The sequence below is a fragment of the Nelumbo nucifera genome, chromosome 5, assembly GCF_055504915.1.
Source record: "Nelumbo nucifera cultivar China Antique chromosome 5, China Antique-T2T, whole genome shotgun sequence".
Taxonomy (NCBI): domain Eukaryota; kingdom Viridiplantae; phylum Streptophyta; class Magnoliopsida; order Proteales; family Nelumbonaceae; genus Nelumbo; species Nelumbo nucifera.
This window is the reverse complement of record NC_142653.1, coordinates 21,179,265-21,239,346: the sequence shown is the minus strand read 5'-3', so window position 1 is coordinate 21,239,346 and position 60,082 is coordinate 21,179,265. Positions and strand designations below refer to the sequence as shown.

Sequence of the window (60,082 nt, the reverse complement as noted above, 5' to 3'; positions counted from 1 at the left end):
TATAGTTATGTAATAAAATTTTTAAAATAGAAATAAATATAGAAAATTACAAAAAAATGTAGAAAAATTATACACGTTTATGAAATCAAATTAAAAAATATGTATAATAAACAACAATTATTTTTATTGATAAAGAAAATGAAATACATAATTTAGAATTGGGCAAAATTGAAATACAAAAACTAATAATAAATAGTTCAACTTTTGGGTTAAATGTATTAAACATTAGCGTCATAAATAAATAATAAAAATTAATAAATAGAAAAATACATACATTTTGCAAAAAAAAGCATTCAGGCACATGTATAATATCATATATTTATCATATTAAACAAAAAATAAGTGTAAAGTATCAAAATTAGTTTCACACACAAAAATACAAAAAACTATAGTAAAAATTGAACACATCTATAATTCTATATTTACATTACTATTAAAAATATGAATAAGATTGTGGAATTTTCTTTTGACTAAAACACTCATTTTTGAATTTAGTCCATATTTAATTATGAGGTTTAAATTGCAAATTGAACTACTGCTTTTCTCCACATTCAATTCATTTTATTTAAATCTGATATTTTTTTTTATAAATGAACAAAAAAAGATGCATAAAAAAATAAAACATTATAAAATGAAGAATCTAGCCAAACAATAGTGGTGCAAATGGATCGGGTCATGATTCAATTTGATCCTTTTTCTTTATTTAAATTGTTATATTTTAATTTAGTTTTAATATCTTATGTTATTTTTTAATTAAATAATAACATATCATATCCAAATATCTAACTCACTCATTGGATTCGTATTCAAACCCATGTTTATGAGATGCGGCTGGATCAATTATTAATAGTATTGGATCAGATTTAGATATACCCTGATTCAAATATAATCAAATCCATTTGCATCCCTACCAAGTAGGTAGGCTTGTCAATGATACATGAAACTTCACAACTCAATCCGATTATCACATATTTGGATAAGATGCTTATGTAATTAGATTTGGATTTTTAAATCTATATCCAATTAATAATAAAAAATATATAAAATATAAAAAATAAAAAATACATAAAAATTAACAAAAAATTTTGGATATATTATTACTAGCATTATCATCATCTAGAATTACCACGTACATAGCATGTGCATGCTTACTAGTAATAAATAAATGGTTGTATGAATGGTGGTTGTGGTACTTGTGTTATTTAGAACACAACCATATATTAGAACATCGATGTGATTTAAAATCAATACTTTCATTTTCAAAAAGAGATGGTATGGGTCTAAAACACACGAGAATTACCGTCTAATAGGCTTCTTGTATAAAAATATAAAACCATGGGGCATTCAACAAACATGGTTTTCAAAAACAAAACCAGAGACCATGTCATTGGACACCCATATGCAACTAGCCAAGTGGACATACAACAAGGGTAGCTAATAATGCCCCAACCCGAGTGAAGACAGAAATCAATGCCAAGGGCCAAGTTTTTCCATTAGAACCTAAACCGGTCAATAACCTTGCCAAACTGTTGGCACCTTCAGATGGTCGTATTGCATGGTTGGGTACCCAAAGTTTAATTACAGCTCCTCTTTTTTTTTTTTTGGTAAATGGGGGCAGCTGGTAAATTGGTCATTGTGAGAGCTGCATAATTTATCCACATTCGTTTTTCGGTATTAATGGGTTATACGGGAAAAAAAATGATTATCAAGCATGGTAATTACCTAGATAAGTATTATCTTCCATCCATTTGGATAAATAACTTTCCCATATATATACTGCTTTAAAAAGTACGAATGGTCTCAAGAATATTTTTGGAATTTTCTAAGGACAATATTTACCCCTCTATGTTTAAATTTAATGATAGAAAAATGAGGGCAAATAGGGCAATTGGTTCTTGATATTAAATGAGTTGAAAAGAGGTAATTTAAAGATATTCAATGCATTCAATTCTCTCTCATTAAATCCAATATTTAAGTTATTAACTTGCATACATGTTCATTGAATCATATATTTAAGTCATTTTTATTTCTTCTCATCATTAAGTCTATTAATTAAATCCATACTTAATAAATTAATAATTTGAATAATATAAAAGCTTATACTTTTAAAACCTACCTAGCAAAAATAGTGTTTTCATCTAAGTGGTGGTAAGAAATTAAATCATTTTGGGTCAAATGAGTTAATCCATGTTGCCACAGTTAAATAATAAAATTAAAATTAAAAAAATGGGAACATTTTTAACATACATATTAAACAATAATAAGTATGCTAAATAATAAATGTTTTTATTAATGATGAAAATGGAATGTAAAATTTAAAACCAATTGGAAATAAAAATATTTTCCTATTCTCTTTCATTAAATCCTATATTTAAAATATATTTTTCTCATCATTAAATTCTTTTAATTAAGTCCATAATATTAATTTTAACAGTATAAAAATAAATATTTTAAAAAGTAATTTGAAAACAAAACAATTTTCTTCCCTCCCAGTGGTGGGCAAGCAATTTGACCATTAGGGGTCAAATGGATTAATAAATAATGTCATAATTAAATAATAACAAAATTAAAATAAATAACTATGATATGTAAGAAGTAATTTTATTAATGATGAAAATGGAAAGCTAATTTCAAAATCTACCTATAAATTAAATGATGTCATAGTCAAATAATAAAATTTTTAATAATAGAAAATACAAAGAAACAAAAATAAAAAAAAAGATAAAAGAAAATTTTGGGCACATATCTAATGTTATATATTTATAAAAAAATAAAATATTGGGTACATTTCTAATATTGTACATTCATTATATTGAACAAAAATAAGTTTTATACATAAGAAATAATTTTATCAATGATGAAAATGTAATACAAAGTTTAATGTCAACTTAGAAATCAAACAATTTTTATTTGTAGATGGTGGGTTAGTGGTTTGAGTAAAATGATACCATAGACAAATAAAAATTAAGTGTGATAAGTAAAAAATATTTTATATAATGTAAATGAAATATATAATTTAAATAGAAAATTATAGTCAAAGTTGGTTGTACATTTAAAATTAAGTTGCAGGTTGGTCTAAAAACCAACCAAACTCTGAAAACCGGCTATACATTTCAAGTTATAAAAACCTCGCTATGTCATCAGAGGCTTATGTGGCTGTTGCCAACATGGGACTCTTATTCCATGTTGAACACAGCAAAAAACCTATATTGAAAATAGGTTTTCAGTTTCTCTTCCACTCCCTCTGTCACTTGATCTCTCTCCCTTCTCTCTCACTCTCACAGTCATCTCTCGATCTCCCGCTCCCTTTGTCTCTCTCACTCTCTCAGATTCAGTTTGTAGCCAAACCAAAACCCCTCTCTCTCTCTCTATTGTTCTCCCTCAATCTTTCTCATTCTTCACCCTCATTTCCCTTTCGATCAAAATCTCCTTCTCCTTCAATCTCTATCTTTCTCCAATTGGTGTAAATTTCATAGCCAAGAGTTTCTTGTAAATTTTATCAAATTGGTGTAATAATTTTTAAACTATACCAAGTTGGTCTCATGTTCTTTTATACGATCTGATTAATACCATATAGGTGTGTAAGAAAACAAGAAAATAAAAAAAAAATGAGAGAAGGAAAGGGAGAGAAATTGAGGGAGAATGATAGAAATTAAGGGAGAATGAGAGATCGATCGAGAAAGAGAATGAGAGAGAACGATAGGCAGAGAGAGATAATGAGAGAAATTCATATAGATAACGTAAATACAGAAACCAAAAACGATTTTTATTTATTTTCAAATCACATAGCCGTTGAGTAGATAAAGATGACTGTGAGTAAAAGAGTGTGAAGAAGATTAAGAGAGAGAGAGAGAAACTAAAAACCTTTTTTTTTTCCAATCACCCAACATTAAAGGGCAATTTAAGTATAAGCTTTTTATTGTGTCCAATATGGATTAAGAGTCTCATGTTGGTAATAGACACATAACCCTCCGATGACATGGCGAGGGTTTTTATAACTTAAAATGTAGAGCCGTTTGTTAGAGTTTTGTTGGTTAATGGACCAACTTGTAACCAAATTTTAAATTTATAGTCGGCTCCGACTATAATTTTCACTAATTTAAAGTTAATCAAAAAAGCAATACTATTTCTTATCTAGATGATGGGTCAATGATCCAACTTTTCAAAGAAAATGCATGATGTCATAATTAAATAATAAATATTTAAGTTTACTTTTAATTATATTGTTACTTTTTTTTTAATTTTCAATTTCTATTTTAACTATGATAAATCTAAAATTCAAGTAATTAATATGAAGAAAAATTTCTCACGTGCAACACATTCACATTACAATTAAGATAGTTGAGCAAAAATTTATTGCTTTCTATTGTTGGAGTAATGTGAATGAGTTTGCTCAACTATCTTGGTTGTAAAAATCTCTAGTATGTTAAACCCGAAACGTGGGATTGATCCTTGCCTTCATTAAGGTTAGATCATCAAGGGGTTCTTGGAGGGAGCTACCCTATTATGTAAAGCCATTTCAATATCATCATCTAAGACTCATTTCAATGTTCTATGTATGGTTTTCAAAATCGGATTGGATTGGAAAAACCAGGAATCAATTAGGTGATTGGTTCCGTTTTATTCTAGAATCATTATTTCGTCAAAAACCATTGATTTGATTAGTAAATCGCTGATCTTGATGGTTGAACCGTCCAATGGTTTGGCCGTTTTTTAGTTTTTTAAAAAAAAAAATTTATTAGAACAGGCCATTCGTTTATTTCGGACAATTGGACTGTTTGACACGAGAATTGAACCCCTGACCGATTTATTGTTTGATTCGATTTTAAAAACCTTGTTTCTATGGTATCCATTATTTTTTTTATAATAGTTTTTTTTTTTTAATACTAATGTTGTGTGGTATCCATCATCCATTTTTCTTGGATAAATAGGTTGGACGGGGCCAGGGTGGTGTGCTTGGCAACGAAATCTCAATAGGCCTTATATTTTGATTAGGATGTCTGGCTTTCACCCAGGAGACCCGGGTTCGATTCCCGGCAACGAAATTGGAATGACTAGTGGATATTAACTATTTAAGTTTATGCTCCGGCTACAAATTTTGATGTGGTAGTCATAGTGGATCTAGATCTCACACAAACACGGATCCTTCTCAAATTCATGGCGTAGGAAATTTTTAAGGGTCTGGTTTTCATGAGGTGCCTGGAATTGGAATGACAAGTTTAGTAAGAATTGGATTCCGAGGGATGAGATTCCTATGGTTACGTGGATCTCGCGCAAATGTGGACGGAAAGTTTGAGTTTTTGAATTTATGATTTTACTATCTTAGGTGAAAAGTGAAAATCCAAATACAATTTCATTTCGCAAATTAGCATTCTGGTGGAGCTAAGTTTAATAATTTCATCGGATGGTGATTTAATTCGTAAGATCTCTTACTTGTTGTAGTAGAGACTTAGGATCAAATTCTACTGCAAACTTTCTTCAATGCGGTTTAATCAAATCTGAAACCCCCACAAGCAGGCTCCTATAATTCTTTAATGTCGTCCACTGTGCATTTAACCATTTGTTTGGCTTACTAAAACGGTTCAATCAAAGCTGAAGCCAGTGTTTTAAAAATCGACTTGGAGGCTGAATCATTTTTGTCTTTAGGTTGTGGGTCATCGGTTCAACCGTCTGGGTCAAATGGTTGTGTGTGTATATGCATAAATATATATTTTAGCAATAAATAATGTATAAATAAGTTTTAGATATATTATATGTATTATTTTATATTTTAAATTCAGTTTTTATTCTTTTTATTTATAAAAATATTAAAATTTGTAATTTGAGGCCAAAAAAGTTTTTTTTTTCACGAAAATAGCGGGGCAAGGTGCCTATGGCCCATTGGGACGCATAGATCTCGAAAAGTTACCCAAAATCAAATAAATAAATAAATAAATAAATAACCACCCCAATCAGACATCAAAGTGCAAAGTTATGGCCTCCGAAAGTTTTACGTGCATTGAGTGCACAACCTGTGACCCAATCACCGGGTCAAATGGTTCTTGACCAAGTCAACATTTTTTTTACCTTCTGATGGGTTTTGACTGAAATGGACCCGAAATTCAGGCTGAATGACTGTTTGAATGGTTCGACCAGCTGGGTCTACAGTGGGTTGAAAACATTGGCCATCCCCGACATATTCCTAGATTTTTTTTGGTAGTGTTTGACCATTTTGTTTCTGCTATTTTAAAAGAAGATTGGCTGAATGGTAAAATTACAATGCTAAAAATTTCCATTTTCATCAAAATATTGCAACATATCAGCATACATAATGGCTTTTGAAATGCCATTTTCAGGGATTTAGATGTTTTTTCTGTATGCTTAATTTTAAACCTTAGAACCCCTCCCAACATGTACCAATTATCATGATTTCATCCATACACGGATTTTTTTTAAGATTGTCCTGTGTTTCACTAATTATATCAGATATCAAAAAAAAAAAAAAGGAAAGAAGTAAAAGATATCAAAAAAGTTATATCTAAAGCTTTTAGTCATTACAATTCTTTTAACATTGTTTTATAATAATAATAATAATAAGAAGAAGAAGAAGAAGAAGAAAAATTATCAAAAACTCACCATGAGTTTTCAGCATTTCTCTTAAACTCACCACAACTTTTCAAAATGTCTAAAACTCACCATGTCACTAACTTGACGTTAAAGAGACTAACGGTGGTTAATATATTATCATTTTAACCTTCATAGAAAAATATAAAATATATACATATATTTTAATATTTAGATATGAAAAAAGAAAAAAGTTCAAAAAATATTTTCAAATATAAAATACATAAAAACACAGAAATTGAAAAAAATTATAGAAATTGCACACAAAATAAAAAAAATATTTTCAAATTATAGAAACTATAGAAATTGAAAAACAAAATCAGAAAATAAAAATTGTAGAAAAAACACCAAAAATTATAGAAAAACACCGAAATTGCAAATAAATAACAAAAAATACAGGAAATTTTAAAGTTTGTAGAAAATAGAAAAATGTAAAAAAATAGAAAAATATAAAAAAAGAAATTATAACAAAACACTAAAATGTAAAAAGAAAAAAAATTTGAAAAATGAAAAAGACCATTTTCCTCTAACTCGCCATTCAAGGGTGATTTGGTCATAAAAATTGTTATTTATGCTGATGTGGACACCTCTGTTAAGAAATATTAACGGAATGATAATGATAATGATAATGATAATAATAATAATAATAATAATAATAATAATAATAATAATAATAATAATAATAATAACTTTTTAGAATGCCCCTAAGAGCAAATTCATTCATCCATTCCCAGTAATCATCTCTCGTACAATTGTATCGTGCAAGAAATCAAGAACAGAGAACCACATTTTAATTCAATTACTAGAAATAAGGGTCCTTTTGATTTACAGTTGGAGTCGGAATCAAAACCGGAATTGAAATGATCTGTTTCCATAATATGTTTGTTTCAGACAAGAATGAAAATGAGAAGTGAAATAATAGGAATGGGATTCCGATTCTGCTTAACCAAATAGTTGAAATCAGAATAGTTCATTCCGATTCCAATTCTAAACTCCTATTCCAACGAACTAATGGGGCCTAAATTTATGTTAGTATAAATACATAAAGGCTGTCCACTAGGGATGCAACTTGTGTTGCCTCGAGTTATCATAGTTAGCATTAAAAAAGATTGAGAAATTTAGAGTTAAATCCACCTCAATAATAAAAACCCTTAAAATTTAGAGTTAAATCCCCCATCTGTTCCAACCGAACAATAATAAAAACCCTTAAAATTTAAACTATTCTAGGCTCGGGATTTGAGCCGGCCCATTCAAATTTTGACAAAAAGCAATTTGTTGTATTTAGAACACTGTTTGTATTATGTCATTCTCCTGCACCACCACAACTATAATTACTAATTAGGCTGCATTCGTTAGTCCCCATTCTTGAGGTTGGACTCCTAGACAGAAAGGTGTTGAGTTGATACAGGTAGTAAGCATTCTCCAGGAGGTACGGGCTCATACAGTAAAACAACAGGTTCTCCATGTCTTATGTCAATTCATGGCTCTGTTTGTTTGTGGCTTAAGCCTGAACCATATACAAATTTGGCACCTGCTTCAGTTTTGTATAGTCTGTTTGTGTTTGTACTAAACAGACATGCATAATGCACTGAGCATATTTGTATCTGCACTCTTTCGAAACTTAGACATATGATTTGTACTCGATACACAATTTGTACTCTTTATCATCCCATCTTCCTCCTACGGTCCTGCCTCAATTATCGCTTATAAAGTGGAAACCACTTGCTCAAACAAAGTCAAATCTGAAACAAAAGTAAATCAGAATTTGCACTTAGCCTATTTGGCCTCCCATGCATTTACACCATTGAAAATGAAATTTGCAAAGCAAACTTTTCTATGATGAAACCATTTTACAAAGTTAGGTCTACTTAGGTGCAAATTTTTCTGGGGCCACTGTAATCTACCGCCTCTGGAACAATAGTGAAGATTACAAACATGAACTCACTCCGAGTGCATTGGACAATCTAGAAACAAGAAACCATGTAAAAGGCAATAACTTAATCACGAGAGACGGTCTTAGTTCTTTTTTTTTTTTTCCTTTTCTTTCTTTTTAATATTCAGCTTGGCTACTAGGATACAGAAAAGATGGCAATATTTTACCATAGGAGATTTGAAGCTGCAACTTGGCCGCCAAAAATAAGAAATCCTGTAACGCAAACTCTGGTTTAGCCACAAGTTACAATTTAAACAAAAAATGGGGAATCCAGGGATGAAGGCTTTATAGGAAAAGCGAACTTTCTAGTTACTTCAATTAATACCCGATCAAAGCATTGGTATTAGAGTCTTCCTCTAAGTGGACTGCTGTAACTGTTGTTCATCCAGTACTGTTGGTTATTGGGTTCACTGGTGAAGCGATAGAGTAAAACCTATCTCATTGACCAATAACCCCAATGATTTCTGAAGGAATATGAATTAGTAAAAGAAGCATCTTCATTGATTGCATACTGCCATTAGACTTTTGGAACTGCATATACTGCGCTTCTCCCAATTCTTGCTGCTGGAATGGCGTGCCCATCCATTATGGTCAATATTTGAGGTATTGACATACCTCCAGAAATAACTATTTCTGCATCACATGAAAACAAATAAAAAACCAACATAATGTTGGTGTCCAAAATCAAACGGAATTTCCTACTCACTTTTCCTACCCGCCGTGAATTGCAGCCACATGTCTCTAGAATTGAGTGATGTGTGGCTGCAATTCACAGCGAGTAGAGAGTGGGTAGGAAATCTGGACTCATCCAAAATGGGCTGGATCAATATGCCATAACCTTTCAGAGCTCTCACCTATTCCCTCCCGAACTGATAAACTTGGTCTGATAATATCCTTTGGACTAACGAGATAAATTTCTCCAATATACAAGTTGTTTGAAGGCACATAAACACAACAGAGTTCCTCTTCACCCGAACTTCTTTGTAGAATCGCTGTTGATGTGATGAATGCAAATGCATATTCCCCAATACGTGGATGCCTTATGAGAGCCACCTCCTTAAATGCGTGAGAGTTCTGATCTGAAAAAAAATGCTATATGGTGCTCAAAATTTAGGAATTATAAAAGTTCAGACTATGAAGTAATTTTGAATGTATTCACCTGGTGATATAGCTGCGCTTATTTGTTTTGAGGCTGAATATATGTAGCTTACCAGTGGCATTTTCTTAATGAACCATTCCCCTAAACCAAGAACAGAAGCTCCCACCCACGAGGACATGAAAACACCCACTAAGAAGATGAAAGTGATTGAGGTGACAAATCCGAGACCTGCAGGTCGAACTACTCACTCATAAAAGATACTACACTCAAAGGCTTTCAATAAAACCATTTGATATTCATGGATGAAGAAGTCAGATATCCATTAGATAAATAAATCAGATTAATCTGTCATTTTGATCTTCAAATTTGGATTAAAAACAAATGATGTAGAGACTATAGTTAGCTTCAATACCTTCTACACAGACATGATTAGTTTGCAATTAGTTATGTGCAAGTTGGAGCACATTATTTTTTTTCGGTCACAAAGAAACATGGACACTTCAGTACTGATTAATAAAGCAATGTCACAGTCCTGTTGTATTCGAGCACCAACAATTTTCAGATCATTATTTCTACATTCAGTAGCTCGCGTTCAAGTGTCAACTTACCATCATTGTAGAAAGAAGTTCCAATCCCATTTGTAGCACTCGGCTCAAACCTCCTTAGAATCATGCATCTTTGTAGGCACTTTTCACAAGGAACCACCCTATAATCTTCTTTTCATCTCATGGAGTTTCATAACAACATCTAAAATAAAACATTAAGAAACTAACTAGTAACGTCCTTCCTAAGGAAGCTTGGTCAGCAAGCTCTGCATTTCAAAAAGTGCATATGGTTCCAAGTGACAACCTCTTCTTTTAGATGATAAAATCTTATGGAGGGTTAGATTGCCTACTGCACATTCAACCTTAAAACTTGTACTGAATTTTCAAGGGGCTTTGGATGTAGAATTCATTTACACTGGTGCCTCACGAGACACAATATTAGACCATTAATAGTTGGTTGGTCATTCAACCACTTCTGTTGGCTAAGGTTTGCGTTTACTTTACCTTGCTTATTAACATATCATCATTGAGATTCCTATATAACACTTGTATTGAAATGTCTTGTACAATATGGACTTGCTACACTTTCTGGACCCTTGATTCCGTATAGCTCTTTTTTTATCTATAATATTTCTTATATATACCAAATTATAGGCACAAAAGCAAGTCTTTTCCAATTGATAATCAAATCAATTTCATCTTCAAAAGTACTTAAAATTCAACTCTGCTCAAAGGCTCATGAACTAAAAGAGAAGGAACACGATTACCAAATAAATTGATCCCCAGATGGGCATAGATTGGGGAGAAGAATCCGTCCATAAAACGAATGAACCCCCAAGTGATATAGAACGTCAATGCCAGAGGAAGGAGTATGACACTGCAAAACAAGAAAGAATTTATTTACAAAAGATATAGAGTAAATGATGAATGTATCAGGGATGCCTGCAGTGGCTATTAAATGTATAGCGAACATGTGCAATGTTAATCTGGATAAATGCACAGTTCTCACGGGATGCATTGTCTAGTGCACAAAGAAAATGCATGGAAATTATTGAAGTACTTCGAAGAACAAAAGAGAAAGGCATAAACGAGTAGGCCACAAAGAACTTGCCATCCTGTCATAAACTTTTTTGAAGCCCAGCTACGTACGACTTTAGAAAATGCCTAAGAAGGTAAAAAATGAAACTGATCAGTCATATTTGTTGATGAGATTATAAGTTGAGGAAGATCTTCTAACAATTTCAATTTTTAACCAAGATTGTTTAGAAATATACTTGGTATGAATATGTAATCTTGAATTAACTGTGAACTAGTAGAAACTGGAAAGAACCAAATCACATACAAAGTAGGAAAGTTATTACTCTTCATAATGCCATTAGCATCGAAAACAGAGAAAATCAAATCAAATTACTGAGCGATCCCAAACGAAATTGTGTCTAGCCATTAGATTGATTTTTCCCTTTAACAATCAAAACTGTAAAAATATAACAAAGTGGCATTGGTGGAACTAGAAATCTCGTAAATCAACGAAACAGATCGATCGACAAAATATTAAAGAAGAGAGAATGAAGATATTAAAATTCCCGAAAACAGGAAAATTTAAGAAAACTTAGGACAGAATATTTAAAAGAGATGGAGAAACCTCTCTGCTGCTGCTGCGGTGGTGGTGGGAGCGGGACGAAGGAGTGATGGAAGTGGGCGAAGCCGACGACAAGTTGGAGCCTCCACCATCTTCTAGGTTGCTTCCTTCTGATACCGGAATGAGAAGCTCTAGATCTCTATCCCTCTCTCGGGCGGACATTATTTCTTTATTCTTTTGATTTTCGAATGATTCTTCTGCCCTTTTCTCCTTCACTCTTTCTCTGTTCCCTGATCTCTCTCTCTCTCTGAGAGGAATCAGAAGTAACTAACTCGTACACAGTCCGGAGCACTGGGACGTGTAATCGAAAAACTAATGAGTAATGAACCCATCATTCCTTCCAGCGCTTAGACGCCTATAATCCAAAACACCGGGTTAACTCAGTAGACGATTTAACGTAGTCTACGCGAATCGTGAAGTAACCACGTGTCTCATCCAGAACGCATAAAACTTTGGCTGTTGGCCAACGCTGCATAGAATATTCTTGGGACTGCCACGTAGCTTGGGGTAAAATAATAATTACACTCTATGTCTTTTGTCCAAAAGCATAGATAAGCTCTCAACAGCATACGCTGTTGGCCTCCAACAGCAAAAGTTTTTGCGTTATTTATTTCTTTCCTAGAATGATCGGCTGAATTGTTACATTGTGATTGGTCCTGTTAGGGGTGTAAATAGATCAAAATTGAATCGAATCAAACAATATTTGAATTCGAGTTCAATTTGAAAAATTCGATATTTGAATTCAATTCAATATCTGAAGGACATGGGCAAGCATTCGGTTTATTCGATTAAAAATCGAATCAAACAAACAAAAAAAATGAATACTAAACCGAAACTGAATTATAAGAAAATTGAAATAATCAGAACCGGAATTTTTGGTTCGATTTTAGGTTATTTTGGTTAAAAACCAAATTTAATTTATATATATATAATATTATATATTATAACCTATAATATATATATATTATTATAATATATATTATGAAATTGAATTTCATTATAATACATTATATATAATATATATTAATATATAAATATATAGCATATTAAATATTATATATTACATATTATATAATGGATTTTTTTGGTAAATCGAATTTCTAACTTTGAAAACCGAAACCAAAAACTAAAATTCCTAAAAACTGAAAAAACGAAACAGAAATTTTTGGTTTTAACCAAATAATGCTCACCCCTACCAACGGATATTGAAAATTAATATTTGAATTTGAATTCGGTTAAACATTCGAAGATTCAATTCGATTCAAATTTGATCAACTAATTATTTCAGGTAATTAATAAATATATAAAATAAATATTTTATTTATATAAAGTATATAAATATATAAGTTATTTATATAATTTAATTATTTTATAATATAAATTATATAAGATATTTAAATATTTTATATATTATATATAAGAATTAAGTAATTGGTCGAATTTGGATATTTATCAAATTGAATCAAGTCATATCCGAATTCGATTCAATTATGCTGAATCTCGAATTCAAAATCGGATTTTCAAATACCGTTGACACCCCTAGGTCCCCATCTAGATACTCAATGGACAAGGTAGTGTCAACTAGACTTGTTCATGGGTTGGGTAGCTAGATGGTCCATCCCATTCTAAGTCGAGCTTGGTTATAATTTTAGGCCTGTGGGCTTGAGCTTGGGCTCAACCTTTTTTTGGACCAAGCTCGGGCTTTCTCAAAAAAGATTGGCTCAAGCCCGAGCCCAACTTGATACTATATATTAAATAATAAAAAAGCATATTTTATTAATATATATATATATAATATTTTTTTCTTTGTTCCTCTTGTCCTTTTTTCAAGTAATAGTGATAATTTTATTATTTTTGAGTTTTAAAGGTTTTTAATATAAATAAAACACTTTTATTGAATAAAAAAGAAAAAAATCTATTTTCAAATTTATGGCCCGGCTCAAGCTCAAGACATAGGCCCGGTGGTTGGGCTAGGCTTGGGCCCGAATGTATTTTATTGATACATATACAAAGCCCGGCCCAGCCCAACCCGTGAACAGACCTAGTGTCAATGTACCCATGCTTAGAATGCTCTAAGGGAGTGTTTGGTAGTATGATGTGTTTGAATCTAGTTACCCTTATTGTGCTATGTGGTTGAAATCAAACATAATTAAAAAAAAAATTACAACATATGAAAGATGTATCACCATTAAAATTGCAAATAAGATATTTTAGTCATTTATTATATAATAAGTAGGATAAATTACTGAAACCTCTGAAATTTTTAACGATTGCTGAAATTTCCCCTAAAGTTTGCTAATTATATTTACCTCCATGAACTTTCCAAGGGGTAGCCTAACTGGTGCGCTAGATTAATTGTCCCAACGATGGTGCAGTTTTCAATCCTACTATTATCAACTCTTTAAGAAAAAGAACTGTTGGTTTGATGTTGTACTGTTCACTTAAAAGAGTAATAACCTCTATGGGGTGTCAGATAGTGATTAATACAAAAAAAAAGAGAACTTTCTAACATAATTGCAAGTAGACCCTCTTTGAGTGATTGACATGAAGGGCAAATTTGGAAAGTAGATCAATTATAGAAAAGAATTGGAGAGGCTTTGGTAGTGATTGATACAAAGAACAAATTTGGGAAATAAAAATTTTGGTCAAAAGTAACTACAGGGGTAGTGATTGATTGCAATTACCAAGGTGATGTTTGGCATTGGTGCCGATTTCCACATCAGAAATCGGCACCATATTGGATCCACATCAGAATTTGAAGAATCAGTGATTTTTCCTTGTTTGGTTGGCCGATTAGGCTGGTTTCTAGGAATTCAACAAAAAAAAAATGATTCCTGAAAATCATCCTAGGCGAAGGATCACCATATTTGGTGACTGGCTGATTTTCGGGTGATTCTGATTTCTTTTTGTTGGGTGAGGTGGCTTCCTATGTGACAGGGCGAGAAGGTGTTCCAGTGCTTCAATGAATAATAATCATTCTTGAAAATCAATACCAAACAATCTCAAAAGTGATTTCTAAAAAATTGGCTGACATAGAGGAAATGATACCAAATAACACACAAAAAAAAGAGTGATTTTTGGAAAATCACTGTTTTTAGTAATCATCGATATTCCAAAAATCAGGTGTGAGGAATCATCTTCGATGCTAAACATCACCCAAATTTCAGGGCCAAAAACTTTAGGGAAGGTTTCAGCAATTACCCTAGGGTTCGAGAAAGACAGTACCGGAAAAACTTGTAATCAATCAACTACCAGCATCACTCTTAACCAATCAAGTGAGATTTTATCAAAATTCACGGCTTTCCATCATAATAGGTTTTCCAAAAAATAATAATAATAATAATTCAACTTATAAAGGCTTCATGGACAGAGGGAAAAAAGAAAACTATACTTTGTGAGTCAGAATTTAGAACCGTCTATAGATAGCTTCAAAACATGCCACAACCTTAAAGGAACGCATGGTGTGCCCTAAAACCAAATTGATCTACAAAATATCAAACGTTTTGAACACACCTTAAGCTTTGTGGCTAAACCCCAATTGAAGCCATTGGTGCCTCTAGCTCAACTAGCCTTTGCTAGAGGCACACCGTGCATTGATGAGCTCCACAAGGTAAAGGGACAATGACTTTTCTCTTTGAGGCATGGTTTTCCAAATCGGACTGGATTGGATGGTTGGACCAGAAAACCAGGAGCTGGTCAGGTGACCAGTTTTAGTTTCCCCAAAATCGAAAATTTGCTCAAAACTATTGATTTTGGTCAGCAAATTACTGACCCGAATAATTAACTGTTCAAACCGTTCAAATGATTTTGACCATTTTTTATTTATTTTTATTTTTTTATTAAAATAGACCAATCGAACAATCAGACCGTTTGACCCGATAACTGGACCCCTGACTGGTTCGGTCTCCAGGTCGTTTTTAAAAACCATTCTTTGAGGCATCATTTAACCTCCTCCTACTGTGGGGGAACAATACATTGATCAGCTCAACTAAGCTGCGATATATAACATTCAAGAGCCATATAGATGACACTATATGTATAAAAAAAATCCATCCCCCAATATTTGTGTGTCTGACACACCTTCCACAAAAATCCTAAAGTGAATTCTATCGAATAGTTTGGAATATGGATTAACCTCTTTGTTCTTCCCCATAGCAGAAATGCGGGCTTAGAGAATGAGGGGCAAGAGCTTGTGGGCTGCGATTGGTCCAGACTAAAAATTTTTAACAACCTCACTTCAAAAGGCCGTCGACCAGCCCAATGCAGCTTGAGCATAGCATACTCCAGCCCCATTACTATTAGCAGTAGGTACGCATCGTTTCTCATAGATAAAGAACATAAAAAAATAATAAATAAATATCTAGCGACGTATCTCTTTTGAGCCCGTTCGTTTACAGGTAAATATGTATGAAAAAGTTATTTGAGTAAAAATTATCTATTTTTGAGGTGGATAAATAACTTTTTTAGCTGAGAAAAATTTTTAGAAAACATTATGAGATTATTTTACCCATTTTAATAATTATTTTTTATGAATAAAAATAACATTTATTATTTACCTGAGAATCCTAAAAATCAAAAGAATATGGATAAATGCACATACCCAGATAATAAACCCTGGAAGTATTTGAATATGGATATGGGTGATGTATAGAAACATCACATAAAATGTATAGATCAATCAGAACTATTATGATAATACAACATCACATATCAAATACCCCCTTTGGTTTGTCAAATGTATAGAAACATCAATACCAACAGAAGCATGCAACACTATTTTTTGGTAGTTAAATGGGGTTACTCAATGGGACCCTCCCCCCATATATCGGCTACAACTAACAATAAGCTAGCTGGCACCTTTTCTCCAACTCAAACATTTCTTAATTGAAATGGATTACAAGTTAAATGGGCTCCGTATTGTATAGAGAAACATAAGAAATAGTGGTCACTAGGCCTCTCAATGGATTCCAAAAGTTAAACACCCATTTGACCTTTGAGCTCCACTTGCTTTTTGGAAAGTTATTTATCTGGGTAAATGCATTTATTTGTGATGATGTGAATTTCGACAGTTCTCAACTAGTAGGTGACTTGGATGTTTGGCTAAATAATCCTTACCTGGAATGTGGCATGAATGCCTAGCTGAATGGTGACGAGCTAGAAAAGTGGCTCTTATGCCTAGTTGAATGGTAACGATTTGGAGAGGTGGATATGATGCGACCTACAAGGAAACAGTGTCAGAGTGCCCGGGTTGTTTAACTTGGGGTGGGCACTCCGATGCTTAAGTTAGCGAATTAGAGATTTTAAGATAGCTAAATGTGAGAGAGTTGTGAAAACAAAAAAATTGTGCATCTCCCCCCTAGAGTTGGAGGTAAGGCCTTTATATAGGCATTGTTTGGTGTGAGCATCACGCAACACGTCCGAGATCTCCGAGAGGACGTGCCTAAATGCTCCGAAGTCCTTAGAAGTAGTCATGCACGTAGGCCAATCTTTGCGCCTTACTCGGTTTCTCCCAAAACATTCGGTGTGAGAGCTAACTTCCGAGAGACCCGGGAGTGATGGGATGCATGTAGAAATCGATAGCGAGCACGTCTCGTAGGTCGCCACCTAGACCTCAATCAGGTCGGCAAGCCCTCGAGGGAGGTCGCTCCCCACGTCGAGGTCGCTTTAGGCGATACTGACGAGGTACCACATGTCGGCCCTGGACAAGGTGCTGCTAGCCGCCCTAAGTCGTGGACGAGGTTGTTGGCTAGGTTTATACCAAGTCGGCGATGGAGGCAGGTCGCTAGGTTGGCAACAGTGCCAGGTCGCTAGCTGGGACTCCATCATTTTGGCTAAGGCAAGTTGTCGCGTAGGTGGTTCTGGGTGTTACCCAGTTGTTCCGAGATGCCATGTGTCATGATGTTAATGGAGGGACAAATCTACCCTCATCAATTTGTGTGTAAGTGTTTCCTGTGTAATACTTATTCGGATAAGTGCGTTTATCCATGTTATTTTATTTTCCATGTAAATAAGAAAATAACAATTTTAGCCATAAAACATCTATTAAAAGGGTAATTTTTTCTCATCCAAGTGTTGGCCACTTTCCCCCCAAGTGGAAAAATTGGTTATCCACGTAGAAAATAGGTATCACTCCTAGGGAGAATAATTTTTTTGCTAACCCCACATAAATAAAAAACATGGATACCACAGACCACCTTTCCCCCTCTCAAAATCCAAAATAGGCCCTAGATTGTATTATCCCAAATTTAAGTATTAGGGCTCACATCCTATTAATAATCGGATCATTTAGATTAAATCCAAACTAGATTAAAGTCTGACATATTTGGATTTTGGATTGGCTGTTGACCCAAAGAATTGGTAATCAACCAAATGTGAATGTAACTGGATCCGATCTGATTACAGCCCTAATGGTCACAAGTTGGCATGGTCGTAGTAGGCATCTAGTATGTGAGTGGCCTAAATTGGCCACTCCATCTCTTGACGTGGCTAATAAGAGGAATATCTCAGCTTCTTTTAATAGGTCGTAGTAGGCATCTAGTATGCTCCTTTCTTTATGACTCTTCCTCAATCTCCTTTCTTTGTAAAAGAAATTATTTGAGAAAGCATTTGTACGTGAAGGTTACTTGGGAGGGAATCTTGAGCAAAGATGTAGAAGAAGATAATTATATCATCTGCCTAAAGTGCAAGTCGAAGCCGGGTTTGTCTGGATTGAGGCTCCTGATCCAATCCGAGTTGTTGAAACCCCAATCATGACATTACCCAACGTCTTCAGGTTTGGGTTTAACTTGGCCTAATTTATTAACTAACCACTTTTAGTTAAAATTATCTTTTTTTTTCGCTCAGTTTTTAGTTAAAATTATTTAGGCCCGGTTCGCTTTTTGGTAAGATATTTATCCAAGTAAATTCACTTACTCCGATAAATGTTTCACAGGTAAGTGCATTTATCCATTTTTTTTTATATTTTTCAGATAAATAATATAATGACCATTTTAGTCATAAAAATTTCATTATCAAAAGGGGCATTTTTGTTCCATTCAAGTATTAGCAACTTTCTCCTATATGGGAAAATTAATTTACCCACCAAGTCCCCACATAAATCTGAAAAAAGAACATAAGTTTTATTAATCCCATTTTCCAATTCCCCCCTCCTAAAACCTTATTTTTTGGAGGTTCAACTATCATAAAAGGGGTGACCAATCAGGTAATTTTCATCAAAATTCACAGTGATTTAATTGATCAAAACTCTTCAGGTACCATGAAAGATCACAAAAAGCTAACCAAGACTGATCTCTAGAATTATTATCAGAGCTTTTAGGCTCTCAGCCCACAACCCGCTCTAGCTTCATTAGCAAACCAATCAACAGCCCTATTAGCTTCTCTAAATTCATGAGAAAATTTTACAATTAAACCTATGGTTTTCAAAACTGGACTAGAAAAATTAGAAACCGGTTCCGTTTTACCCCATAACTATTTTTTGGCCCAAAATCGTTAATTTGGTCAGCAAACTGCTAATTCAGACAATTAAACCATTTGAATCGTTCAAACCATTCAACAATTTTGACCATATCTTATTTTTTTTGTCAAAACGTGCCATCCGTTTGGTTCGAATGATCAGACCGTTCAACCCGGGAACCGGACCCCTGAATGGTTCGTTGTGTGATTCAGTTTTAAAAACCTTGGTTAAAACATTATTTCTAACAATGCAATGCCAATCTTTAATGATGTTTGCAATGCTCCACGAATTGTTAATCTCAAATTTTTACATTTGAGACTAGAGGTGTAAACGGATCAAATTCGAATCAGATGGAGCAATATCCGAATTCAAATATGATTAGAAAATTCAATATCTGAATTCGATTCAATATCCGACGGATATTGAAAACTAATATTCGAATTTGAATCCGATTAAATATTCGAACATTCGATTTGAATTTGACTAATTAATTATTTTATGTAATTAATAAATATATAAATTTTATATATTATATATAAAAATTAAATAATCAATCAAATTCGGATATTTATCAAATCGAATCAGGTCATATCCAAATTTGATCGATTAGATATTCAAATTATCCGGATTCGATTCAATTATTATACCGAATCTTGAATTCAAAATCAGATTTTTGAATACGGTTGACACCCTTATTTGAGACTGGTTCAAGACTACAACTTCAGCCAGGAAGAAAGTTACAATGGTTTAGGATTAGATCATCCATTTTACATTAGAATATTTTTTCCATTGTTATATATACATGAATACACACACATTTATACAAATAGGAAGATATACAAGGTTCAGGCTAATCCATTCCAAGTTGCACTTGCATCCTTATGCCTAACTCCACTTGTAAGGGAATCCGCTGCACAACTAAAATTTCAAATCCTTAAGCAGCAAAGAGTCTCGATCAGCAGAAACTTAATGGCTGTGTTATGAACTGTTTAATTGTAGAGGTGCTCAGTTCGATTAAAATACAAAATTATTGATTATACAGCTCCTAACGCATCCATCAATTCAAAGCTATACCTAAATCCAGACGGGTATATCTGTATCTAGTTGAAGCTTGGACCACCAAGGAAAATATTGAAATTTCCAATCAAAGGCATGCGGGGCCTAACATGTCTGCGAAGATAACATAAAGCAAAACAAGGGTGTGGTGTTTGATTGAACTCTATAATTTTAAGCACCAGAATTCAGAAAAGGCTGCTTTTAACATCGCATAAATATATATATATATATATATGTGAAGCATGGTACAAGCGTACAGCTATAGCTGCTATACATAAAAAAACCTATCCTCTATATCACTAACATTTCTATCAAAATCATTACAACCTACTCATTTCCCACATCTCCCTCCGTTGTCAATTAATAATACAAGATAGAGAAAAGGATAGGGAGAGAATTCTCCTCCACCCAATTAAAGGGGATGTACCTTCCCATGCACCCACCAGGCCAAGAATAAGAACCGCCAATTATGCAACCACGCTTTATTCAACTTTATTCTGTAACAATCGGAGAAAGTTCTTTCCCTTTTCAGGTACTTCCACCAGGGTAGATGCAAGAATTGTAACCTATACAAGAAATCATCCGACACGTATAAATTAATAAAATATAAATCCAACCTTTCAAGGAAATAAAATAAGAAAATGACTATGAACTTAAGAATTCAAGAACAGGGTTAATCCCTTCCTCTAATGTTTACTAAGAAGAAGAAATAATGCTATTATTAATTAGGATCTTAGACAGAATTTCACTCTTGATAAAAGAAGTGGGAATGCGTGTACTTACTAGGATTGTTGGATGTAAGAGTTGCCGTCTGTGAGAAATCACAGTTCCAGGGATTCCGTCCTGCATTTTGGTAGAAGAGATTCATGGCATAAGCAGCATGTGCTGCCACAGTGTTTGGTTCAAAACAAGCGCCGCCCGGTTGGAGTGGACCACAGTCGATGCCATGGCCGCAAGCATAGTCAAGATTTGACTGCAATTGGGCATCAGAAATGCCATCCTTTGGCACACACCAAACTGTTTGCTTTGGTTGTGGAGATGGATTCACTGGAGTTGTTGGAGTTGGGGTCGTCTTAAGAGCAACAGAATCCATGTCAATAACAAGAAAGAATAACAACAATAATCCCATGAAAATTAAATCCATCTAGCTTCATAATCGCTACACAGAAAACCACCCTTTGGAACTGATTAATCACAGTACTTTTTGGATTGTTTCAAAACACTGATTAATCACTGTTCATCTCATTCTTCGAATCTTCCCTTGTTTATCTTTTCTTAAAAAGCTAACTTTTTTTAGTTATTATTTTTATTGATATAAGGGCCCAAAAAATTAGCCTTATCGGCTACAATCCCTTTTTTATTTCTGGGTACAAACAATTTTGGTGCTTTGACGTATAGCCATTTGGATCCGTTTCTGGGTACAAACGAACTTGGACGGTGGCGGAAACAGTTCTGCAGTAACTTAAAATATAAGAAACTTTTAGAAAGTAGTGTACGACTCTGATTTTCAGCAGAGTTGAGAAACTAACGTTTTTTTACTCAATCCATCCACCAGAGGTTGATGCATGGTGACGGGACATTGGACCCATACCCACCGGCTGTCCAGTAGCATAAGGAATTCGGATTAGCTGAACGCGATGACTGTTCAGCAGGCTGTCAAACCAATGATAAGGTTCCACACACTTAAAACAGATAACTCAAAATTCTCTCACCTGGCTGCTCTTAGACAGACCGGCGTCGTATGTCATGGTGAGATCGGGTTTGAAAAGTCCGAATGCCCGCTCGGAACCCGGCCCGGGCTTCAAATCCTCGTCGTACAATGCAAAGAGATAAGTATCGATAGCCTTGCCAGGCATGAGTGGGGTTCCAACCATTGACCTCAGGTGTTTGATCAAATTGCCGTTGTACGCCTTGGCGTTCTCCACGCTGGGCCCTACCTCATTGCTGTCTCCTTTGTAAGGCCACCCTGTCTCCGCGATCACAATCTCTACGTCCTTGAATCCCGCCCGCAGTAAGGCAGATCGGACGGCATCAACCTGCGCACAGTTAACGTTGTCAATAGTCTGATTGAGTTAGACCTTGGGATTTGGAGCCCAAGGCACAATTGGGCCAACCATTGAATACATCAGCCATCACGGCCCAATATCCTCAAATTATGGGGAATAGTAAATTGTCTTACGTTTAAGTTTCATAAAATTTTCATAACAACACATTGTGATACGTCAGTAATTAGCAATGGGACTGGGCTTTATAACTATGGGCCGAGTCCACGAATCATCTCACCTGCGCGTCGAACATATTCATGTACTTGATGTTGGTTCCCGAGTCGACTCGGCCAGCATTGGGCTGGAAAAGACAGAAGGCTAGAGTTTCCGGCCGAGGATCGCTCTGATACGCAAAGAAGGGATATGGGTTGATGGTGAAAGGCGAACCCGTATCTTGCAGAAATCCCAGCATTGCTTTCAGCGTTTCGAATAATTCAGGATGGAACATTCCCGAAGATGGTGGATCAGATTGTGCCAAGACCGCCATGGAATGGACGGTGGACACCTTGATCTTGCCGCCCAGAGATGCTGCATTCAGGGCGTTCTGGACATTTTGCATCGCCGGCAAGAGGTTCGAGATCAGATTCTGATCGCCAGAGGTCATGACCTCATTGCCGACGTTGATGACGATGATTTTGCTGGCGGGGTAGTAGGGGAGGACGTTGGAGTTGATCCACTGCTTCGCGAAGTTAGGGTCGGAGGCCAAGGGGGGTATGTCGCCGTTCGCCGCGGCAATTACGATGCCGATTGCCGTGTTGGCAAGAGCTTTGATGATCGCAGGATCGGCGCCAAACAATCTGACTTTTCCGATCGAGGTCGATTGGAGCAGATTTACCGTCGCAGCCGGAGGGGGGAGATTATCAGCGACTTGGCCATAATTTACACCGATAAAAGACTGGGAGTCTGCAGAAACAAGAAATTTTATTTTCAGCGCGTAGACTTATGTTTGACTACTCGTTCGAGATGGAGAGGACTCGGTTATCATGATTAGCTGGCTTCAAGTAAAAGTTCTGCCAACTCTGACCCGTGAATTTGCGATTCCGGCCAGTCTGAATCCGAGTCAGACCTTCAAATTCCTGAAGTCTGAGTAATATATATATCGATCGGATGATACAAGAAAGACCAAGTCTTCCGAGAAAATTATAAATTATAAACTAAAACAAAGAACCTGATTATTAAAATAAGGAATTATGTTCTTATCACTGGATAAAAATGATGTGAAATCATAGGGTAAAACAAAAGTATAAAGAACTCTAATCAAATTCAAGTGCCTTTTCCTGCGTATAATTTTAGACACCAAAAATAAAGAAAATTCAAAAGGACACAATCTTGAAAAGAGTTATTTTCAAAAGGAAAAAAAGAGAGAGAGAATGAAAAGGACCTATTGGGGGAAAGGAGTAATCATAAAGAAAACAGTTAGAAATCCTGTAAAAAATTCATGAAAAAACTAGAGTTGAGGTTCCAGGTGCTCGCAGAGACGAATTGTACTACAAAATTGGGGATCGGAAATTTACGTGGTTGTACGAAGAGAATCGGGACTTACTTGCGATGAGAAGAGACTGTAAGAAGGTGGACAGAAGCAAGATGAAAGCCGAGTTCCGGCGAAGCTCTGCCATGACAGGAAGAGAGCAGAAGAGGTCACTCCTTCTGAGTAGCTGCGTTTCACTCACTCGGAGAATTTTGAAAGACAGAGAGTAGACAGGCAAGACAAAATAAGGATAAATAAAGCAGACCAGGAGAGAAGAATTGAAGAAACGAATGGGCATCCGAGACAGTGTAAAGAAGAAATTCACGTGGTCAGGTAGTAATTTCCACTTGGCTGTTCTTCTGAAATTATTAATTTTTAATCGAGTTACAGTGAAAGATCCGAAATAAATCGAAATTCGATTAAGGAAAAGTTTCTGATCTTTTTTATTTTTTTTAATAAGCAAGGAAAAGTCTCTTTTGAAGTCAGGTTCTTCGAGCGTGAACGTTACGGTGGGATCGATCTATTTATTATCTGAAATTTGGAGACTCTACACTGCAAACCGTATCCAGTGTATAGTGTATGACACCGGATCTCCCAGTCCATAAGAATTTTGATATTCTTCATGTGTGACTGTGATATTATGTGGATAAACGTGAACAAAATTTATGGGCAGGAGATCCAGACTCATAGTATATACCCTTACAGGAGAGCGGTTTGTTGCAAGGGGAAGGGGTTGCATTGTATCACAGTGTGTAAAATGTGAAGGCAACCGAGTCAATGGGCCCGGCCCATTGGCAACTATTAGCCATAGCCATCCAACGCAATCAATTTGTCTGTTTGTGTTATTTAATTCATATTTGTTTTGATTCCAGTTTTTGAATTTTGGAACGTTGAGATGAGATGGAGTGAATGGACTCACTGACATACGAAGGAGTACCATAATTTTGCATGATAGAGAAAAGGCCGCATGTGCACCAGGATATAAAATATATTTCGCATCAGCGCCCCACACCAGCCCCACAGCTCATCATGGGCCCATTGTTTAAGAAAAAACGATCTTTAAGGTTATGTTTGATTTGGAGGAAAAGGTAGGGAAAGACAGAGAATCCATACAAAATTTGTAAAAGTTTTTTCACTTTTTTCTTTTTTTTTTCCTGCATTTTCCTTCAAACCAAACATAGTCTAAAAGAAAACTAAAAAAATCAGAAAAACAAGGAAAACATGACATCATCTAAGTTACAATATAATCAGGAAGTTGGAAAGCAGAAGCGGAATTTGGAACCAAACAAAACATTAACGATTTGAGTATTTAACTACCTTACCAGAGATTCATTAACGGAAATCATTATCGTCATAGTCATAGTCATCATAATTGTCATCAAGTCTTATCCTATAGGATCGGTTCATGAATCCTGTTTGGCCTCATTTTGTAATGTATAATGTAATATGCTTTGTTAAATTATTATGGGTAATTAAATACTTTATTATTTGACCTATGTCTTTCTTTTTTTTTTCCACCCCAAGTCTTTATAATCCCCTCCAACTTGAAAGAGTATTTGGTGCTGTTTGATGAATTGATTCGGGAATATATTAAAAGAGGGGGGCCGGGAGTAGGTCCCAGACTCCATAAGATTTTAATCCAATACATGGGGTGGGGGTAGGGGGTTGTATGGTCACAATTCATTCTTATACCAGTATGTCCCGTGGTTTTTTCGGGAAATTGGATTTGGTCCTCACAAGACAGTGCTTGTATTCAAAATATCTCGTCATGAAAAAAGCATATAAATATAGAGATATTCCAAATACATGGCTGTAAAAAGCTGTGAGAAAAGTCTTATGAGCACTGAATCTAATCACTCTTTCCACATGTCAGCATTTACCAAATTTGTAAGCTCCAAATTCGCATGAATGCCCCACAGAAAGCATCTGGCAGAACATCCCAACCGTGTAGTGGGAACATCTCACAATGTCAAATATGGAAGATATTTCCAATGCATGCTTTGATGTGCATGTGGGTAGAGGTGATCATTCGATTTATTTAGTTAAAAATTGAACTAATAAACCAAAATTTTTAAAATCGAAATTTTCAATTTGATTTTCAGTTAAAACCAAATTTCATTAACATATATAAAATATTGTATATTATAATATATATATATATATATATATATATATATATATATTATGGAACTGAATTTCATTATAATATACTATACATAATATATTATATATTATATAATGAATTTTGGTTAATTCAATTTTTTCGGTTAACTGAATTTCTAATTCTGAAAACCAAAACTAAAAACCAAATTAACCAAATCGAAAAAACTAAAACCAAAATTTTCGATTTTAACCAAATAATGCTCACCACTAGATGTGAAATGGGATTCAGTCAGTGCAAAGCCCGTTCAAACAATCATCATAGCATTGCATTGGAAATATCTTTTCATAAAATAAAGCATAGAAGTATAGAGATATTCCCGATACAAGACTGTAAAAAAGACTGTTCGAACAGTATTTAACCGGGCCTTGCACTGACTGAAGCCGATCTCCCTAGATGTAGGGCTTACTGTGGGGCGCCAATGTGAACTCTAAAGCTCCAATCCACAACTGTCCGTCTTCAAGTTAGTGTGATAGCAAATAGTGAGTTTGAATTGAAGCTCACCTACCCAGCCTCACAGTCCAATAATCCACAGAGCCCTCTGTCATGTGGTAAAATAACGAGTAGTGATGAGATGAGAGCAGAGCCCTCTGTCAGTTGGTAAAATCCAGTGAACGGACGGTTGGCAAGACAATAGAAAATGTGTTCGCTTTTTACAAGGCAATAAATGGATAGATCGAAGGCGATAGAGGCTGGAGCTCACATGGTTTTCTGAGCGTGAATGATACTTACCGAATCATCATTCTGACAACACCACAATGACGGTGGAGGAATTTTCCATTTTTCCTCATTTGACGTAAAAACGCAAGAGAGGGCCACCACCACCAGCAATCGGCATAGTAGAGAATCGCGACTGGTGCCGCCCTCCATCGAAGACTAGAAAAGTTCGGAACCATAGCTTAATAAAAAGGGAAAAGTATTCTGCAGCTCACTGAATTTTGAATTGCAGCCCTCATAGTCTATCAGTAGCCCCCCGTCCTTCTTATAAATTATATTTGGCATCAATTGTTGGTCAAAATTCATCTCCTGTACGATGGAACTAAAGAATTTTGAGTTTAACTGATAAGTCATTTTTCCAATATTTCTGACAGTCAAAAACTTATTTTGTAAGGTTTCACTTTAATAAAATGGGACTTCAATAATATTACAAAGCAAATTAATTTATTGGATTTGACCCAAGGAACTCTTTTAACTATGAATTAAGGAAAAGATTCCCAATTGAAGGGGATGCTGTTTATAGGGAGTGGGAATAATACATTATGGTGGACTGAACTATAAAAAAAGCCAAGAATTTAAAATTTTTTATAGAGTATTTTCATAGGAATTGATAGACATGATTAAAATAGGTATTTCCAAAAAAAAAAAAAAAAACTTAGTGGATTAAGCAACATTTTTTATCTACAATAACGATGAAAGAGACTAACTGTAGTTTTTTTTTTCAAAACTACAGTGGAGGTTTTTATTAAAATTAAACCTCACAAATTTTGTATAATTCTCAGAAACCACCGTGGAGGATTTCATTTTTTTACCCTAAAAACAAACTTAACCAGAAAATTGATATAAATTGTTTTAGACTTTCAGCATAGAACTGCTGTGCTTCCCCGACCACAATTTGTACGTTACATGCCATTTTTTTAAGGCAAAAGACCATCCAGTAAGGTACTGGATGCTAATTCATTAACTAATCTGCTCAGAATTACAATCAAAGAACAAAGACTCAAGTAGAAAACCAGGAGGAATCGACCATGTGTACAATGAGTAATACTGAGAGCATTTTTGGCCCTGGTGTGCAGCTTTGTTACAATTAGAAGAGACCCATAGTACTGAGCAGTGACTTTGACAATCGGAATCCTTGGATTTTTTTTTTTTTGGTATTGGACTATAAAGTATGGTCTGGGGCTGTCTATTTGGTTAGCAGACCCCATCAGAGGGATTGATTTAGCCCTCTCAAAGCGAGAATGGTTCAGACCAGCGGTTTCAATCCAAGCTATAAGCCTATAAAAGCAGAAATAACCAAGCTAGATGCTCACATCTGCCATTCCAGTCGTCCCAATTCCACCTACTGCTCTCCGTCTTTTACGATCTGGTAGGATGCATTTGTTCAGCAGAGATGTAACAGACTTAACAGTCAATGAACACAGGAGAAAGTCTCTTACCAGCCTTCCCGACTTTTCTTAAGTCCCTAAAAGCATCTTTTGGGTCCCTGACCCGAGGCTTTACTTACGAGCTGCCAATTTTTCACTTTTTTCCATGACATACATTGCAACAATTGGTCCATCGACATGGTGATCGGTGGTAGGTAAAGGCTTTTAACTTTATACAACTATTTATGCCCACTTTTTAGAAGATTGATATTTTTAAGTATTTAATAGACTTTATATTTTTAAGTATTTAATAGACTTTATATTAATTTATTAAGATATACAAATATGTTTAAACGCTTCCACCATTTACCAATATTTTTCAAGCACATCCTAATTGATGAAGGAAGATTTGGCCCGACCTCGCAAATCACGGCACGTGGCAAAAAAGGGAAGCAGCTCGGCACTCAAGACAGCATACCGAGGGTACAAACGCCAAAGGAAAGGGACCAGCAGGCTCAAGCTCCCTACTTAGAGCTCGAACTCCCTAGCAAGAGGCCTGAGCTCCCTACTTAAAGTTCAAAAGAGCTCCCTACTTAGTGCCCGAGCTCCCTACTTAGTGATCGGACTCCCTGCGAGGAGCCCGAACTCTCCCTTTGACCCCGAGTCACACAAAGTAGAGACCCGAACTGGCCCGTCTTATGACAGTTCGGGGCCTCCCCTTATCCGAACTCGAGACTTTGCCTCACGCACCACTCCAGGCACTTCGCTTCCGGAGCATTGAACTGGACGAACCACGCCGTACCTGACACCGAAGGAGTCCGTATCCAGGGGCGGCGCACCTGATTGACTTGGGATCTGACGCTTGACGGCCGCATTCCCAACGGCCACTTGCCACCGTCACCTGTCACCACTGCCTCCAGTTGCAGAAACGGCTCCGACAAAAGGGGCAGTGACAGTTCTGCCCCAGCAGAGGCGATGACGCCCGAACTGGCAGAAGCACGGAAATACTCATTCCCGACCTGACAGGAGACTAGGAGTGAGTGCGCGAGGTGGTTATAAAAGACTCTCCACCCCCAAAGAGGAGGTATGCAAACTTTGCGCTATCTGGTTTATCTTGCCTTTGAAAGATTCTAACTTAAGCTTCGGAGCCTTTACACCGGGTTCTCCTTGGAGCTTCTTCATCTCCTCCATTTCAGATCCCTGCTACTCGATTCAAAGGCAAGGTCATTGACAGCTAAGACCGGCCGGATTGCGCATCATCACTAATATTTCACACTTCAGAAAAAATTATTAGAATGTATTTATCTTGCCTTTGAAAGATTCTAACTTAAGCTTCAGAGCCTTTACACCGGGTTCTCCCTGGAACTTCTTCATCTCCTCCGTTTCAGGTCCCCGCTACTCGATTCAAAGGCAAGGTCATTAACAGCTAAGACCGGCCGGATTGCGCATCATCACTAATATTTCACACTTCAAAGAAAACTATTAGAATGTATTTACTTGTTCATAAAGATTTCAGTTCTGGATCCAGTATTATTGTTGATATATATTTGGAATTTATATGAATTACTCTAACATATTCACGTGTATCTTTTCTTTTTCACCATAACCATACGATTTCAAGAGCATATTTAAGTACTGTCTCTTAAAATTGTCTTTCAAATACTCCTTGTAACACCGCCAGTACGCCACTACTTCTAACTCTGAGGAAAGCTACCTCAACTTAAAAATGCAATGACAATGGAGACGATAGGAACCTTCCAAAGAAAAACGCATTTGAGAGAGAGAGAGAAAGAGAGAGAGAGAGAACCAGTTCGAAGACCACATGTGGTATAGTCTGAGGCTCGTGAGCCAGTCGAAAGAAGAAAGCTCTGTGAGAAGCTGATCTGGACTTTCTGCGAATTGAGATTTGCTCCCCACACCGATCTCACAGAACATCCCACCTAGGAATAACAACACACAAGTACAAGAAATCTTCCCGATGTGCAGCTGGGACGTGCTGTGGCCTGTGGGGTTGGTGTGAGGAGCAGATCCGGACTCCTATTCTGCAGATGTAGATAATGAAGCAACAAAAAAAAAGTGCTGACAAGGCAACAACCCAATGTGCAACTTATTATGCCACAAGCGTCACTACCGGACAACTCAGCAAAGAGACCAAGTACAATTACAAACCCAACTCTCCCAAGAACATTAGGAATAAATATTACAACAGTCGGATCAATCAAAATTCAAAAGAATAATAAGAACATGACCTAAGGATTACAAGATACATTCGTATACACACAACCGAGCTTAATGGACACAAGACAAAAATAAAGCAAACAGAAAGCCGCCTTCACCCAACACACAATTGAGACAGGAGAAAAGGGAACCTAACTGCAACCTGGAAGCTTGTTTCGCAATTAACCCCCAGAGTGAGAGACTGGAGATGTCACAAACTGCCCATCCTTAAGTGTGTGAACAAACTGCTGCGGCAATGAATGTTCCACCTGCGATGCAAATCCAAGTAAAGCATCACCAACAAAAGCAAGTAACACGCTCATATTTTGCTTTAGTTTTTTAGGGTGTTTATATGGTTAGGCCATTTTTAAATACATTTTTCTGTAAGGAAAGTTATATCTTCAATATTCAGAAGCATACTTTCTCAATCAACATGTTCTACCATTATGTACAAAGACAGTTCAGAAGCCAAGGAAAGGTTGACTTTTGAAAAGAAAACAAAGAAGAATCCTTTGAGGCCTTCTCATTATATGATCTGAGAAGGAATTTACTTGAGATTCACTAGTTTTCACCTGTTAACCCAATCGAAAAGTAACCATTCCTCTTACTGTTAAGGGAGAGATAAAATTCAACATCATCTTTATTAATGTAGGGGCTGGTAGATGGAAGGGAATGTCAATAGGTAGCCTCGCTTCAAAGTCTAGCCAAGTATACTCTGAAGTCTAGGGAAAATCTAGACAATAGTTGCTGGTTTTCTTCTAGTAGCAGAGAACTACTAGAAAATAACAAAAAGAAGAGAAGAAATCATATATTTTTCCAACATGGATTTCAAAAGGTGGAAAAAAAAAGAGCTACTATAGAGAAGAACAAAAATCAACTCATTCATTTCTGCTATTCTGGACAGATTTACATATAGAACTCCTCAAAGTTTTGATTGAAATATAAATTTAGCAATTACTAAAACCGCGGCTGAGTTCTAATTAGAACCTAGAAACTCCAAAGAATAAAACTTCACAAAGTAGTTGACTTAAACTAATAGTTTCCTAAACAAAATAGGAAACTAATAGTTGTATACCCTTCTAAAAACATAGGGCATTCCCTAAGACTGTTTGGTTTGAAAGCAAAGGGAGGGAAAAGAAGGAAACCCTACCTTTTCTTTCAAACCAAACACAGCCTAAAGAAAATAACAACTGGTTTGGAAACATAAAAATAGAAAGTATAGATTTAGAAACTGCTGCCAACTTCCAAATCTGGGTGCAGCCTGTGGTTCTTCCTCTCATATATTTTAGTCAACTTTGGGATGCTCAAATATCTCCACAAATTGATTACCGTATCCTCTTACTCCTACAACCACATTAACCCCTTCTTTACGTGAATGAGGTTCACCCCTTGGGCCTAAAGCTCCATCAGCTATGGCACTTTAGCAGTTTTCTCAGGACAGTAGGGCTCGGGTGGTTTGTCCAAAATGGCATCAGAGATAATGCTACTCTGTTGGCAAGTCACAAGCATGGAATTGGGGGACTGTAAGGTTATGGTCCATGGAATGGTGTGGAACACCTGGGAGAAAAGAGCAAAGCAAACTTACGAAAAAAAAAATTAAAGAAACCATTTGAGTACTTAAGGGGCTTTGTCCTCTTCTTAGCTCTTAGGCACTTGTAACTGATGAATTCAAAGGCCTAACTCATCAGATAATCTGAGAAGGAATTTTCTTAAGATCCTTCTGATCAGATTGCTGAAGAGGAGATAAATTTGCAATTTGAAGGAAGCAGTATTGCCAGTCAAGGCCATTAAGCATTGGAGGGATGTTATCTATTATCTAATCTGATGGAAGTCCCTTTACTAAAAGACGCTAAATTCAAGTAAGCAGAGGTTAGGGCACTTGTCATGAGTGATTATATTGCCAATCAGCACAAGTTGTCCTCATGGGTGATTGAAGGGGACTTGGCATATGCCATAAGACGTTACTGAAGAGTGGCAAGTGAGCCCTAGTGCATGACTCACTACCTAAATGAGATTAAGGAAACTTTGGCAATCATGGCTGTTCAAATAAGTCAGACTTCTATAGAATTGAAAATAATAGTGATTGGTCTTTGACAAATTGAGGATAGAGGGGGCCTCTTTTGTAAAAGTTACAGTGATGCAGGTATTGGAAGCAAAGAAAGAAGCCATGGAAGAAGAAATCAAGTTTCTTCACATTCTTGAATCAATGGCAATTTTGTAATTTTCTGGTAATTTAGATTTTGGTGCTTTTGTGTTTTTGCTAATTTATTGACTAGTTTGTCAGTGTCTAGAACAGGGTTAAATTTATTTAAGGGTCTTAGTAGTATTAACAGTCATTTTGGAGAGGTCTTAGTATTTTGAAAAGTTGAAGATGAAATTACATCATTTTCATTCAACTTACTTTCAAGGGGTCATAACTTGTCCACTTTGCATGATTTCAGTGTCATTTGAGCTATCCATTCAATGGGGCCAAGATCTTGTAAATCCAGCATGTCTTGAAAGAGATATAGCCATTTTATTGATAGGGTTTTGGGTTTTTCTATTTCCTCAAGTCAATGTTAGAGTTGTTTCAAGACATATTATGCTAAAGAGAAATTAGTGCATATGCTGAAAATTAAACTATGAAATAACAATTATAAGCCATAAACAAGCAGGACAAAAATCAAGAATAATTATAGAAGAGAAGCAGAGATTCAAGAAAAAAAAAAAGATGGAAAGATGAACTAGAATAAGAAAACAAAATATAAGGATATCCAAACAAGTCCAACAAGGCAATTCATTATAAAATTGTATTCCTCAAAATCAACTAAGAAACTGTTGGAATGTTAGCTTTATTTATTATGTTTGTATTCTGTTGAGTTAGGGTCCGTTTGGACAAATTAAATCAGTTTTTTCTTTTGTTTTTTATGCTATAACTTAAGTCCTACTGGGCATAAGGGTCCTTTCCCTTCTATTTATGGTCACCCTATATATATTAATATAAGCTGGCGCCGCCAGCACTGTAGCAGACTCCAAATCTCTTTTCTCTCTTCTCTCCTCTCTTCCTCTTCTCTTTTCCTACCTCTCTTCTCTGTTCAGCTGTTAATATGGTATCAGAGCGGTTCTGCTAGGCCTGTGAGCAGATCGAGCAAGCTTCAACTTGCTGTTTTCTTCAACTGAGATAAAAAAAAATGCAGACCTACGACTGGTACAGATTTTTTTTAGTGTTTTTTTCCTTTTCCTTGGTCGTGTACCAAGAAGAAACTATATGACTCCAGACTGCTGAATGTTGTCTGAGAAGCTATGAGGTTCGAACCTCTTTTTTTAATGGATCGTGTGATCCCATGTCTGAGAATTCAGATCTGTAGATTGTGGATGACCTGATCTTTTAATCCTTGTGGTGTAACCATACTGGTTTATGACCCCTCCTAGCAGTCGATGTGTTTGGGGTGTCTAGAAAATGGTGGAGTGTGACTGCTAGGTCAGATAAGCTCTGAGATCACCCTAAAATCTTGCCTTTTTTGGGCAATCTAGGCTGGTTTGTGGTCAGATTGTGTCCAGATTGTAGTGTGTGCATGCGGGCTTCATCCTTGGTGTTTCTAGGACTGTTTGTTTGGTGATAGGAGGGATCATAAGGTGTGTGTAAGGTCTGAAAGGTGTTTGAGTCATGTCCTCTGAGAATTCTGCAACTTCAGGAATTTCAGGAGGTCAAAATGGAATGAGTGGGGGGATGGATATGAGTTTCCCCATGGCTGTAATCCCCTTTGATGGACTGAACTATCTTGAATGGTTTAGGGGAATTAAACTTTATATTACTGCTAGAGGAAAAATTGGGTATATTAATGGTAAAATCAAGGAACCAAAGATTGGTAGTGTTGAACATGACAGATGGGACCACGAAAATAGCATGGTGATGTCATGGCTCTTGGTTTCCATGCTGCCACAAGTAAGGAAGACCTTGTGGGCTGAAACAACTTGTGAAATATGGGAACAAGCAAAATCTACCTATTTAGAACAGAGACACTATGCAAAGATATATCGATTACAAGCAGAATCCTCCACTTGCAAGCTAGGGGAGAGGAGTCTCTTGGTGTACTATTCAGACTTGGCATCAATTTGGGAGGAACTGGATCATTATCAAAATGTGAATTGGAAGTGCGATGAGGATGCAATGGCCTACAAATCACTTGTTTCCCAGCAACAGGTATTTGCCTTTCTTTTGGGGTTGAATCCTACATATGAATCCATGGGGGTACAAATCTTAGGAAGTAAAAACCTACCTTCAGTCCAAGAAGCTTATGCCCTAGTTCAGTCTGAAGAGAGCAGAAGAAGTGTGGATGACAAAGACAAACTTTGGTGCACTCACTGCCAAAAGTCTAGACACACTAGAGACACATGTTGGGATCTTCATGGCAAGCCGAAATGGGCTCAGGAATTGAGTAAGAAGTCTGATCCGAGTAAGAAACCAACCTAGCAGAGTTAGAAGAAATATAACTCAGCAAATGTGGCATCTCAAGAGACTAGTCCCATGGTACCCCAAGAGCGACACTCTGGTTCTGACCCCAAGGAAGAGATCATCAACTCCTTTCGTGACCACTTGGAATTATATGGTAGGACACTTCGCCAGATGGATTCTGGCCCTACTCCTTTTACCTCCTTTGCGTCTACATTAGGTAACACTACCACTGCCTTCCATGTGTCATCTCATACATCTGATTCCCCTAGGATAATTGACTTTGGAGCCTCAAACCACATGACCGGTAAGTCAAATTTATTTCAGGCATATAACCTCCTCTCTGGGAGAGATAAGGTGAGACTGGTTGATGGGTCTTATTCCACCATAGCCAGTCAAGGAACCATCTCCCTTCCTCTTGGTCTTACCCTCTCTAATGTGCTGCATGTTCCTAAATTACCTATCAATTTACTTTCCATTAGTAGTATTACTCATTCCTTGAATTGTTCAGTGACCTTCTTTCCTTCTTCGTGTGTGTTTTAGGATTTGACCTCGGGGGAGACGATTGGTAGAGGAAGCATGGTGAATGGCCTCTACGTGTTAGAGAATAAAGCTGGTCTTGTGACTACAGAGTCTTTAAGTTCTTCTAGTGAAAGTCATGCCTACTTATGGCATAATCATCTTGGTCACCTTTCGTTTGAGTCTTTAAAACTTATGTTTCCTGAGTTGTTTAAGTCTTTGTTAGTTAGTAAATTGCAGTGTCATACGTGCCAATTGAGCAAACATTGTAGAAGTTCCTTTCCGTTAAGAAATAAAAGATCTAAATTTCCTTTTCATATTGTCTATTCTGCTGTTTGGGGCCCTATTTCTCTACCTACTGAGATTGGATATAAATATTTCATTACTTTGATCGATGACTACTCTAGATATACTTGGTTGTATCCTATGCGATCTAGAGATGGAGTGCCAAAGATTGTGAAAAACTTTCAACGAATGGTTTTCACTCAATTTCAAACTAAAATTCACATTTTCCAGCCGGACAATACAAAAGAATACTTCCATAGTGATCTCACAGAGTTCTTTGCTTCATGTGGATCTCTTCATTGAAGCTCTTGTGCCAGGACACCTCAACAAAACGGTGTTGCTAAAAGGAAAAATTGTCATCTACTTGAGGTAGCTCGTGGTTTATTACTTCATATGAATGTTCCGAAACGTTTTTGGATGGATGTTGTTATGTGTGCTGCATATATCATCAACCTATGCCATCTCGGTTACTAGAGTATAAGGCCCCACATCAGCTCTTGTTTCCTATAGCTCCGTTGTCCCCCATTCCAATGTGTGTCTTTGGGTGTCGTTGCTTCATTCATGACTTGTCTCCTACTCGCAGTAAACTCGATCCTTGTGCCACTCCTTGTGTTTTTCTTGGTTATCCGTTATCTCAAAAGGGTTACCGCTGCTATGATCCTACTTCACGTAAGTACTATGTCTCCATGGATGTATCATTCTTTGAGAGTCAACCTTTCTTCTCAGTTTCTCCTCAAGGGGAGAGTAGGGTTGAGGAGAAACACACTCAAGTTCAACTACCTCCTCTTCCCGACCCTTCTCCATCTCAGGTCTTTCTTTGCCGCCATAAGAGCCAGAAGAGTTCAAGAGCCGTGGAACCTGAAATTATGCAACCAAGATCATCGGACTCTCTAGAGGTAGATCCTCCTCATCATCCAGGTACACTTGTTCCCATTGATATGCTTGAATCTCTTAACATTGATCCTCCTGTTGTTAATGATCTTGATGTTCCTATTGCTAAGAGAAAGGGTGTTAGGTCTTGTACTACTAATCATCCTATCTCTCACTTTGTGTCCTATGATCATATTTCACCTTCATACCGTGCATTCCTTTCCTCTATTGACATTGTCTCTATTCCTAAGAATGTGGCAGAAGCTTTATCCAAACCTGAATGGACAGATGCAATGAAGGAAGAAATTAATGCCTTACATAAAAATGGCACCTGGGAGTTAGTGGATCTTCCTGAAGGGAAGGAACCAATGGGTTGCAAGTGGGTATTCATAGTAAAGCATAGAGCTGATGGTTCAGTAGAAAAATACAAAGCTAGATTGGTGGCCAAAGGGTTTACACAAGTGTATGAAGTAGACTATGCAGAGACCTTTGCACCAGTGGCCAAGATGAATTCAATCAGAATCCTCCTCTCACTGGCAGCTTACCTTGATTGGGAACTTCATCAGCTGGATATCAAGAATGCATTCTTGAATGGTGACGTAGAGGAAGAGATTTACATGACTTAACCTCCAGGTTTCTATGCCAAAGGTAGTGAGCAGAAGGTGTGCAAGTTAAAAAAAATCTTTATATGGGTTGAAGCAATCACCTCGGGCCTGGTTTAGTAGGTTTCATTTAGCAGTGCAACAGATGGGATTCAAACAATGCCAGACAGATCATACTTTATTTGTGAAAAAAGGTGAAGGGAAAATTGCAGCTTTAATTGTCTATGTTGATGACATAGTAATCACAGGAGATTGGAAGACTGAAATACAGAAGCTAAAGAAATTCCTAGTCACTCAATTTGAGGTGAAAGATTTAGGCCCCTTACATTATTTTCTTGGAATTGAAGTTGCCCGCTCAAAAAGGGGCATCTTTATTTCCCAAAGAAAATATGTACTAGATCTATTAGAGGATATAGGCAAGTTGGGAGTGAAACCAATTGATTCACCCATTAAACCCAACCATCAACTAGGAGACAATCAAGGGGAGTGTTTGAAAGATGTAAAGAAGTTCCAAAGACTTATAGGGAGACTCTTATATTTGTCTATGACCAGACCTGATATTGCTTATGTAGTGGGTGTTCTTAGTCAGATCATGCATAATCCTAAGACAACTCACTTTGAAGCTGTAGAAAGAATCCTTAGATACCTCAAGAAGTTCCCAGGAGCTGGTTTGCTTTTCCAGAAACATGGGCATTTGAAAGTGGAGGTGTATACAGATGTTGATTGGGCAGGGGCAATCGATGACAGAAAATCTACCAGTGGGTATTGTACCTTTGTGGGAGGAAACCTAGTCACCTAGAGAAGTAAGAAGCAAAGTGTGGTGGCTAGATCCAGTGCCGAGGCAGAATACAGAGCCATGTCTCATGGAGTTGCTGAAATGATGTGGACAAAAAATTTGTTAGGAGAGTTGGGTTTTGCAGTTAACAAACCTATATCACTCTATTGTGACAACAAGGTTGCTATCAACATTGTTGCTAACCTAGTCCTCCATGATAGAACAAAACATATTGAAGTGGACAAGCATTTTATTAGAGAAAAACTTGTGAGCAGAGAAGTGTGCATTCCTTATGTTAGTTCAGAGGAACAACTTGCAGACATCTTCACCAAGGGCCTTCAACACGTGCGGCATGATAATTTGTGACAATTTGGGCATGATTGATATCCATGTCTCAACTTGAGGGGGAGTGTTGGAATGTTGGCTTTATTTATTATGTTTGTATTCTGCTGAGTTAGGGTCCGTTTCGACAAATTAAAGCAATTTTTTCTTTTGTTTTTTATGCTATAACTTAAGTAGGGGCATAAGGGTCCTTTCCCTTCTATTTATGGTTGCCCTATATATATTAATATAAGCTGGCGCCGCCAGCACTGTAGTAGACTCCAAATCTCTCTCTTCTCTTCTCTCTTCTCTCCTCTCTTCTCCTCTGTTCGGTTGTTAATAGAAACCTAATTATGTTACCATAGCCATTTTCTTTCTTTCTTTTTTTTTGTTTTCTTTTTTCTTTTTTTTTTTTTTTTGGGGGGGGGGGGGGGGTCCTTTACAAACTACCCTACATGGGAACTCAAATACCAACTCTAACTGCTAGAAGGGTCATTACCCAATGTTGGTGTTGGCTATCTAGGGTCTTGGGAGGGGAGGACTAGATATGGACCTAAAATTTGGCACTTTTGCATAAAGTGGCTACTCTCAGATTCCAACTCACATTACACCCCTACCAACTCTAACAGCTAAAACACTAAATATCAATTAATAATCCTACTACAACTTAAAAATCAATTACTAACCCTACTACAACTTACCAAATGAACACCAACCAAGAAATAATAAAAATATTGACCAGAAATTAGAAAAAAAAAGTAATTAGCACATAAACACCATTTACCAGGACATAGTGAGAGCAACTAGTACAGCATTTTTCTTAAAAGGTAGGGTAAAATTGTATTAATCAAAAAGAAGTATACAAGTATGTTAGTTCACTGTACAAAAAGATTCTGCACATATGAACCATTAAGAGACCCCAAAAATGTAAACAGCAAAAAAAGAAGGCAAAAGATCATCATCCTTGAACCGTAGGTTAATACTCAACCATCTTCTAAGGTTTTCAATAATTTGTTTAATCAACACCTCTTCTTGAGACTGTTTTTGGTAAAAAATCCTCCTATTCCTTTCACCCCAAATAGCCCAAACTACTGCAGCATTTCATAACATTTTTAGTGGATACTTTTGGAGATACAAGAAAAGAAAAACAGTTACTATGGTAACAGTATGAATTTCATTCAAATAAAACCATACTACCCAAAAAACTGGATAGCATGGACCAATACAAAAGCCCAAAGTCAATAGTAATTTTGAAAGGTAAGTAGTACAAGTTAATCCCTGGCCTTGGCAATATCCATACAAGATTTTCCCTAGTTACACCTAGGGGTGAGCAAAAAAATCTGAAAAACCGAATCGACCAAAACTGAACCGAAAAATCGATTAACCAAACTAGTCGGTTCGACATTCTTAAAAAACCAATAGTTTCGGTTCGGTTTCGATTAACCATTTAAAAAAAAACCGACGGTTAACCGAACCGACCGATATATACAATACAATATAATATTATATATATGTTATATTATATTTTTTATTTTTTTTTAATTCGAATAAAAGAGCTCGGCAATATGCTTCAGGCTTTCTCTTTCAAATTTCAACCTTTTTCGGTAGTGCCAGTCTGACAGTCTCCAATATTGTCCCTCGCCCATTGGTTCTTTTTTATCTTTTCCCAACACTACCAATCTGCCAGTCTGGCATTTTCTCTTTTGTCTCATTCAGTCTCTCATTTTTCAACTTTTCTCTTTGGTCTCTCTCTTTCATTTCTCTCATAGTCTCACTCTCTCGCTCTTTCATTTCTCTTTTGTGTTTTGCCTTTCTCTCACTCTCATTTCTCTACTTTTGTCTCTCATTTGTCTTGTTCTCCAATCCCCACACCAGATGGCCACGCGGCCCACGTCAACCACCAGCATGGCAGCACCAGTGGCAACGCCAGTCGCCGCCTCATCGGCAAGCAAGCACCAACAGTCCAATGCCAACCACCAGCACAGCAGCACCAAGCCCGTCGAACAGGCTTCCGTCTCTCTTCTCTCTCTCACCTCTCCTCTCTGCGTCTCCGCCAGGCACCACCAACCAGTGCTGACACCGACAACAACCACCGTCTTCATGAAAAATCCACCATCTTCATGAAAAATGAAAAAATAAATGAAAAATCTACCACCGACAGCAACCACCATCCACCAACAGTTTTAGTTTTTTTTTTATTTTAAGTGCATAAAAAAGCCGAAAAACCGAACCGCGGTTAACTGGTGAACCGGTTACCTAATTGCATCGGTTCGGTTTCGGTTTGAATATTTAAAAAACCAATCAGGTCGGTTCGGTTTGAAAAAATACCCCACGGTTCGGTTAACCGAACCATGAGCACCCCTAGTTACACCCATTTTAGCTAGGGAATCAGCCAAGTATTTGCTGTCCTAGGGATCCACCTGAATGAGTTATTCAGGTTGTGTCCTAGAGCCTATACCTGTCTATCCATTGACTGGTACCTCCACAGAATATCCTCTTCTATTCTCACCCAATTAAAAAGAACTTGACAGTCCCCTTCAACAATTAATATATCCATCTATGCATATGTACCAAACATAGGCCATAGAACTAGAATTTCAGCCTTGAGAGAGACAGAGTTACTATGCCCAATGGGCCCTTTATAGCTGAGAACACTGCTTTAGCAGTCTCTAAAGACACCACCAGTTCTAGAAGTGCCTGGGTCACCTAAACTACCATCAAAATTTAATTTTGACTTCACCTACTTCAAGCACGCTCCAGTGCTTTTGTCTTTGCTGATTTCTCACTTGATAGACAACAATTATTTGCCATCCTCTCCATAGGCCATTAACAGACACACCACATGCCAAAACTAAATGGGCAATTCTCACCATGGTAAGGCCAATAAAGGAGTTAGTATCTAATTCTTTACCTTAAAATATCTTGTCATTTCTGTCAACCCCAATGCCCCCATAAAAGTCACTCTCCCCATCCTCAAAAGACAGATCCCAAGCAACAATACCCAGAAAATATGCCCTCAAATCCAGCTATCTCAAAAACTAATTACAACTGCCCCCCCCCAAAGCATACACTTTCTCCACTAACCTGCCATCCTCACACTACCCTCTAGCATACCCCTATCTCTGAAATTACTGACATCAAAACTATTTAGTTAATTCACTGGATGTGACTTCAGAATATTTAAACTTGTCCCTTTCCTCTAGTTCTCCGCAATCTGCATTGTCTCTTCGGAGGGTCTCATAATGGAACTTGCTTGTCTAATCAGTAAAGGTTGCTGCATCATCTTCTTTAATATTTACTCAACATCTTAATCCTTTTTTTTGTTTGTTATGCTTTTTGGAAGGCAGCATAATGTCACAAAAATGTTTCAACCTTATCATTTAAGTTCCATAATAGGGGTCATTACTTGGTGTAATGCTATTGGAAAATTCTTGGGCTGACAAGCATGAGAATGTGGGTTCAAGTCTGAGATCATCCACTTTGTGCAAAAAATGCCAAAGGCTTTCAGTCCACACCTCCAAAGACCCTAGATAACTGGGATCAACATTGGGTAATGGCCTTTTATTTTAGTTCCAAGATATATTCCACATGTTGGCCAAAGAGTTCAGTTATTCCAAAATTTCTGAACATGTTTCCTTCCAAGAAAATTGAGGGTGATTCAATGGTGTCTCATAAATAAAGAGTTCATTGATCAATTTCAGTAAAAAAAAAGTTAAAACAAGTGCAAGATTTAGTACTAGGATGCTCCATGCATGTTATAAAGCCAAAACCATGTTAGTTTTATACAAATATAGAGTCAAAAACGTCATGCATATAAAATTGATGCATCAACCAGTTTGTGCAGATGAAGAGAGCCTCTCTCCACATGAAGAACTGACTATGGGATATAAACCTATGGCAAAGGGCAATATATTGTTATCTAGAGAGTAATAATCACATTGTCAAATTGCAAACTCTATTGCTTTTGAATAAAATTCTCAGTTAACTTTGCACCCAAAAAAAAAAAAAGAAAGAAAGCCTATTCTTACAAATGAAACTCTAGTTCTTTTTATTTTCCTTTTTACCGAGGGTAGATCAGATGCAAATTCATGAGTACCTTATATAATATCTGAAACTCTAAAAGGTCGGTACTTTATATTAGATGGTACAAAATGAAAAAGGGGCATATAAATACCCTAGAGAAACATATTTAGACACTCTGCAACATCCCAACCCCACCCAAATAAAACAATTCGAGCAGCATCTGCAAATATAGCAAATCCAGGTAAACAAAGACAAGTCCATACCCAATCAGCATCAAGGCCACCACCAGGTACTAATACATTTATTTCACTTGACTTAGCAGTTGTTATAGAAGCCCCCAGAGACTCTTTACTCAGATATAATTGGCAGCCTCCTGTATTGTCCACTGAAATTGTTGGAGCCGAGCCCTGAAAGCAGTAGAAGAGGGTTGCTAGAACGAACTAAAAAAATCTCACTGCTCTGGTAAGCAAAAAAAAGAAAAAAGTAAAAGAAGCAAACTATAATCCATTCTCATATTTAGGTGAATGCACCTTCTTCTAATTGATAAATTTTTGCATAACCATTTAAAACTCAAATGCAAGAATTCCAAGAATCAGAAATAGATGTATACCTGGCATTGCAACTCAATAGCATTACAGTTCACGATCTCACAAGCTGCTACAACATCCTTTGTTTCAACCATAAAAGCCACACAGAGTCAAGTCCAATCTATGTTCAAGTCTCATGCAAGAATAGCCATTTTATTCACATGTACTAACCGTGAATACAATCCCCATCTTAGTGCACTTGTCAACTGTTATATTATTCACTTTCCCTGCAAATTGTTTAAGTAATAACAAATTCATTTTCTTTCTGATAATAAAACCTAGAAAAGTTTATTCAAGGACTGGATGCCCAGCCTTGTTATATACAAGTAGTTGGATAACCAGCCCAAAAATACTGGTACAGCTTATGGGAAGCAGCAATTACCTTGGATTTGCAAAACAGAGTCCTTGCACCCAAAAACATATACAGATTGTTTTGCATCACAATCATCAATAACCAAGTTCTTTCTCCCAATTTGATTCTCAACCACCCACCTGTTAAATATGTAACAATAGACAAATCAAATACCAAATCCACCTCTTACATAAGTATAAAGCTTATCAAGAAAGATGCTTCCTGAAACATGGCTAGCTTTCAATGTTAAAGAAATTCTTAGGATCCTCACTTGCGACCCATTTGAAGCTCCAACTTTGGAGGTCCTGCCTTAGAAAATGATGGAGAACTAGTGCGTGCATCTTTTTCACTGGAACCAACAATGCTAGTTCTATTAGCACGGTTCTTTGTCTTCATATCATCCGTTACCTTTCTTAGATCTATGAAGGAAGGATTCAAATTAAAATGACATTATAAGCCATCTAAAAAAGAGATGATTCCATCAAATATAGAATATATTGTTCCATTACCAGCAGTCACAGGCTTCCCTGAATTGATTTCTCGAAATACTGCTGCCAACCCTTCCTTTGAACGCGATGATGAAGTGCCAGAAGATTCAGGCGTAAGGAGAGAAGTGGGTGGAGGAGGTGGAGGGGCAGGGGCATTTATTGGGGAAGCTTTTGATGGAGCTGATACAGGGGTAGTAGCTGTTTTTCCAGTAGGATTCCATACAGAGCCCAAAGGATAAAAACTTTTAACATAATCCCTCAAGCCTGGCATGTAAAGCTCCTTTAGAGCTTTAGCCCACTCCACATGATTAGGGTCTTTACTTTTGTACTCCACGAGAACCTGATTTAAAAAGTGGAAAGTCAGTATTAACCTGCAGAATTCACATTGGCTTAAGTAGACTAACATCACAGGATTAAATAATTCCAGTCCATGAACCAAATAAAAATTAAAAGTTCATAATAAGGGAAGCCCAAAAATGTGACACAATAAATAGGTTTCACTTTTATAGATTATTTTAGTAGACAAATGTTTTAAAATCAAGCATAATTTAAAATATAAACAATGTTTTTATAGCATAAAGCAATAAAGAAGAAATGCATTTCTTCTAAACCTCGTGATTCTATTGCTAATATGAGTTTTTATTTTAAAGTAAACATCAAATTTTTCATTTTTCTCTTAAAAGAGAGAAGAATATACAAGAGGGCAATTTGATCTTAAAAGCATCAAAACGAAACAAGGATCTAAGCAATATATTGCCCCTAGCCCTTTGTTTCCCCACTAAGAAAAACATGCTCCTGTTGCATAGTGGTAAACTATTAAAAGTCAAATCACCTCTTTTATACCTTGTTGTTGTAGAACTCTGCCATTTGCCAACTTTCTTCCACATGTGTGATAGGAAGACTCATACCTTGAAAAATAAAGGAGAAAGAAACATAGTTGCTAAACTGAAACCATCTGCTTTTAGCATAGGAACATTAATACACAATTATCTTACCACAGTCTTTGCCTAAGTATGCAATCCAAGCTAAAGCTGTGAGACTGTCAGCAACAGCCTTGAAGTGGTTGAAGAAATCAGATCGTCTTCCTTCAGTCAATGCATTTGCCTTCATGATCACTTCATTCAGTGGCTTGAGAAATTCCGCCATGCCTCCAATGTCAGGTTTCTGTACATCCAATACAAACTCAATTGAAATTTTGCAGTAAAAGAAGTGAAAGAACCAAATACTCTATTGCATCCAACATTAACTACTATTCACCTTTTTTCATATTTAGTTTCCACCTAATATTTTTCCAAGTCTCATGTGATCTTATGTCTGGAATCAGGATTATTTAGGGGAACTTGATTTTAAGCTATTAACACATTGCTTTCTACAAAATACAGACAAACAGAAAACCTTCAAGATAGATAGAATGAAGCATATAATATTTGAGATCCAGAGACTATTTTATTAGCAAAGAAATAAGTGAGATGGAATGACAATTTCATACTTCTATCAGAAAGCATTCTGTTGCAGAGCTGAGGGGATTTTATTTTGCTTTTAATAGAAATAAGAAACTTCCATTCATGAGATAAAAAAGTGAAAAAGGTCATTACCTGATGTAGAGGCAGCAACACTTAATTATGAAGAAACACATGACAAATCTAGAAGGAACAAGAAAGTGAAGAATTCTCGTGCTTGAACTTGGCTACTTTCTTGTTTTAATTTTGTTTTGATGATTTTCAAGGTTGTTTCTCAGGCAATTAATGATTTCTAGTGGATTATTATTGTTAGGAAGAGTCTTACAGAGTATATAGCTATTAGATAAGGTTATTTTTGGGCTTTCATTACTATTTTGGGACAGGGGTGTTTTTGTAATTTCTGGGTTTTATTGACTGCCGACCTAAATAGAACCCCTACATAAGAACATAACTGACGTTCAAAGAAGAAAAAAGGAGGATATTCAATTACTTCAAGCTTAACAAAGCTGTTTTTCCTTTCTTCACTCTATTTTCTTCTTTCTCTTGAATTTCTCAAGCAGTTTGAGTGATTTTTGCTGTAAAAATCACTAGAACAGATCTTCTAGACCTGCTCTCCTGCATTAGGTGGTATCAGAGCCTGAGTTTTCTCTCAAAGCCCACAACAATGCTTCCAGTGATGGATCTGAGATTCTCTCAGCCATCACAGAGTTACAACAGCAACAAGCTGCATCCTTTCAAGGTTTAGAAGCTGCTATTAGGCAGTTGACTGAAGTAATCACTAGGACTAATCTTCAGCCGCCTAGTACAGCCCCAACCCTAGAAGAAACTAGGGGTTTCCCTGCTGTACCAGCAAGGAGAGTTGATCTAGGGAATCGGTTTCAGCCACGAGTGGTGGTCCAGCCCCAAGAACAACCACATTTCCAAGCCCTAGCAACAGCCTTTGATTTTAGTGACGAAGAGGAAGATTTTGATGATTTTGAAGATGAAAATCAGGGTATGGGAAGGCCAATTGATGCTAAACAACCAACTAGAAGAAGGAATAATGGTGATAGGGATTACAAGATGCAGATAGAGTTGCCAACTTTCAATGGACAGTTGCATATTGAAGATTTCCTAGATAGATTGGATTCGTGAGGTGGAGAAATTCTTTGATTTTGCTGAGACAACAGAAAATAAGAAGGTGAAATTGGTCTCTTATAAGCTGAAAGGGGGAGCTGCTGCTTGGTATGATCAAGTTCAGATGGAGAGAGTTAGAGCTGGAAAGCAACCTATTAGGACATCGCCAAGAATGAAGCAGTTACTACTTTTGGCTCAATTCCTTCCACGTGATTATGACCAATACTTGTTTCAACAATACCAACATTGTGTGCAAGGTACACGTGGGGTTAGGGAGTGCATCTGAATTTTTCAGGCTTTCGGTTCATAATGAGTTGGTTGAAACTCTACCACAAAAGGCTGCTCGGTTTATTGAGGGTCTCAAACCAATTATACAAGAAAGAGTTGCAGCCCAAGATGTGTAGGAATTGAGTGAGGCTATTTGTTTAGCTATAAAGGCTGAAAGACATCTTGAACGATACCCAATTAGACACCAAACTTTAGGAAGGCACTACTTGGGTGAGACATCTAGGGTTGAGACTATTGTCAAGAAGGGGAAAACTCTCTCTTGAATGCTCCTAAGGCTGGAATGCCCACTGCCCCATTCCATAACACTTTCCAACAAAAGAACCAGCCTAGAGGGCAACTAATTCAGCCTCAAACATGACAATACCAACCTGTCCAGCAAGGTAATCAACCTAAAAGTAACAACCCCTATGCATATCCTATAGGGAATAAATGCTATAGGTGTGGGGGAAGTGGTCACACATCTAGCTCTTGCCCACTCCATGCACGAGAGGAGTGTATATGATAGAACAGGTTAAAAGACAACCCAGATTTTCAACCTCAAAATGAAGAGCCTATTGTTGATGAAGAAGAGGTTTTGGGAGATGATGTTCATTGGGATTTTCCGGAAGAAGAGAGATCTTTTGGTATGGTCAAGTGTATTCTTCATGCAGTTAAGCAACCAATGCTTGACACACAAGAGAAGAAGATCTTCAAAACACATTGTAGAATAAAAGATATAGTGTGTGATTTAATTATTGATAGTGGGGCAGAAATGAATGTCATTGCCAAATCAATTGTAGAGCAGTTGGGCTTTCCAAAAAGGCCTAACACCGATCCCTTCATTGCTGGTTGGATGAAGAAGATTCAGCCGGAAAAGGTTTCACAACAATGCAAGGTGGCTTTCTCTATTGGTAATGTATATTTTGATGAACTACTATTTGATGTTAGCCACCTTATTTTGGGAAGACCTTGGCAATTTCGTTATGATGTCACTCATAAGAGAAAAGATAATCTTTATATTTTCACTAAAAATAAACAGAAGATTGTTCTTGCACCTTTGAGAATAAAGGAATGCCCCTAAGCTTGTCAAGTGCAGGGGCGTACCCTTCTTCTTACTCAAAGATTCTTGGAGGAATCTAAAGAGACTGGGCAAATATATGCTATTGTTGCCAAGGGTGAGGGTTCCCTGCCTACCAATGTACCCAATGCCATGAAACCATTAATTGAAGAATATAAAAGTGTTTTCCCTAAGGAATTACCTGACAGTGATAGGTTGTATGAGGGAAATACAGCATGCTATTGACTTTATTCCAAGGGCTAGTTTGCCAAATTTGCCACATTATAGAATGAGTCCTAAGGATCATGAAATACTCCAAGGGCAAGTTGTTGAACTTCTAAGGAAGGGAATGGTGTAAATCAGTACTAGCCCATGTGTTGTTCTAGCCTTACTTACACCAAAGAAGAATGGAAGTTGGAGGATGTGTGCGAACAGTAGGGCCATCAATAAAATAACTGTTCAATATCGGTTTCCGATCCCTAAGCTGGATGATATGTTAGATATGCTTCATGGGGCAGCAATGTTTTCTAAGATTGATTTGAAGAGTAGTTGTCATCAAATCAGAATCTGCCCTGGAGATGAATGGAAAACAGCTTTCAAGACAAAAGAAGGATTGTTATGAGTGGAAAGTTATGCCTTTTGGACTTTCCAATGCCCCCAGCACATTCATGAGGTTGATGAACCATGTTTTGAAGCCATTGATTGGCAAGGTGTGGTAGTATATTTTGATGATATCCTAGTGTAGAATTCGGATTAGCTGAATGTGGTGGCTGTTTAGCAGGCTGTGGAACCAATGATGAGGTTCCACACCAGTAATAAATTCATGGACCCGTAAAAGGTGCGGGCCCCATGTATTTAAATACTGGCGTGGAACCTCATCATTGGTTCCACAGCCCGCTGAACAGCCATCACATTCAGCCAAACCTTGCTCCCTAGTGTATAGCAAGGACAAGGAAGAACACCTACAACGTTTGCAAGAAGTATTTGAGATTTTCCACCAAAATCAGCTTTCTTGGGTATGTGGTCAGTGACTCAGGCATTATGGTTGATGAGGAAAAGGTTAAGGCTATTAGAGATTGGTCTTCGCCTAAAAATGTACACGAGGTGCACTCTTTCCATGGTTTGGCTACTTTCTACAGGCGATTTATACGGAATTTCAGCAGCATTGTCAGTCCTATTTAATGATTACTTAAAAAAAGGGGCAGTTTCAAAGGATACTAGAGGCAGAAAAGGCATTTCAATTGATAAAGGAGAAGCTAACCAAAGCTCCTGTACTTGCTTTGCCCAACTTTGATAAGTTATTTGAGGTGGAATGTGATGCTTCAATGGCAGGTATAGGTGTTGTACTGTCTCAGGAGAATTGACCTATGGCTTTCTATAGTGAAAATTAAATGAAGTTAGAAGGAAATGGTCTACCTATGAGCAAGAGGCCAAGAGCTAATATGCAGTAGTGCAGGCTTTGAAGCATTGGAAGGATTATTTGGTCCAAAGGGAGTTTGTTTTATATACCGACCATCAAGCTTTGAAGTATATTAATAACACGAACACTACTAACCATATGCATGCTGGATGGATAGCCTTCTTACAAGAGTTTACTTTTACTCTCAAGCATAAATCAGGGGAACAGAATAAAGTAGCAGATGCTTTGAGTAGGAGGGTTCTTTTGATGAAAACATTACAAGCAGAAGTCATAGGGTTCAAATGCATAAAAGAACTCTATGCTATAGATGAAGATTTCCAGGTTGAATGGGAAAAACTCCAAATGGGACAGCATAGTGAGTTTGCCTTACACGATGGTTTTCTCTTTCTAGGAACTCGATTATGCATTCCTAGAGGATCCTCAGGGGAGAAAATCATTAAAGAATTACATAATGGGGGTCATTTGAGCAGAGACAAGACCATTGAAATGGTGGACAAGCGTTATTATTGGCTACATCTCAAGAGGGATGTTGGGAGGTTTCTACAAGGTTGCTATGTTTGCCAGACATCTAAAGGGGATACCCAAAACACAGGGTTGTACATGCCATTGCCTACTCCAAAGGGTGCTTGGGAGGATCTTTTCATGTACTGTGCTTGGGTTTCTCGAAGATGGTTCATTTTGTTCCTTGAGGATGACAACTGATGCAACACATGTAGCCAACCTATTCTTTAGAAAAGTGATTAAACTACATGGCATTCCAAAGTCTATTACCTCAGATCATGACACAGTTTTTTATAAAGAGGAAGGTGATAAAAAATCACTCGAAAGAAGATAAGACTAACTTAGACACTTCTTACACTAAATAACAGCCAACAAAAGACTCTGAAGAAAGAAAAGAAAAGAAAACTAACTCCTTCGGCACCAGATCCTAGACCAATTTCATAAAGGTCAATTGCAGCAGTGAGCAAGATGAGTCAAGCAGAAGAAAGAACCTAATCTTCCCCAACAAAAACCTCCTCTTGGTTGTCGCCATCTTCATCCCATCTCCCTCCTCCAAGTTCCTTAGCCACTTTTGGAGGACTTTATGGTGATGGTTTGACTCTGAGCTACAATTTAGCAAAACTTGTCATCATCAAACCGATGGGAAAACAAAAGTGGTGAAAAGGACTTTTGGTAATATGATACACAGTCTATCTAATGGAAAGCCTAAACAATGGGATTTAGCTCTTTTACAAGCAGAATTTGCATATAATAACATGGTGAACAGATCTACTAGCAAATCTCCATTTTAGATTGTGTTTTGACGCACTAGACTTGGTGCCACCTCAAAAATTGCCAGGATATAGTTTACTTTGTTGACAAGATCATATCCATTCATGAAGAAGTAGAGAAACACCTAGAAGAGGCCAAAGCCAAGTATAAGGAAGCAGCTGATCATCATACGCGACCAAAGTTTTTCCAAGAAGGAGATGAAGTAATGGTATTTCTAAGGAAGGACCGGTTCCCTATATGGCAATACAACAAGTTGCAGCGAAAGAAGATTGGACCCTAAAAGATCATGAAGAAGATTAATGCCAATGCCCATGTTGTAGACTTTCCTACTTCCGTGAATATATCTAGAACTTTCAATGTTGCTGATCTCTTTGAGTACAATTCACCCATCTCCAAACAAGACTTGAGGGCAAGTCCTCTTCAAGTGGAGGGGACTGATGTAGAAGCTGCAACACTTAATTATGAAGAAACACATGACAAATCTTGAAGGAACAAGAAAGTTAAGAATTCCCGTGCTTGAATTTAGCTATTTTCTTTTTTTAATTTTGCTTTGATGATTTCCTAGGTTGTTGCTCAGTCAACTAATGATTTCTAGTGGATAATTATTGTTAGGAAGAGTCTTACAAGGTATATAGCTATTAGAAAAAAAGGTTATTTTTGGGTTTTCCTTACTATTTTGGGACAGGGGTTTTTTTGTAATTTCTAGGTTTAATTGGCTGCTGACCTAAATAGAACTTCTATATAAGAACATTATTAACTGATGTTCAAAGAAGAAAAAAGGAGGATACTCAATTGCTTCAAGCTCAAGAAAGCTGCTTTTTCTTTCTTCACTCTATTTTCTTCTTTCTCTAGAATTTCTCAAGCAGCTTGGGTGATTTTTTCTGTAAAAATCACTAGAACAGATCTGCTAGACCTGTTCTCCTGCATTATTACCCAATGTTGGTCCCAGCCATCTAGGGCCTTGGGAGGGGTGGACTGGATATGGACCTAACCATTGGCACTTTTTTTTAAACAAAGCAGCCACTCTCAGACTTGAACCAGCATTCTCACACTTGCCGGCCTGAGATTTTACCATTACACCAAGGCCCAAGCAATACCCCTTCATGAGAAAGAAATGTAATTACATAAAAAAGGACAAGTAACTAATTACTCCCATGAAATGAAAAACTAGTACACCCAACTAACAGTCAGAATCTAACTGGACATCAACAACAAATCAAGGAAAGACCAAAAATTACATCTGAAATATAAAATATTGTATATCCAACTAGACATGCTACAACATCTACGATGAACGACTCAATTAGATGGATTATATACAGGTCAATGCCCTTGCTAGCATGGTTTCAAATGTCACTAATGTCGCCCAACATATGTCGATGTCGAGACTCACCGACATGAAAATGGATGGTAATATAAAAATTACATTATTTCGGTCGACATTTCCTATATTTCAGAAATGTCGACCAAATCGGTCCAAATAACCAAAAAACTGACAGTTTTTCCTATTATGTCAATAGGATGTCGATAATGCCGATAGGATGTCAACTAATGTACATTAATAATATAATATATTAGTTTATTATATTATTATAATACAGTATATTAATATAAATTATTCCATTAATAATTTCTATTTAATATTTCAAATAAAATATTTATAAAAAATAATTAACAAAATATAAAAACAAAAGAATAAATTAATTACTTTATAATATAAAACATAAAATATTTTTCAAGTAATAAAATATTAACTAGTAAGTATTTTTTAAAATATTTATAAAAATCAGAAAATGTTTATTAAATTTTATAATAAATCATATTCTACATTTAATATAAAAAATCAGAATAAATTTATTAAATGTTATACTAAATCATAATTTATTATAATTTTAGTATTAAAAATCATAATAAATTCATTAAGTTTTATAAGAAATCAGAATTTATCATAATCTTAATACTACAAAAAGGAGAATCAGTTTATTAAATTTATAATAAAACATAATGCATTATAACTTTAATATTTAAAAAAATCAGAATAAATGTATTTCTATTTACTAGTGTGAAATAAATATATTAGAATTTATAATAAATCAGAATTAAAAATAAGAAAATATCAGATAACCTTGTAAAAACATCAAAATGCATAATAAATCAGTAAATTGTCATTTACTAATTTGTTATTGATCTTAGTTTCTTAGCTTTATATAATGGTTGGGAATAAGATAATAGTCTAGAAATATGTATTAATGCTTCTTTTATCATTTTACAAAATATCATTGCATATTTCCACATATTTCATAATATTTCCACAATGTCTCTAATTTTTACAATATTTCCCATTGACATTTCCGACATATGTCCTATATTTTGGTAAGCGACATTTCCATCGACATCGACATTTTAAACCTTGCTTGCTAGAAAGGGGGTTGGGAGGTCTGTATCATTTAAGGGAGCTGCTGGCCTGGAGGTGCAGACTATGTAATTGTTTTTGCTTGATGCATATTAGTAGGTTGGGCTTTGCATTGTTCCCTTCATCTGAGTATTTCTTGAATATGGGGGTTTTTCTATTTTCTTCTATTTTATTTGTGGCTTCATGCAGCTACATAATGGGGGTATCTCATCCTCCAAACCCATAACCCCTCAACCCTGGTGGCAGCAGAATTTGATCCCAGGTCTCTGCTACAAAGTACAAACAGCCACATATTTCTTGAATATGGGGGTTTTTCTATTTTCTTCTATTTTATTTGTGGCTTCATGCAGCTACATAATGGGGGTATCTCATCCCCCAAACCCATAACCCCTCAACCCTGGTGGCAGCAGAATTTGATCCCAGGTCTCTGCTACAAAGTACAAACAGCCACATATTTCTTGAATATGGGGGTTTTTCTATTTTCTTCTATTTTATTTGTGGCTTCATGCAGCTACATAATGGGGGTATCTCATCCCCCAAACCCATAACCCCTCAACCCTGGTGGCAGCAGAATTTGACCCCAGGTCTCTGCTACAAAGTACAAACAGCCACATATTTCTTGAATATGGGGGTTTTTCTATTTTCTTCTATTTTATTTGCGGCTTCATGCAGCTACATAATGGGGGTATCTCATCCCCCAAACCCATAACCCCTCAACCCTGGTGGCAGCAGAATTTGATCCCAGGTCTCTGCTACAAAGTACAAACAGCCACATAACCTACCAACTGAGCCAGGCTTTGCTATTTTCCTCTTTCACTACTATTAATAAATGTCTTGGACTGTTATTACTGGTCACACACAACAACACAGAAAGGAGAAAAATAAATTAAAAAGAAACAAAAGATGAAACCAAGCAACTCAGGTTGATGTAGTTCAGTACTTCTACATAGTAACTACTCAATATATGTGATGTTTCAAGGTAAATGACATTTTATTTGTTGAGAGAAAATATATTAAAGCCTTTTCAATGTGGTGATTGAAGGATTGACTCCATATACAACTTCAGTGGACTTTGGTCTTTAGGACTTAACATAATGCAGCTTGTGAATGATGTGTAAATGGAAAAAGATCTTTACAGAGTTCTGTTACTTATTGGAGGATAATTACTACTCATAGATTGCTAACCTTCATCTATGGTAAAATTCAACGGCCGTAAGGGATTATCATCACAATTTGCAGATTTTATCCTAATGATGGAGATTCATGCATGATTCCACTATTAAGTAAACATCATGGCCATGTCAAATGTAAAAATAATAATAATGGCAGTCAATCAGCAAATACTTCACCGTTTGTCTGCATCAGCCTAATATTGTAAGGAATTTGCATTGTGCATGTACAGTAAAAAGCATCATGTTTGTGATATTTCCCATGAATTCCTTGGGCAAAAGATGTATAAGTTTTTATTCACTTCCATGCGTTGGTATTCGCAACTTGAAGAAAGACATTGCATCCGGTAAAAGCAATCTATAGTTGACTAGTACTTCAGTTATATTGGTCAAACCTATAAATTGCAAGGAAAAACTCATGGCATGAATCACACATATTGCAGCCCATGGTAGTGGTAAAGAAAACGAGAATGCAATATCAGGGTCAAATGATCCAGATTCAGGTTTTATAATGAAATTAGATTTAAATATCTAGCGCAAAATAGAGCCTCCATCCACGCCCAGTCGACAGCGGACCATTATAAAGACAAAATTCTGATCTTTTCCGGTTAGTTCAAGCAATAAACATCGGAAGGCACATATTTCCGATCCAAAGTTCCAAATTCAAAGAAAAACTCAACCGAAACTGGTTTTAAACAGAATAAAAAAAAAAAAGAAAAAGAAAACACAAAAAAAAAACAACCTGACATTGCTTGGCTTTAACAAGAAACTCCTTCTGAACAGAGAATGCCTCCTCGAGGATCTTCGATATTTCTAGAACCTTTCCTCCGATCTTTGTCGCAGCGGCAGAGACTCTACCGAGGAATTTTGCCACGAAATCATCATAAGCAACGATTGCCGGATCAACCGGTGCATCTGCGCCATCTTCCGACGAACTCCCGGGACGGAATCCAAGAGAAAGCGCTTCCAGACGAGCCACTGCCGACTCCAATCTTTGAATCAGCTTCTCCTCCATTGCTAGGGCTTGATCTAATATCTATCTCACACTTTCTCTTATATACTAAAAGTAGAGCTGTGTTTTTGCTGTTCGTATCAATCACCTGACCTGGCCAAATATGCTGTTCTACTCTTTCAAGCAGAGGAGAACGATAGAAAGGAAAACTATTTTGTTACTCTTTTTACTTGTGGATGACTTCACCGAAAGGCAAAAAGCGCCAGTGGCCCCGGCCGCTGAAGACCGAAAGCTTTGACGCACCCCACTTTACCGTTTAATTTTGGGGCGATAATTGGCGCGGATTTTGTACAGCAAAGCTATCTGTCAGATGTTTGTCGGGTACGGAGATCGTCAATTGGGAGTTTGTATGTGCGACTCCATTGGAACTATAATGCAGACTTCTATCATACACCGTCAATCTGAACCGGCGGTGTAACTTCTGAGATCAGGAACCTTTGCTGATTACCATTGGATCTCTGCTTCTCGAGATTGGATACGCGTTAGCGGGATCCATTGATACGGCAACAAGTACAGACCCATGGCCCAGGGACAAGCGTGCACGAGTGATTATTGTGATCAGCTTAACTGTACGTCACTATAATTTTTCCCGGTTATTACGCCACTACTGTTTCATGGATCATTGGATTTTGATTCGTTATGGGTCCCTACACTCTTGTTGTTGTTGTTGTTAAGAGCAGAATCTCAGCCATCTGTTTAGTTGACTTGGGACTTGGTGTTAGGTCCTAGGTAGTCTCACTGGTGTTGTATGGTATGGGATGCGCATGGAGTAGGGTTTCACGGTTTGGGTTGAGACGTTGGATTAAGGCTGACCTCAACCCGACCTAACCCGGCCCGACACTATGTGGACCGGGTGGTCCCGGCACCGTGTGGTTTAATTCTGGTGCAGTCGCACAGTATCGGTCTTTTCATCGGGTTTCGCTTTTTTTAGCCCATCATCGACGGTCCTGATATATTTATTCGCTCTGGCACTCAGGGGGGACCATTCCCACCTTCATTTGAGATGGGTCCCATTTGACACCACACCAATTCGCTGGTCACTGTTTTTCCTCTCACGTGAAGGGACCCTTCGTTAGCAGGAATGTCAGACATGGTTGGTTCATGCAAACAGGGCCCTTAACCTCGTCTTAACACGTGCCAATCACTTGCCAGCACCTTGTCACGGATGGCATAGGGTAGTAGACTGGTAGTGGTGTCTACTGTGAATTCACAACAGCACAGCTGTGTATTGGGAATATCTTTCGATGATAGTATAAAAAATGATGATGTCATCAATGAAACTTGTCTTTAGAATCATGTTTTATTCAAAACCTAAACAAAAAATTGATTAATTGATACTATAAACATGAAAAAGAAGTATATTACATTATAAAAATACTCGAATGAAGGAGAGATAAAATATATGTTAATCCTATAATAAAAAGCAATAAATAGAATGCCATTTGATGTCTAAAAGGTCATTTTATGAGTAGTTGGGTAGACGTTGAATTTAAAGAGGACCTAGTGGGTATAAGAGGAAAAATATTATAAAAATTTTGTTTCACATTCCCTACTATAAGTGAGCATTCATAAGTGTTCATGTATCGGTAATTATCCCAGTCTACCCATTTTAACATTGGAAGGACGGTCTTTGCTTTCCTTCCACCTTGGGGGGAGGCCACTACAATCCTTTCGATCCTCTTCGTGGGACTACAACGAGAAAATCAAAGCCAACAATGAAAGGCCCCACGGAAAAGGGAATAAGGGGTTAAGGAAAAGTTCATGATCATGGCCTTTGTTGCTTAACTAGTCTCAATTCTTATAGGAATTCGAGAGCATGTCTGCAAATGGATTGGGTCAAATCGGATATAGGCAGATCGAAATTTTATTTGTTTATATTTGAATTATAATTTGAATTTATCCATTTGATATTTAACAGATTCAGAATCGAAATGGGATTTTAATGGGATATTAAATAGTATGAATAAATTTGATTAAAATTTATCAAAATATCTATATTATTAATAAATTGGGTTAAAATAGTTCTAATATTTATTTTTTGAACAAAATGAATTGAAAATTATTTGCATAAAACTTGAACATGTGAAAATTTAGTGGATATACAACATTGAGAACAACTTCAATGATATATATAATATAAAATTTAAGCATATATATATATATAATCAAACTGAATTATACTGAATTGGATAAAGGTGAACCCATATTTGATCCAATTATAAATGGACTGAATTCGAATCACCTTCTAATAAGATGAATTTGATAATCAGATACTGTTTGTAGTAACACCGGATCTCCTATGATTCACAACACACTATCCCTGTGAATTGGGAACATCTCTCCCTGCATAATACTATGTAGGAGGAGGAGATGTTCTCCATGTGACTGCAATGTTATATGGGTAGACGTGAGTAGAATTTGTGTGGGCAGGAGATCTGAACTTGTTTGCAGCCCTATCCAAGAGATATGAGTTCAAGTGTCCAATGATTGTGTGTTAAACATGGATTTGAAGTCAATATTTTTGGGTATTTGAGTATCCAAATCGACGTACGTTTGATTCAGATGTTAGTGATTATGCATATAATCAGCATAAATCTATATAATTAAATTAAATAGCCATTACTCAATATCAGCCCTAGCTATCTAGGTTTTTGAGAGGGGGTGGATTGGATACGGTACCTTTTAGAATTTTTTTAACATATGGTAGCCACTCACAGATTCGCATTCTTACGCCTGTCGGTCAAGATTTTACCATTACACCAACCAATGTCACCTAAAATAGATTCTTAGATTAAAACACAAACCAAACATGTAGTGTATTTTCATTAACACATAACATACACATTTTCAACATTTTATTCATATTTATCATGATTTAGGCTGTATTTAGTATCATTGCCACTTCAGTCTCAAACATTTAGGGTGTTCAACAACAAGGCTAATTTTGTTTTTAAAAACAATAACAATTGCCACATCAAAAAAATAATATAATTTTGCTCCTATGTCAGTTGTTATTGTTTTCAAAAAGCTAAACCAACCATGTTGTCCAACTAGGCAATGACAATTCATGTCTAATTAGAGTTTTTGAAGGGTATTTGGTGTATTTAAATTAAGTGTCTTCTTTTTTTATTTTTTTACTTTGTGGTTGTCAATAGGTATTTCAGGTTTAGGTTGTATTTCATTGTTTTGGGAGTCTTCTAGCTTTTGTGGTCTTTGTTGAGAGGTTATGACTTTCGTTTGCTGGCGATTTCTTCATCGGCATCAATTGCAAAGGCCTTAATGACACTCATGGTGCTCAGCTCTTTTAGGTTGTTGTTTTTATCTTTGTGGTGCTCAACTATTTGTTTTCTTGTAATTTGAGCATTCTCAATGGAGAGTTGTCTTTTTTTTAGCGTAAAAAAACCATCAAATATTCAATTTTAAAAAATAAATATATTTTGTTTGATAATTTACTCATTATTATGAGATCAAATCAGCCCCTCACAAGATTTTGCCCCATAATGTCACCGTGTATCAGAAACATCTCCCAATGATGACATCATCATTGGGAAATGTTCCAATGCACGGCAGGAATGTGCATATTGTGGGACGCAGTCTTGTGGGGGTAGATTTAAATTCCATTATTACACATAGATTAACATATAGATGCAGATATAATGGTTTTAGAAGCATTAAAAAAAAAAACATTTTTCTTGGAAGAATTATGGGTATTCATGGTATATATCCATCTTTGCTAATATGAGGCATACACTACCACCTAGGATGCCAACTTATAGCCAAGAGATTGTTTCTTCAAATGAGTAGCTAATGAAGGAAACACCAGCTTGGAATTTTCCACAAACACCCCTGGTTCATATTTGTAGTCAAAATCTTTTATGGCCATTTTATCTCAAAATAGTTTTAATCAATCAGAAATTCGATATTTCAACTCAAATTGTCTAGGTGACACTGACATGACAGCGTTCCAACTGAAAATAGATGGTACAATCACCTTAGTTGTAATGGAATCCACTTGCATATCTCGATTTTCCATCTAGCCCCAACAGCCCATTGAATTAGGATATGCTCTTCGTAGAGCACTCCTCACATCCACCTATAGGGGTGTAAATGGATTAAATTTGACTCGAATCAAGTAATATTTGAATTTGAATCTGATTAGAAAAATCAAATATTTGAAATTGTTTTGATATTTGATAGATATTGACAATTAATATTTGAATTTAAATTCGATTAAATGTTTGAATGTTCGATTTTATTCGAATTCGATCAATTAATTATTTTAGGAAATTAATAATTATATAAAATAAATATTTGTATTTATATAAATATATAAATTATTTATATAATTTAATTATCATATATATAAATTATATAAATATTTTATATATTATATATAAAAATTAAATAATATGTCAAATTTAGATATTTATCGAATTGAATCAGGTCATATCCGATTTCGAATACTTTTTAGTTATTCGATACGAATAGGATATCCAAATTTGATTGATTAACTATTCAAATTCGATTCATTTATGTTGAATTTCAAATTTGAAATCGGATTTTTGAATACTATTAACACCCAAAAATTAAATATTTGAAATTGTTTTGATATTTGATAGATATTGACAATTAATATTTGAATTTAAATTCGATTAAATGTTTGAATGTTCGATTTTATTCGAATTTGATCAATTAATTATTTTAGGTAATTAATAAATATATAAAATAAATATTTGTATTTATATAAATATATAAATTATTTATATAATTTTATTATCATATATATAAATTATATAAATCTTTTATATATTAATATAAAAATTAAATAATATGTCAAATTTAGATATTTATTGAATTGAATCAAGTCATATCGATTTCGAATATTTTTTAGTTATTCGATACGAATAAGATATTCAAATTTGATTGATTAAATATTCAAATTCAATTCAGTTATGTTGAATTTCAAATTTGAAATCGGATTTTTTAATACTATTAACACCCCTAACGACCTTACAACCATATCTCACCATATAATGGAACCATCTCCCATAAATAATAATATCTAAGTATATGAAATGTCCCCAACGTGCGATTGATATATACTATGAGGTCGATGTGGGGAGTGCTTTATGAGGAGCAGATTTTAACTCAATAATTTGAGTTCGATCTCCCTCACAATTCCTAATGCGATAGTACAGTTTGGTCAATGTTAGGGGAAGGTGGAGATTCCTATAGGCAGTGAGCCTAAATGCATTTTAGAAACCAACAAAACAATGTTGAGGGAGACTGAACTCTAAAAAAAGCCATATTTATTTGGGGATAAAATCTCCTACCCAGAG

General features: G+C 36.3%; 3 protein-coding genes across 5 annotated transcripts; all 3 read right to left on the bottom strand.

Moving 5' to 3' along the window:
• Positions 1-8,300: 8,300 nt before the first annotated feature.
• On the bottom strand, positions 8,301-12,169 carry LOC104595712 (protein LIKE COV 1-like). 3 transcript variants are annotated; one of them, XR_016076815.1, is made up of 7 exons: positions 11,823-12,169; positions 11,292-11,344; positions 10,948-11,057; positions 9,696-9,863; positions 9,391-9,615; positions 8,862-9,169; positions 8,301-8,749 (listed from the first exon to the last, which is right to left on the bottom strand). XR_016076815.1 is itself a non-coding variant. In XM_010256570.3 (6 exons), exons 1-6 carry the CDS (start codon positions 11,979-11,981, stop codon positions 9,054-9,056), a joined length of 831 nt encoding a protein of 276 aa, XP_010254872.1. In that variant the 5' UTR covers positions 11,982-12,169; the 3' UTR covers positions 8,301-9,053. The 3 variants fall into 3 exon arrangements, 2 of the variants coding, with proteins under 2 accessions (XP_010254872.1, XP_088745267.1); XM_010256570.3 differs by having other exon boundaries at positions 8,301-9,169; XM_088889141.1 differs by lacking the exon at positions 11,292-11,344 and having other exon boundaries at positions 8,301-9,169; positions 11,823-11,961.
• Positions 12,170-20,527: 8,358 nt separating this feature from the next.
• Positions 20,528-24,329, bottom strand: LOC104595711 (glucan endo-1,3-beta-D-glucosidase). The gene is made up of 5 exons (XM_010256568.3): positions 23,917-24,329; positions 22,612-23,276; positions 22,041-22,364; positions 21,112-21,400; positions 20,528-20,894 (listed from the first exon to the last, which is right to left on the bottom strand). Exons 1-5 carry the CDS (start codon positions 24,137-24,139, stop codon positions 20,857-20,859), a joined length of 1,539 nt encoding a protein of 512 aa, XP_010254870.1. The 5' UTR covers positions 24,140-24,329; the 3' UTR covers positions 20,528-20,856.
• A 5,834-nt stretch (positions 24,330-30,163) lies between these two features.
• LOC104595710 (cyclase-associated protein 1-like) lies at positions 30,164-54,994 on the bottom strand. The gene is made up of 10 exons (XM_010256567.3): positions 54,474-54,994; positions 44,553-44,721; positions 44,401-44,465; positions 43,579-43,897; positions 43,341-43,488; positions 43,100-43,209; positions 42,889-42,944; positions 42,741-42,797; positions 42,394-42,537; positions 30,164-30,572 (listed from the first exon to the last, which is right to left on the bottom strand). Exons 1-10 carry the CDS (start codon positions 54,744-54,746, stop codon positions 30,486-30,488), a joined length of 1,428 nt encoding a protein of 475 aa, XP_010254869.1. The 5' UTR covers positions 54,747-54,994; the 3' UTR covers positions 30,164-30,485.
• Between the last annotated feature and the right edge of the window lie 5,088 nt (positions 54,995-60,082).

Bases quoted from the DNA above. Each gene is read 5' to 3' on its own strand.
- LOC104595712 (XM_010256570.3), bottom strand. From the start codon at position 11,981: ATGTCCGCCCGAGAGAGGGATAGAGATCTAGAGCTTCTCATTCCGGTA. The intron at 11,345-11,822 runs GTTTCTCCATCT...TTACCTTCTTAG, and splicing joins ACCGCAGCAGCAGCAGAGAG to GCATTTTCTAAAGTCGTACG. The intron at 11,058-11,291 runs GCAAGTTCTTTG...CTTGTTTTGCAG, and splicing joins AAAAAGTTTATGACAGGATG to TGTCATACTCCTTCCTCTGG.
- LOC104595710 (XM_010256567.3), bottom strand. From the start codon at position 54,746: ATGGAGGAGAAGCTGATTCAAAGATTGGAGTCGGCAGTGGCTCGTCTG. The intron at 42,798-42,888 runs GTTAGTACATGT...GTTGAAACAAAG, and splicing joins AGATGGGGATTGTATTCACG to GATGTTGTAGCAGCTTGTGA. The intron at 42,538-42,740 runs GTATACATCTAT...TACTGCTTTCAG, and splicing joins CTATTGAGTTGCAATGCCAG to GGCTCGGCTCCAACAATTTC.
- LOC104595711 (XM_010256568.3), bottom strand. From the start codon at position 24,139: ATGCCCATTCGTTTCTTCAATTCTTCTCTCCTGGTCTGCTTTATTTAT. The intron at 23,277-23,916 runs GTAAGTCCCGAT...TTGTTTCTGCAG, and splicing joins ACAGTCTCTTCTCATCGCAA to ACTCCCAGTCTTTTATCGGT. The intron at 21,401-22,040 runs GTGAGAGAATTT...GTTGCTCTTAAG, and splicing joins GTCTGTCTAAGAGCAGCCAG to ACGACCCCAACTCCAACAAC.